This window comes from Triticum dicoccoides, chromosome 1B (assembly GCF_002162155.2).
Source record: "Triticum dicoccoides isolate Atlit2015 ecotype Zavitan chromosome 1B, WEW_v2.0, whole genome shotgun sequence".
Lineage (NCBI taxonomy): Eukaryota > Viridiplantae > Streptophyta > Magnoliopsida > Poales > Poaceae > Triticum > Triticum dicoccoides.
This window is the reverse complement of record NC_041381.1, coordinates 213087818-213159906: the sequence shown is the minus strand read 5'-3', so window position 1 is coordinate 213159906 and position 72089 is coordinate 213087818.

Here is a 72089-nt window from a genome sequence, read left to right as displayed (position 1 = left end):
GTAGAAGCCTTCTAATTTAGTTGACTTGTTTGTGACATCTGAAAAAAAGAAAGAGAGTCAAGAAAGCATATAAAAAAGATAGAAATAATATGCAAGAGGGCTGGGATAGTATACACATACCAAAAGCAGACGATCTTGGCCTATTCATAGTCACCCCATCGTCTTTGTTGTTGTTAGCTCCTGGTGACCCTTTTTTGTTTGCTTCAGTGGTCCCGGTTGATGTTGCTAGAGGAGCAGGTTTTGTCACCAGGAAGGTGGACTTGGCAATGAGATCGTTCCCTGCCGCAGTTGAAGGATTCGAAGCTGGATCACTCGCTGGTGGTGATGTGTGTTTCACCGCCGAACTAGACCCAACTGGAGGTGCCGATTTGGTGACCAGATCGTCTTGGTCCATGCCTTCCATCACCTCGTTTAGAAGTCGCTCCATGCCGCGACTCATAGGCACGTGAGGCAACACATCTTCGAGCTTGTCCTGCATGCACACAGGATATACATGGGATTAAAGGAAGAAATACATTCAGATAAGTTTTATTTGTTACTGGTATTATTACTATTTTCTTTACCTCCAGGGTCCCTAGTGGCGGAGCATCGGCGTCAAGGGAGAGGACCGTCCTGTCAGAATTTTTGGAGTTGCGGCTAGGTTGATGTCGCGAAGACCGTGGTGCACTCGGCAATGGAGGCGTCAAGCGCATATAATCCACACCGCTAGAGCTACCTTTCGACCTGCTCGGCGGTAGGGGAGGAGTCGAGTCACGTTTGCTTTTCTTAGTACCACTCGTCGAACCATCAGCATCTCGACTCCACCCAGACCTCTTTCCCATGGTATCCTGATGACACGGGGGAAGACAACAAATACAAAATTAGCAGGAGACCAGGAAACACATGTTTTGCTTGCATGTATTCAAGACGTGCATATGTAAAGCAATGCATTAGCTTGTGAAGAGGTAACGAAGCTGTACCTTTTGTTTTTCTTCCAATAGGACGTGTCGTCGACAATGGGCGAATTTGTGTGCTTTGAGACGCTGCCCAGGGTCTCATCTTTAAAGGAGCTCATATGATATTTACATGGCAAGATCCGTGCGAGAGCCCTGGTCGGACGCATCAAGAAATAGCATCGATCGGGAGCTTTGGTCTGTGTTGAGGATGTAGCTTCCTTGTATAAAAATTGGAAACTGAACTTGCCTTGTAGGAAGATGTCCTAGGGCGACTCATTATTCATCGGCAGAAAGAGTATTATACGTGAGATTTGGTTTATTATCATATGCACTTAACTTATGCATGCATGTTCAAGAAAAAGAAAGTTTGCATGTACGTGGCTAGCTTTGCCTAGACTTGATACGTATATACGTATTCGGGTATCTCGGCCGGCCGGCAAGCTTGCCGGTGTACGTATACCCAAACACCCATACAATACTTGGTTAACTTGCCTTTTGTCTATAACTGAACCAATACAAACGCTAGTTTGGATACATGTATGGGTTTTACGTGTTATTTTCCTTTGGTGTTACTAAACAGGTATACATGGACATGGCATGTTCTGATCTCCCGAAGAATCACACGTTCGGTCTGGAGCTAGCTAGCTTGGTATGTTACGATTTGTGTTGCAGCCTTGCAGGGCAAGAAGAACGATGGCATAGAAAGGCAAGTTTTAAGATGGAAACCCCAAATATTGGAAGGTTTGCGCCGACGTGCGACCCAAAGGGTTTGACTCCTCCCTATAAATACCAAGGACTTTGGCACCCAGAAGAGACAACTCACGCGAAAGGAGAACTCACGCACGCCCAGAACCCACGTGGCCGCGACATCACCTCATGCATCCATCCGGCCGACTTGTACAAGTGCAAGGGACCCCGGCGACAGCAACATGAACATGAAGCTCACGTTCCCCTATGGTGAGATGATTGTCTAATTTTTCTTTCTTCTGTTCTTCCTCACATCCAGCATGCATGCACCATACACGGTGAGTACGGAGAGTATGTACCCGATCCCGCCGTCGTCGTCGGAGGCGATTTCACCGGACCAGGAGTCTACACCGACACCGTCAGACTATGTCTATGTCAAGCTCTTCGTCTTCAAGCGTCGTGTTCTTGGTTGAAGATGACCCAGGAGCAGCCGGAGCTCGCCAACGATGCAGCCCAACCGCTAGCCCTAGTGCTCCACTACGGCGGCCTACCTGGCCCCGACGAACAGGTCGCGACGCATAGATCATGGCGAACAGGTCCATGATGTTCCAATCACGGTGTACAGACTCCGATGCACCGGTCCTTAACGAACAGGTCACTGGTGCACAGGTCCATGGTGCCTTGAACAGGTCTCGCGCCTTGCTTCCCAGAGAGGACGATATGGCGGAACCGGAGCTCGCGACGACATAGCCCGAGACAAGTCCATGAAGAACAGGTCTCTCCGGTGCACAGGTCCATGGCGTTACGATCACGGTGCACAGGTCCATGGCGTTATGATCACGGTGGTCAGGTTCATGGCGCCCCAGACAGGTCTCGCGCCTTGCTTCTTGGAGAGGACGATGTGGCGGAACCGGTGCTCACGACGATGCAGCCCGAGATCGGTCCCACCTATGAAAGCGCACCCACCATCTCGTACAGGTCTCGGCGTGCTACTTGTCTCGGTAAACCACCGAATACGGCGTTTAGCCGAGACGAGGCACCCACCATGGCGGACAGGTCCTCGACGTATAGGACTCGATGTACAGGTCCATGGCGTCCCCGACGTATGGTCCGCTTTTGGTGTAGCACCCACCCAAGACAATGAAACCTCTACAACATCTCTTCACGAGTTCGCCGAGTGGCGTCCTTGACAAAACGGACTGCCATAGACTTGGCGTTCAATCAAGTGAGACACACCTATCATGGTGCACAGGTCATTGGTGAACAGCTTCCGGCGTACAGGTCCACGGCGTTGCCGGTGTACAGGTCCCCTTTCTATGGCCATGTGAGGTCGCATCCTTTTTCTTGGCGGACCGCCATAAACTCGGCGTCCAACCGAGACGAGGTGCCAACCACACCGGCATTACCGATATGAGCGAGCGTTGCTTTTACACCGATGCTGGTCTCCACAAAACAATACTCCCGCGAGGCAACCCCTTGCATACCCCGACGAAGCCGCATATCGTCAAGAAGTCCAAGCCAAGCAGGATCCATGCTACTTCAACACCGACTACATTAACATTGTCAAGACCGATGAGGCGCGATGGTGAGGGCAAACGTGGCCAACACAAAGCCATGTTTTGAGTGGCACGTGTACCGACGAGGACACGGGCTTTGCCGCCGCCCACACCATACACACACACACCAAAATCATCATGCATGGAGAACGCGAAGCGAAGAAGACGAAGACGACCACACGGCTTAATCGGAGGTATCTCGCGGAGCAACCCGCGGGAGTAATTAACCGGGAGCTTTTCGAGGCCCCGGGAACCAGGAGACCGCACATCGCCATAGTCAGGCAAGCCGCACTAGTAGGCCACGGAGCGCAACCATTTTTTATGGGATCTTGTAATTTTGTTCATCCAAAGAGATAACCAAAATACTTGTTTCCCGTATCACTTTTCTTTGTGTACTACGGTACACTGGCACGCCCGCATTTTTCTTTTTCCCGGCGCATGAGAGAAATCCATACTCCTTCTCTTCCCTTCTTACGGAGCGCATATTAGATTTTTCTCGTGTCAAACAAATTGGCACGCCCGGTGGGACATGGTTCTCCTCCCATCTTCACAATGCTGTGGTCGTCTGAATCGTCTTTGCTCGTCTCCCAACCTGCACAGCATGCTGCATGACAAGGCGTCGACGAGGATTTCCGCTCATCAAGATCCCTTTCATGCAGGTGGACTCTCCCGTGACAGCAACTCAGAGCCGGTGATGATCCAGTTTGGACCGATGCCGCCCATGGTCGTCATCGAGCTTGGCGAGAAGGTCTACATGCATCAAGCTCAAGATCCTACGCAGTTCCAAACTGTGCAGTCGAAGAAGGCGCTAAGGCAGGAGGCTGCCAAGGTGAAGAAGGAGCGTCGCGAGCTAATGCTTGAGGCGCGTGCCCTGTTGAAGGAGTCGACAAGGGCAGATTTGAAAGGAGATGTGGAGGCATCTCAATGCCTCCGCACCAGAGCCGCCAACAGGCGGGCTAGTGCGGCGTCCCTCCACACCCCTACCACGACTACACACTCGGAGCCGTCGAAGCCGTGTCCGCGGTGCACCGAGGTAGAGCTTCTCGAGGGTTTGGAGGCCATGTCCCATAACTTGCGTAGGCTCATGGCCAACGCTCGTTTGTCGGATAGCCCTCATCCCCTATGCAACTATAGGAGGAAGTACCACAAGGTACAATTACTCCATAAACAGATAGCTTCCCGCATCGCTCAGAGCATGGTGCCAGAGGAGGATTGGTCCCTCGGCGCTATGGACCTAGCTGATAACGTGTTCACTTACCGAAGCACCTTAACCCCTCCCTATGACTTGTTCCCTAATGATTGGGCATACGAGCCATGCAAGGTCAAGGAGCTGGTGAGATGCGCCATCATGAAGGAGTTCTGGAAGTGGTGCTCACGCAAAGAGACCGTTCTACCAGGCCCTACTGTCTCCCTCAACATTGGCAACACGCGAAGGGGTGCATGGGTGCCGTGTCTCCACAACTCGGCAGTCGACGGAAGGTCTCTCCCCAACAATAACAGGTTTTCCACCCTTCGCCATGAGGCACCCGCTCCACGGGACGACGACCTACGGCGACAATTTCGCCAACTCCAAGAGTAGATGAACAATATCCAGAGGGGGCTCCAAGATCCAACAGCGCCAAGTGCATCGGCGGCTCAAGCTGCGGGAAGGATGAGGCGTCAAGCCCCAAGTCATCGTCCTCAACATGAGCGCCAGACTTTGGCGCCTCGGCGACAACCTTCACCAACTCGACACTTCCCACAACAGAGATATCCCAACGTGCCTCCACGTTGGAACCGATGGTCAAGACATCAAGACGATGAGAGGGACCCCCGGCCCACTCAACAGTGGCAACCACGGGAACCTTTGCGACAGACACTTCCACCACGACCTTCGTCACCTCCCAGGCGGGGACATCAAGACGATGAGAGGGTCCCTCGGCCCACTCAACAGTGGAAACCACGGGAACCTTTGCAACCGACACTTCCACCACGACCTTCGTCACCTCCTAGGCGGGGAGATCGGCCACAACTGCAGGCGATGACGGACAGGACTTCATCATTCGCGAGGCGCCCTGCACCAACACTCCTACGCACGCCACTGGTGCAAAGGGATGGTATATTTCCAACGGAGAATCAGCGCAAGCGCGAGAGGCGTCGGAGAAACCGCCATCTTCTTTATAAAGAACTTGAGGACTTAGTCCTTCGACACACCAGCACCCCCACTAGAGAATCAGAAGATGCCAGCGCCGACGGCCACACCGATGGAAGGCGTCGAAGAAGCCAAGCTTACGTTCTCCTCCAACAATGAAGTAGCTTCCGAGGGTGCAGCCAACGCTGCCCTCCCACAGGACACAACACTTCCCATGGAGTTTCCTCTTGTTCCCTCTGAAAGGATGGACCAAGATGGAGAAGCTCAAGCCCAGCAGGAGGGTGAAAAAGCGAAGGAATCAACTGAGAAAAACCTTGCCTTGTGCGGTACTCTTGGAGTGCAGCCGAGGGAAGGGTCAAGTAATGGATGGCAACCTCGTGCCATCACCGAGGAGTTCGACTATCCTTCTGAAGAAGAGATCGTGCCGAACCCAAAGGTGGACTTCCAGAGGACCTTCCTACCACGCCTTGGCCATGTTCGTGCATGGTTCAGGGGTGCCGAAGGGGATGCCAAGACAAGCTCATCAACGTCACAAGAAGCTGCAAGATCTAGAGCCACGTGTCTTCCTGTGACAACAGGGAAAGGCCCATTAGGGGGAGGGAGCACTTCACAAAATGAAGATATATACAAGTGACACTACACCGACATTACATCAAGGCTTCCTCAAGACCTTGAAGGACGACGACAAGTTGCAAACCGGCCAGGGGCCAATACAATATTGAAATCCATCGCTGGTCAAGGTGTGACGGATGGGTTTCCCGGAGATGGAGAACGCCAAGACCACCTTGATGACAAAGAAGGTTTCTCCGACTCGTCCTCCTCGCCATCATTGGAGAGTCGTCCACATGCCCCTCGTTACCATGAACTAGCTTCATCGGTTTTGTCAGATTATGAGGGCGGTGATGAAGACCTCCACACCGCGCCCGTTCGCATGGTGAATCATGGTGAAAACCTTGTGGATGAAGATCCTTCTGCCAAGTCACCCGTTGATGGCATCCATGGCCCAAGTGCTGAAAACATAGTAGCACCACAAGAAGTGTCTCTAGAAGAAGAGGTCAGAAGCCAGCGCGAGACGATTAACCAGTTGGCGTCAAAGCTTGACCAGTTTATTGAGCTCATGACGAACAACCAAGGCGTCCCTCCACCAGGCGCGCTACAACGAGTGGTCGATCCGCAAGAGGAGGAACTTCAGGTGGGCCCTCCTGCCAGGGTGCCCTTAAATGATGTGCCTTAACATGACCCCAGCACCAAAGCTCGGCCTTGGGTTAGCCCTATTGGTTCTGCCAATGCAGTACCACACGCAGTTATGCTAAAGGACTACCATGACATGGTCGGGGATATGGTGGACAAGAAGTTAAAGCAAATGGTGATAGATCAAGCCCCTCGCACCTCTGAGAGTGAGCTGGAGAAGCCTTACGAGGCATGGCATGATATGATGGCGTATCCCGCAGGGTGGCACCCACCAAAGTTCCGTCAATTTGATGGAACCGGTGATGCAAGGGAGCACTTGGCATACTTCGAGGCAGCATGCGGTGACACAGCAAACAGCCCATCACTTCTCCTTCGCCAATTTTCAGGGTCGTTAACCGGGCCCGCCTTCCATTGGTACAACCATTTACCGGTTGGGTCCATTGGGAGTTGGGCGGCCATGAAAGAGGTTTCAAGAAGCACTTCGTTGCCATGAAGAAGGACTTCTCCGTTGTCGAGCTGGTGCAAGTCTGACAACGACAAGACGAGTCCATTGATGACTACATCGTCCGCTTCCGCAATAGTTATGTGCGTCTCGCCAGGGAGATGCACCTCGAGGATGCCATTGAGATGTGCGTCCATGGGATGCAGCAACATTGGTCACTTGAAGTCTCTCGGCGTTAGCCTAGAACTTTTAGTTCCCTCAGCACGGCGGTAGCAGCCACAAAGCTTGAGTTTGAGAAATCACCGCAGATAATGGAGTTCTATAAGAATGCCAGCGCATTTGATCCCGCCAAGCGCTTCGCCTCAATGTCCAAACAAGTCAACAACGGTAGCAGGCGAAAGCACCAGCCGAAACAAACAGCACTAAGGTCTTCTCGTCTGCACCGCAAGGCCATGTGCCCATATTGGGTGCAAGACGCGAACAAGCCGGAGGGAGGCAACGCCCGTCGATGCAGGAGCTTCTCAAGAAGCAGTACGTCTTTCATCGGGAGCTCATCAAAGACATGTTCGAACAGGTTATGGAGAATCGGGCCTTGAACTTACCAGAGCCTCGGAGGCCTGATCAGGTGAGGATGACAGATAATCCTTTATTTTGCCTGTATCACAGGTATGTGGGACATGTCATTGAAGATTGTGTCGCATTCCAAGAATGGCTCCAAAGAGCCATTAATGAGAGAAGGATCAACCTCGACCTAGAAGCTGTCAACCCAGATTACCATGCGGTAAACATGGTGAGCATGAAGTTACCGTCTCCGCCAAGTGAAGCCACGGAGCTCGAAGAAACATGGGTGCCACTGGCCTAAGTTGAAGACCAGCTATCCAACCTCGTCCTCTCCAAGACGCAGGTATCTCCCTTTCGGCCCCAGGTGACCCCAGCCGTTCTCGAAGAAGAACCTTGGAGGATGGTGCGCCGAAGGCCATACGCAAGGAGGCTTCCACCCCGACATCCTTGCCCGGTTTCGCCAGAACGTGCTCCCCCAAGAATTCTAAGGCGGTTCGATCCAAGTCAACGTCGGCCTCCGCCAAGATTTGTCCCTATGTCAGAAGGAGACGAGCCTTTTCCTCCACCGGGGCGTGTGCTACCAACCTTGGCGCAGTTCTTGCCACCCGGCTGGGGGCAGGCACCGGCAAAGGAGGTGGAGCAAGTTCAAGAAGGAGCCAGCTCACCCCGGTCACCAAGCATAGAGAGTTGCAATGTCATCCATGACTACATCGACACTCCTTCCGAAGATGTGTTTACTCCTGAAGAGCAGGCAGTCCTCAACGCCGAAGAGGCAACAAAGGAAGTGCCATTGGAAGAGGTGAACATGAACCTGCATGGGGGCAAGGTCCTAACTGAACCACTAAATATCAAGTCAACAAGGGTGAAGAAGCCAGCCGCCCCAAAGGAGGCGCCATTGCACGGGGAGGGATACGAACACCAAGGCCAAGAGAAGATGAAGGCACGCGACTTTGACTACAACATCACCGCCCACCTCAAGCGGATTCCAGCACTTTTGAGTGTGCATAACACGCTCATGATGGTGCCCGACCTTCGCGAGGCCCTTATCAAGGCGCTTCAAGCCCCGGAACTCTACAAGGTGTCCATGGCGAAACACCGTCTTTGCTCCAGCCCCTTGTTCGTGAACGAGATCACGTTCGATGAAGATGACAAGCTCATAGATGATGGTGACCACAACCGGCCACTTTATGTGGAAGGTAATATTGGTGTTGCACATCTTCGCAGGATCCTCATAGACCCATGGTTTGCCGTGAACATTCTCCCTCTTCGGAGTTTGACGCGGGCAAGTTTTACGGTGGACGACTTGGAGGCTACTGACGTGATGATCTGCGGCTTCGACAACCAAGGGAAGCCTACGCTAGGTGCCATTACATTGAAGATCCAGATGTCAACTTTTAGTTTCAAGGTGCGGTTCTTCGTCATCGAGGCGAATACCTCCTACTCCGCCCTTCTAGGAAGACCGTGGATCCACAAGTACCGCATCATGCCATCCACCCTCCATCAATCCCTGAAGTTCCTCGACGCTAGTGGCACACAAAAGCGCATCATCGGAAACATATCTCCTTATACTGTGCAGGAGTCTCACCATGCAGATGCGAAGTACTACTTCCCCGTTGTAGATAGCGACCAGTAGTTGGGGCGCACAACACCCCCGGTGGATCTCTTGACCAAACCAAGTTTTGGGCCAGTGCTGAGATGAAGCTCTCCATCATGCCGAGCACACGCGCCGATGCAAAGGGCTCCTCCTCTCGGAGTCACAGGAACCAAGTCCGTAGGCGATCATCTTCATCTGCGTAGTACGACTATAGCCCCTCTTCCCAATTGCAGGTAGGGGGCTCTACTTTGACGTCATGTGGAAGAGGATCTTCTATGCCTGGTCCAGCGACCCCGTTACTGTTGAAGGAAAGGTTCCCGATGTCAACGCCAATCACGTTGTGGTCAGCTACAACAATTTCTCAAGAGGCTGCCACTTCTTCATCAGCTCGGGTGCGCCGAGAGCCCATTTGTTTAACACTGGGAAGCTCTGCAGGTGCCCAGGAAGGCTCCATGATGCTAACACGCAGCAATGATGCACCACCACCCATCATGCTACGGGCACGCAACCCTCGGAAGGAAGAACATGCGCCCATACTGATAGCCGATAGAAGAAGAATAAAAGAAGTGGGGTAAGTCGCAAGGGGAGCTCAAGGTGTACAGCCCCCATCGCTCTATGTCTCAGCGACTTCCCCATTGGAGGTTTGGGCTATCCCCAATTTGTCTGGATCTAGAGTCCAGACCATTTTCTACAAGGTCCCGCAGGTAAAACTCTGTGATTTTGCATTTGAATTTCCCAAAACTTGCAGTGATCCAGAGGAGGTACTATCGATGATGAAGGCAGAGCCCAAGATGGTTCGCTTGTTGGAGAAGGCCGGGATGACTCTTGGGCGGAACAACAGGATGTCTCTGCCACCCTCCATATGCGAGGAATGGTGGAGACAAGCGGAAGACCTCATCAAGCAGAAAGGCAAAGCTCAACCAAAGTTTGGGCTTGGCTACATCAACCTCGACGGCCCTAGCAATGAGGGGAAGCTCAGCTCCGCGCCAGCGCCACAAGAACCAGAAGACAAAGGGCGACCGTTGCCAAAAGAAGACTCCTACAACACCGACATGCCTTTTGGGTTGAAGAATGCGAGTGCAACATACCAGCATGCCATGATATCCGTCCTTGGCAATCAGATGCACCATACGATGGGATGCTGCACCTACGACGTCCCCGATGAAGAGGAGGAGCACGGTGGTGGAACACGAGTTGACTGCCACACCACTTCCATCTCATCGAGCATTGACTCTGACACTTTGTCCACCGTTCCTCATCAACAACACTCTGCCAACGGTGAGCCAAATAACGCTGAGGAACTTAGCTCCATATCAGCACCACATGAGTTGGAAGACGGAGGGCAGCCCACCATCGATGACCTCGTCCAAGTCAACCTTGGAACGGAGGATGACCCACGCCCCATTTTTGTTAGCGCCACGCTGACAGAAGAGGAGCGAGAGGACTATCGAAGCTTTTTGATGGAGTACCGAGACTGCTTCGCCTGGAGTTACAAGGAGATGCCAGGTTTGGACCCTCGTGTTGCCACGCACAAGTTGACGATTGACCCACGATTCCGTCCCATCAAGCAGCAATCATGACGGTTACGTACAGAACTTGAAGACGCTGTCATCGCGGAGGTCGACAAGTTAATTGCTGCAGGTTTCATCTAGGAGACGAAGTATCCACGGTGGCTCGCTAATATTGTCCTGGTGGAGAAGAAGAATGGGCAGATATGAATCTGCCAGGACTTCCGCGACCTGAATCGGGCTTGCCCGAAGGATGACTTTCCTCTCCCAATCCCAGAGATCATCACTGACTCCACCACAGGCCATGGCGCACTTTCCTTCATGGAAGGTTCGTCAGGCTACAACCAGATCAAGATGGATCCCGCTGATGCCATCAACACCGCTTTCAGGACCCCGAAGGGAAATTTCTACTACACCGTCATGCCATTCGGACTGTAGAATGCCAGTGCAACTTACCAGCGTGCCATGACATGTGTTCTTGGTGATTTAATCCACCATTCGGTGGAATGCTATGTTGATGACATGGTAGTCAAAACCAAGGATCGCAAGCATCATCAAGAGGATCTTCGAGTTGTCTTCGAGTGGCTACGTCAACATCAACTCAAGATGAACCCGATGAAGTGTGCCTTTGCTGTTCAGTCAGGCCTCTTCCTCGCCTTTGTTGTTCATCACCGAGGCATAGAGATCGAGCCTAAGAAGATCAAGGCCATCCTCGACATGCCGCCGCCTCAAGATCTCAAAGAGTTGAGGTCATTGCAAGGGAAGCTAGTATACATCAGGCGTTTCATCTCCAACCTCTCCAGGTGCATCCAGCCCTTCTCGAGCCTCATGAAGAAAGGAGCTCCGTTCGTGTGGGATGAAGGATACCAACGCGGATTTGATGAAATCAAAAGGTACCTCCTTAATCCACCTGCCTTGGCAGCTCCCGTGAAGGGGCGCCCACTCATTCTATACATTGCAGGGCAGCCTGCTTCAATAGGCGCTTTGTTCGCCCAAAACAATGATGAAGGGAAGGAGGTGGCATGTTATTACTTGAGGGGCACAATGGTGGGGGCTGAGCGAAACTACTCTGCTATAGAGAAATTGTGCTTGGCCCTAATCTTTGCTTTGAAGAAGCTCAGGCACTACACGTTGAAGCATGAAGTCCAGCTCGTCGCAAGGGCAGACCCCGTGAGGTACGTTTTAAGTCAGCCCGCGCTCATGGGGCGACTTGGAAAATGGGCACTTATCATGATGGAGTTTGACATCACCTTTGTGCCTCAAAAATCAATCAAGGGTCAAGCCTTGGCGGAATTTCTCGCGGCGCACCCAATTCCAGACGACTCACCTCTTGTCACGGACCTTCCTGATGAGGAGGTTTTCAATGTCAACCTCGACGCATCGTGGGAGCTCTACTTTGATGGTGCCTCCCGCATGGATGCCGACCCCGATGGTACCCCAAGACGAAGAGCCGGTGCAGGTTTGGTGTTCAAAACGCCGCAAGGAGGGGTGATGTATCACTCATTCTCCCTCCTCAAGGAAGAATGCTCCAACAATGAAGCGGAGTACGAGGCGCTCATCTTTGGCCTCCTCTTGGCGCTTTCCATGGAGGTTCATTCTTTGCGGGCTTATGGAGACTCTCAACTCATCATCCGTCAAGTCAACGACATCTATAAAGTTCGCAAGCCTGAACTGGTGCCGTACTATGCCGCGGCCTGGAATCTAATGGAAAAATTTCAACATGTTGAAGTGCATCATGTCCCGCGAAGTAGGAATGCGCCTGCTGATGCCTTGGCAAAACTAGCAGCGGCATTGGTGCTTCCAGATAATAAAGCAATGTAGGTGAACATGGAAGAAAGGTGGCTACTCCCGGCTGTCTTGGAGCTCATCCCGGCAGAGTACGAAGTCAATACCGTCATGACGAATGCCGTAGAAGAGGGCGAGTGGCTGCAACCCTTCCTCGACTACTTCAAGCATGGGAGCCTACCCGATGGCCCCGTCTCGAGGTGCCAACTACAACGACGACTCCCTTTCTATCTTTTTGAAGCAGGTGTCCTTTACATGCGTTCACATGGACAGGAGGTTCTACTTCGATGCATAAACCGAAGTGAAGCCGACAAGATCTTGCAGGAGATGCATCATGGAGTCTGTGGCGGGCACCAAGGAGGGGCCAAGATGTATCATAGTATACGTCTAGCAGGATACTACTGGCCCGACATTATGGCAGACTGCCTTCAGGTGGCTAGAGCGTGCCACAATTGTCAAGTTCATGGTGATTTCAAGCACAGGCCGCCGGTCCCTCTTCACCCTACCATTCCCTCTTGGCCATTCGATGCCTGGGGAATTGACATCATCGGCCCTATTGACCCTCCATCTTCCAGGGGGCACCGCTTCATCCTCGCCACGACAGAATACTTCTCGAAGTGGGCGGAAGCTGTTCCATTACGAGAGGTGAAGAGTGACAACGTCATCAACTTCCTAGAGCGAAACATCATATATCGCTTTGGGATACCTCATCGGATCACCTCCGACAACGGCAAGGCCTTCAAGTCCAACAAGATGTACAGGTTCACGGAAAAGTACAAGATCAAGTGGAACTACTCCACCGGCTACTATCCTCAAGCTAACGGCGCGATCGAGGCTTTCAACAAGACGCTCGGCAAGATACTCAAGAAGACGGTGACAAGGAATCGGAGAGACTGGCATGATCGTCTCTTCGAGTCCTTATGGGCGTACCATGTCACAGTCCGTACCCCAACACAAGCGACTCTGTTTTCTCTTGTTTACGGGAGTGAGGTGGTCCTACCACTAGAGGTCTAGCTACCCTCTTTGAGGGTGGCTATCCAAGATGAATTCACCCACGATGAACAAGTACAACTACGGTTTCAGGAGCTCGACGCCCTTGAAGAGGGGCGACTTAATGCCCTACAGAACCTGGAGCTTTACCGTCAGAATATGGTGAGAGCTTACGACAAGCTCGTCAAGCAACGCGTCTTCCGAAAAGGCGAGTTGGTTCTCGTGCTCAGGCGACCCATCGTCGTGACGCACAAGACGAAGCGCAAGTTCGATCTAAAGTGGGAAGGGTCATACGTCATCGAGCAAGTCTACGATGGGGGAGCATACCAGCTCGTCGATTCTCAGGGAGTCCGACCAATACCCCCAATCAACGGAAGGTTCCTCAAAAAATATTTTTCTTAAAATTTTGCTTCTTTTGTTTTTTCATTGGGGAAACTTTTTCTGTGGGCTTTCGGATCCATGCTGCATTCTCCTTAGCATTTCGTGGATATATCTAGTTTTCCCCAATTTTTTTTACGGACTAAGTCCAACAAAAAAATGGCTTTCCCCTATCGTACTACGCTGTTGATTAAAGTTTCGGCTACCCTAGGACTTGTTGGAGGGCGGCACAATGTGTCAAGTTGCAGGTGGAACGCTCCTACACCCACAATGCACGACACGTACCAGGTGTATGCTTCCGGAGGCACCGGAGATGATTACTTGGGCAGTTCTGAGTATTGAGACCCGCGCTCTTCATGTTTGCTGGAATGCCTCGTGTTCACAGAGGCTCACACTCCAGGGAAGACTATAGGAAAAGATCATGGAGGGCTGCCTGACCCAACACAAGTTGGTTTGGTGCGTAGTCACATGGCAACCCTGGAGTGTGCCACCAGAAGCCCCAGATAATGTGCTAGAGGGTTTTTCCTAGTCCACAGAGGTGAACAGTTCCCTTCCAAGTTCCTAAGGTGGGTCCGCAAGAAATCCTGGAAGAAGAACCCCCAAGAAGTTCGAGCCGAATGTCAAAACAAGTACGTGAAGTCCGCGGCCAATCAATCATCCGCATGAGCAATCAAGATGAAATTCCGAAAGTACAAGAAGCAAATTCAAGAAAGAAACTCCCAACAGTCCAAGAAGCAATCAAGCGGTCCCAAGTAGTAAGGAACCCACTCGAAGGAAGGCGGGAGGTAGCTGTTCACCACCCCTCAATATGCATGAAGAAAAATCGCCAAGCCGTTGACCCAAAACCATTTACCCTGAACTTATCACACCCAAGTCTCTGGGTTCATGGGGCGTGTTCAGGGGGCATGTTGAGCTGTGGGGGTCCTCAGTATGATGATGGGCTAGAGTATGAATTTCCGTTGCCTCTTAGAAGCATCCCGAAACACGGCGTCTTCATACACGTACACCGAAGCTTATTTAAGTTGTTGAGTTGCAATCGTCAAGGTCTTTCGACGGTTCCCAATGACAAGTCCTTCGGTAGCCTTCTCGGATATCACGCCTATAGCTGGTGTATAACGGGAAAGACAACATTTAAAAAAAAGTTCCTCTCTTTGTCGCCTGTTTTCGTTTGGTGTTCCTAGTTGTGCTCCTCCAACATCTTTGCAGCCATGGAGAGGCACTCTCTGTCATCGTCGACGGCTTTCCGACAACAAACACTACATCGAACTACGTCCTAGGTGTAGCTGCGTCCCTGACAACACCGACGACAGCCCGACAACCAATGGTCTACACCGACACGCACGATGGGCGCCAGAAGGCAACACCAGCGCTCACGAAGGTGGAGCCGGTTCGTCTCCGCAACCTCGTCTCCAACAACAATGAAGCGTGGGGGCAACGTCAACCCCTCGATTATTCGTAAGGCCGATGGTGTCCCGGTGCACCACCAGAATTATCACACCATGGATGGTGTGACGGTTTGTTCAATGAAGGGGAGCTATCGACGGTCTACCGATGCCTCGCCTACATCAACACCAAGAGATCATGGGAGCAGTGCAACGCGCCAGTGCGGCCAGCGTGAATCTGTGAAACCCTCCAATCAAGTCGGCTAGCACCATGGCAGCTAGACGGTTGCGATGAAATTGGTATTTTTTTATTTTTTTATTTTCTGTTTTCAGGACAAGGCATGATTTTTCGCCATGGAATGAAGACAGGATAGGGTTCCTTCGTTGGCTGGCATTGTGCGTCTTATACGATCCAATGAGCACCCTAGAGAACAGAAGTGTGGATGGACATGCGTACACTAATTTACATTACTATCAATCAATCATCTTCGGGACGACCATCTTCGGGACGACGCTCAATATCACGAACCTCGGGGCACTACCTCTCTAGGCTGCATGTTGATGCGCCAATTCGTTACAGAAAAAAATGTTTTCACCAAACTAAGTTCGATCGCTTCACGCTCGAACTTTATTTGGTGAGGGGGCATTTGTTTGACGAAGTTTTGTACTAAAGAAGAGAGAAAAGGAATTTTCGGGAGTACAAGATAAACATGGAAGAGTATATGTACACACATGGTGAACTAGTGCATGCACGAATTAGTTAATCTCTTGATTGATCTTGTATGTGGTGCATGGCAATTTTGCCTACCTACATACATGCATGCATGAGGAGGGCAATATGTACAACGCGACGACGGACATACAAATAAGCATACGAACACCTGCACATATGATGGATTGATCAATATATTTTTGAGGTCTAGATGTGCACTCGAAGGTCTCGCGGCTGGTGCAAGACAAGTTGAAGCTGTTACATCAAGCATTGGTGGTAGGGCTGGAAAAAAAGCTCGAAGCTCGCGAGCTAAACAAGTAGCTCGTGACTCGGCTCGAATCAACTCGAACTCGAAGAATAATGAGTCGAGCCGAGCTTTAGTTTAAGATCGTTTATAGACCAAGTTAAACGAGCCAATCTCACTAGTACTCGTGTAACTCGTTAGGCTCGATACAATAGATCAGCCACTCCCAATACAAAGAAAGATCAACCACTAAACAACCTACGTCCCAGGCGCACAACCCAAGGCCTAGCCTCCTAGGAGACTCATGCGTTACAAGGAAATTACAATTGTTTAGTGATATATATGTTTAATATATACATAATTATTTTTATTATATTTGAGGGTTTTATGTTTATATATTTAACGAGCTTAACAAGCTAAACGAGCCAGCTCACGAGTTATACGAGTCGAGCCAATCTTGGGTTTGAGCTCGTTATAGTAACGAGTCGAGTCGAGCTAGCTCGTTAACGAAACGAGCTCTAGCGAGTCGAGCCGAGCTGGCTCGACTTGGCTCGAATTCCAGCCCTAATTGGTGGGGGTCCAACGAGGACCGAGCGAAGGACTGCATCATATACACCAGGGAGGCTGTGGTTAGCTATCCTCATCATTGTTGGAAGCGGATACAACACAACTCCATGGCCAGTATGAAGCAAAGACACAACGAGTAAAAGTAAAAAAGGAGATATATCACAAAAGCCATCAATTTATTGATCGATCATACAAAAATTCACTAGGACTAATCAATCTTTGTTTTGGACGAGCTAGGACAATTTATATTTAACTAAGATAAAAAATCTATTTGAACTAAGTGCAGCTTTTGCAGAGCAGACCATGATCTCTAGTCTGCTCCCTCACTCCGGAGCTTTGTACGCGAGGACTGTAGCAATCTCCGGAAGTGTTCCCCCGGCGGCCAGGAAGGCAGTCGCCTCTGCACGGTGTCTTTTGTACGACTCGGCCACCTTTGAAGAAGTCCGGATGGCATCCTCATGAGCTTCAAGATGGCGGGAGCTAGAATTCATCATGTCAGCTAGGACGCCTGTGCGCTTTTCAGCCAGTGCCGCCATCTCGGTTTCCTTCTCGTAGAGGGCCTTGTACTCCTCGGCAAGCTGTTGATGTTTGCTGGCAAGTGTTCGATGTTCTTCAGCCAACTTCTTTTGTCTGTTGCAAATGGAGGCAAGGTCGACAAGGCGTCCCTCTAGGCGCGGCCCTTCCTTCTCGAGGCGGCGAAGTCCTTGAGTGATCCCCGCATGAGCTGCATCGAGTTTCTCCAGCAGAGACGACACTTGCGCTGGCGCGGGTGCCGATGTGTGGGAGGTGGCAAGACCACCCTTTCCACCCAGACGAGCCACCACTGCTTGAAGGTGGCGAATCAGAATCTCAAGGTCTGGCAGGACCTCGTTTGCCTACGGGATCTTCCACATACTTATCACAGACTCTATTCTAGTTATGGTTAGCTCCTCATTGATCGGCTGCTCCCTTAGCGCCTCTTGTATATCTTTGAGTCCTATCGAGATATACTTTGCTGGTGTTCCGGGCAGGAGGACAAGGCTTGGCGTTGAGATGTTCTTAGCTAGAGGGACTTTGAACTTCTCCAGTAGAGTACTTTCTCCGGCAAGGATGCTCTGGTGTCTCTCAAGTATTGTCTGGAGCTCCTTTGCTTCAGGGGAGTAGAAGCCTTCTAATTTAGTTGACTTGTTTGTGACATCTGAAAAAAGAAAGAGAGTCAAGAAAGCATAAAAAAAGATAGAAATAATATGCAAGAGGGCTGGGATAGTATACACATACCAAAAGCAGACGATCTTGGCCTAGTCATAGTCACCCCATCATCTTTGTTGTTGTTAGCTCCTGGTGACCCTTTTTTGTTTGCTTCAATGGTCCCGGTTGATGTTGCTAGAGGAGCAGGTTTTGTCACCAGGAAGGTGGACTTGGCAATGAGATCGTTCCCTGCCGCAGTTGAAGGATTCGCAGCTGGATCACTCGTTGACGGTGATGTGTGTTTCGCCGCCGAACTAGACCCAACTAGAGGTGCCGATTTGGTGACCAGATCTTCTTGGTCCATGCCTTCCATCACCTTGTTTAGAAGTCGCTCCACGCCACGACTCATAGGCACGTGCGGCAACACATCTTCGAGCTTGTCCTGCATGCACACAGGATATACATGGGATTAAAGGAAGAAATACATTCAGATAAGTTTTATTTGTTACTAGTATTATTACTATTTTCTTTACTTCCAGGGTCCCTAGTGGCGGAGCATCGGCGTCAAGGGAGAGGACCGTCCTGTCAGAATTTTTGGAGTTGTGGCTAGGTTGATGTCGCGAAGACTGTGGTGCACTCGGCAATGAAGGCATCAAGCATGTATACTCCACACCGCTAGAGCTACCTTTCGACCTGCTCGGCGGTGGGGGAGGAGTCGAGTCACCTTTGCTTTTCTTAGTACCACTCGTCGAACCATCAGCATCTCAACTCCACCCAGACCTCTTTCCCATGGTATCCTGATGACATGGGGGAAGACAACAAATACAAAATTAGCAGGAGACCAAGAAACACATGTTTTGGTTGCATGTATTCAAGACGTGCATACGTAAAGCAATGCATTGGCTTGTGAAGAGGTACGAAGTTGTACCTTTTGTTTTTCTTCCAATAGGACGTGTCGTCGACAATGGGCGAATTTGTGTGCTTTGAGACGCTGCCCAGGGTCTCATCTTTAAAGGAGCTCATATGATGTTTACATGGCAAGATCCGTGCGAGAGCCCTGGTCGGACGCGTCAAGAAATAGCATCGACCGGGAGCTTTGGTTTGTGTTGAGGATGTAGCTTCCTTGTATAAAAATTGGAAACTGAACTTGCCTGGTAGGAAGATGTCCGAGGGCGACTCATTATTCATCGGCAGAAAGAGTATTATACATGAGATTTGGTTTATTATCATATGCACTTAACTTATGCATGCCTGTTCAAGAAAAAGAAAGTTTGCATGTACGTGGCTAGCTTTGCCTAGACTTGATACGTATATACGTATTCGGGTATCTCGGCCAGCCAGCAAGCTTGCCGGTGTACGTATACCCGAACACCCGTACAATAGTTGGTTAACTTGCCTTTTGTCTATAACTGAACCAATACAAATGGTAGTTTGGATACATGTATGGGTTTACGTGTTATTTTCCTTTGGTGTTATTAAACAGGTATACATGGACATGGCATGTTCTGATCTCCCGAAGAATCACATGTTCGGTCTGGAGCTAGCTAGCTAGGTATGTTACAATTTGTGTTGCAGCCTTGCAGGGCAAGAAGAACAATGGCATAGAAAGGCAAGTTTTAAGATGGAAACCCCAAATATTGGAAGGTTTGCGCCGACGTGCGGCCCAAAGGGTTTGACTCCTCCCTATAAATACCAAGGACTTTGGCACCCAGAAGAGACAACTCACGCGAAAGGAGAACTCACGCACGCCCAGAACCCACGCGGCCGCAACATCACCTCATGCATCCATCCGGCCAGTTTTTACAAGTGCAAGGGACCCCGACGGCAACAACATGAACATGAAGCTCACGTTCCCCTATGGTGAGATGATTGTCTAATTTTTCTTTCTTCTGTTTCTTCCTCACATCCAGCATGCATGCACCATACACGGTGAGTACGGAGAGTATGTACCCGATCCCGCCATCGTCGTCGGAGGCGATTTCACCGGACCAGGAGTCTACACCGACACCATCAGACTATGTCTATGTCAAGCTCTTCGTCTTCAAGCGTCGTGTTCTTGGTTGAAGATGACCCAGGAGCAGCCGGAGCTCGCCAACGACGCAGCCCAACCGCTAGCCCTGGTACTCCACTACGGCGGCCTACCTGGCCCCGACGAACAGGTCGCGATGCACAAATCATGGAAAACAGGTCTCGATGAACAGGTCCATGATGTTCCAATCACGGTGTACAGACTCCGATGCACCGGTCCTCAGCGAACAGGTCACTGGTGCACAGGTCCATGGTGCCCTGAATAGGTCTCGCGCCTTGCTTCCCAGAGAAGACGACATGGTGGAACCGGAGCTCGCGACGACGTAGCCCGAGACAAGTCCATGACGAACAGGTCTCTCCGGTGCACAGGTCCATGGCGTTACGATAACGATGCACAGGTCCATGGCGTTTCGATCATGGTGGACAGGTCCATGGCGCCCCAGATAGGTCTCGCGCCTTGCTTCTTGGAGGGGACGATGTGGCGGAACCGGTGCTCACGACGATGCAGCCCGAGACCGGTCCCACCTATGAAAGCGCACCCACCATCGTGTACAGGTCTCGGCGTGCTACTTGTCTCGGTAAACCACCGAATACGGTGTTTAGCCGAGACGAGGCACCCACCATGGCGGACAAGTCCTCGACGTATAGGACTCGATGTACAGGTCCATGGCGTCCCCGGCGTATGGGTCCCCTTTTGGTGTAGCACCCACCCAAGACAATGAAACCTCTACAACATCTCTTCACGAGTTCGCCGAGTGGCGTCCTTGACAAACCGGACTGCCATAGACTTGGCGTTCAATCAAGTGAGACACACCTATCACGGTGCACAGGTCATTGGTGAACAGCTTCCAGCGTACAGGTCCACGGCGTCGCCGGTGTACAGGTCCCCTTTCTATGGCCATGTGAGGTGGCATCCTTTTTCTTGGCGGACCGCCGTAAACTCGGCGTCCAACCGAGACGAGGTGCCAACCACACCGGCATTACCGATATGAGCGAGCATTGGTTTTACACCGACGCTGGTGTCCACAAAACAATACTCCCGCGAGGCAACCCCTTGCGTACCCCGATAAAGCCGCATATCGTCAAGAAGTCCGAGCCAAGCAGGATCCATGCTACTTCAACACCGACTACATCAACATTTTCAAGACCGACGAGGCGCGACAGCGAGGGCGAACGTGGCCAACATAAAGCCATGTTTTGAGTGGCACGTGTACCGACGAGGACACGGGCTTTGCCGCCGCCCACACCACACACACACACACACACCAACATCATCATGCATGGAGAACGCGAAGCGAAGAAGACAAAGACGACCACATGGCTTAATCGGAGGTATCTCGCGGAGCAACCCGGGGGAGTAATTAACCGGGAGCTTTTCGAGGCCCCGGGAACCAGGAGACCGCACATCGCCATAGTCAGGCAGGCCGCTCTAGTAGGCCACGGAGCGCAACCATTTTTTTATGGGATATTGTAATTTTGTTCATCCAAAGAGATAAATGAAATACTTGTTTCCCGTATCACTTTTCTTTGTGTACTACGGTACACTGACACGCTCGCATTTTTCTTTTTCCCGGCGCATGAGAGAAATCCATACTCCTTCTTTTCCCTTCTTCCGGAGCGCATATTAGATTTTTCTTGTGTCAAACAAATTGGCACGCCCGGTGTTCACTTATCGAAGCACCTTAACCCCTCCCTATGACTTGTTCCCTAATGATTGGGCATACGAGCCATGCAAGGTCAAGGAGCTGGTGAGACGCGCCATCATGAAGGAGTTCTGGAAGCGGTGCTCACGCAAAGAGCCCGTTCTACCAGGCCCTACTGTCTCCCTCAACATTGGCAACACGCGAAGGGGTGCATGGGCACCGTGTCTCCACAACTCGGCAGTCGACGGAAGGTCTCTCCCCAACAATAACAGGTTTTCCACCCTTCGGCATGAGGCACCCGCTCCACGGGACGACAACCTACGGTGAGAATTTCGCCAACTCCAAGAGCACATGAACAATATCCAGAGGAGGCTCCAAGATCCAACGGCGCCAAGTGCATCGGCAGCTCAAGCTGCGGGAAGGATGAGGCGTCAAGCCCCAAGTCATCGTCCTCAACATGAGCGCCAGACTTTGGCGCCTCGGCGACAACCTTCACCAACTCAACACTTCCCACAACAGAGATATCCCAACGTGCCTCCACGTTGGAACCGATGGTCAAGACATCAAGACGATGAGAGGGACCCCCGGCCCACTCAACAGGGGCAACCACGGGAACCTTTGCGACAGACACTTCCACCACGACCTTCGTCACCTCCTAGGCGGGGACATCAAGACGATGAGAGGGACCCTCGGCCCACTCAACAGTGGCAACCACGGGAACCTTTGCGACCGACACTTCCACCACGACCTTCGTCACCTCCTAGGCGGGGAGATCGGCCACAACTGCAGGCGATGACAGACAGGACTTCATCATCCACGAGGCGCCCTGCACCAACACTCCTACGCGCGCCACCGGTGCAAAGGGATGGTATCTTTCCAAACGGAGAATCAGCGCAAGCGCGAGAGGCGTCGGAGAAACCGCCATCTTCTTTATAAAGAACTTGAGGACTTAGTCCTTCGACACACTCAGGTACGTTTACGACCCGATGGTGGGGTCGTTCAAGAAAATGACAAGATCAAATTTCGCATCTCCCCCGACTTGGAGCGGCATGAGCGGTATAGCTACCTGCTCAGCCGGTTGGCGCCGAAACCACGCAAGACGTCCACGAGAAGTACGGACCAAGGGAGCAAGGTGGTTCTTTCTTCATCCCTTCCCCAGAAGAATGATGAACAGGTGAAGGCTACTGCACCAGCACCCCCACTAGAGAATCAGAAGATGCCAGCACCGACGACCACACCGATGGAAGGCGTCGAAGAAGCCAATCTTACGTTCTCCTCCAACAATGAATTAGCTTCCGAGGGTGCAGCCAACGCTGCCCTCCCACAGGACACAACACTTCCCACAGAGTTTCCTCTTGTTCCCTCTGAAAGGATGGACCAAGATGGAGAAGCTCAAGCCCAGCAGGAGGCTGAAAAAGCGAAGGAATCAACTGAGAAAAACCTTGCCTTGTGCGGTACTCTTGGAGTGCAGCCGAGCGAAGGGTCAAGTAATGGATGGCGACCTCCTGCCATCACCGAGGAGTTAGACTATCCTTCTGAAGAAGAGATCGTGCCGAACCCAAAGGCGGACTTCCAGAGGACCTTCCTACCATGCCTTGGCCATGTTCGTGCATGGTTCAGGGGTGCCGTAGGGGATGCCAAGACAAGCTCATCAACGTCACAAGAAGCTGCAAGATCTAGAGCCACGTGTCTTCCTGTGACAACAGGGAAAGGCCCATTAGGTGGAGGGAGCACTTCACAAAATGAAGATATATACAAGCGACACTACACCGACATTACATCAAGGCTTCCTCAAGACCTTGAAGGACGACGACAAGTTGCAAACCGGCCAGGGGCCAATACAAGATTAAAATCCATCGCTGGTCAAGGTGTGACGGATGGGTTTCCCGGAGATGGAGAACGCCAAGACCACCTTGATGACGAAGAAGGTTTCTCTGACTCGTCCTCCTCGCCATCGTTGGAGAGTCGTCCACATTCCCCTCGTTACCATGAACTAGCTTCATCGGTTTTGTCAGATTATGAGGGCGGTGATGAAGACCTCCACACCACGCCCGTTCGCATGGTGAATCATGGTGAAAACCTTGTGGATCAAGATCCTGCTGCCAAGTCACCCGTTGATGGCATCCATGGCCCAAGTGCTGAAAACATAGTAGCACCACAAGAAGTGTCTCTAGAAGAAGAGGTCAGAAGACAGCGCCAGACGATTAACCAGTTGGCGTCAAAGCTTGACCAGTTTATTGAGCTCATGATGAACAACCAAGGCGTCCCTCCACAAGGCGCGCTGCAACGAGTGGTCGATCCGCAAGAGGAGGAACTTCAGGTGGGCCCTCCTGCTAGGGTGCCCTTAAATGATGTGCCTCAACACGATCCGAGCACACAAGCTCGGCCTTGGGTTAGCCCTATTGGTTCTGCCAACGCAGTACCACACGGAGTTATGCTAAAGGACTACCATGACATGGTCGGGGATATGGTGGACAAGAAGTTAAAGCAAATGGCGATAGATCAAGCCCCTCGCACCTCCGAGAGTGAGCTGGGAAGCCTTACGAGGCGTGGCATGATATGATGGCGTATCCCGTAGGGTGGCACCCACCAAAGTTCCATCAATTTGATGGAACCGGTGATGCAAGGGAGCACTTGGCATACTTCGAGGCGGCATGCGGTGACACAGCAAACAGCCCATCACTTCTCCTTCGCTAATTTTGAGGGTCGTTAACCGGGCCCGCCTTCCATTGGTACAGCCGTTTACCGGTTGGGTCCATTGGGAGTTGGGCGGCCATGAAAGAGGTTTTCAAGAAGCACTTCGTCGCCATGAAGAAGGACTTCTCCGTTGTCAAGCTGGCGCAAGTCCGACAACAACGAGACGAGTCCATTGATGACTACATCGTCCGCTTCCGCAATAGTTATGTGCGTCTCGCCAGGGAGATGCACCTCGAGGAAGCCATTCAGATGTGCATCCATGGGATGCAGCAACATTGGTCGCTTGAAGTCTCTCGGCGTGAGCCTAGAACTTTTAGTGCCCTCAGCACGGTGGTAGCAGACATGAAGCTTGAGTTTGAGAAATCACCGCAGATAATGGATCTCTATAAGAATGATAGCGCATTCGATCCCGCCAAGCGCTTCGCCTCAACGTCCAAACAAGTCAACAACGGTAGCAGGGCGAAAGCACCAGCCGAGACAAACACCACTAAGGTCTTCTCGTCTGCACCGCAAGGCCATGTGCCCATATTGGGTGCAAGATGCGAACAAGCCGGAGGGAGGCAACTCTCGTCGATGCAGGAGCTTCTCAAGAAGCAGTACGTCTTTCGTCGGGAGCTCATCAAGGACATGTTCGACCAGGTTATGGAGCATCGGGCCTTGAACTTACCAAAGCCTCGGAGGCCTGATCAGGTGAGGATGACAGATAATCCTTTATTTTGCCCATATCACAGGTATGTGGGACATGTCATTGAAGATTGTGTCGCTTTCAAAGAATGGCTCCAAAGAGCCATTAATGAGAGAAGGATCAACCTCGACCCAGAAGCTATCAACCCAGATTACCATGCGGTAAACATGGTGAGCATGAAGTTACCTCTCCGCCAAGTGAAGCCACGGAGCTCAAAGAAACATGGGTGCCACTGGCCCAAGTTGAAGACCAGCTATCCAACCTCGTCCTCTCCAAGGCGCAGGTATCTCCCTTTCGGCCCAAGGTGACCCCAGCCATTCCCGAAGAAGAACCTTGGAGGATGGTGCGCTGAAGGCCATATGCAAGGAGGCTTCCACCCCGACATCCTTGCCCGGTTTCACCAGAACGTGCTCCCCCAAGAATTCTAAGGCGGTTCGATCCAAGTCAACGTTGGCCTCCGCCAAGATTTGTCCCTATGTCAGAAGGAGACGATCCTTTTCCTCGACCGATGCATGTGCTACCAACCTTGGTGCAGTTCTTGCCACCCGGCTGGGGGCAGGCACCGGCAAAGGAGGTGGAGCAAGTTCAAGAAGGAGCCAGCTCACCCCAGCCACCAAGCATAGAGAGTTGCAATGTCATCCATGACTACAGCGACACTCCTTCTGAAGATGTGTTTACTCCTGAAGAGCAGGCGGTCCTCCACGCCGAAGAGGTAACAAAGGAAGTGCCGTTGGAAGAGGTGAACATGAACCTGCGTGGGGGCAAGGTCCTACCTGAACCACTAAATATCAAGTCAACAAGGGTGCAGAAGCCAGCCGCCCCAAAGGAGGCGCCATTGCAGGGGGAGGGATACGAACACCAAGGCCAAGAGAAGATGAAGGCACGCGACGTTGACTAAAACATCATCGCCCACCTCAAGTAGATTCCAACACTTTTGAGTGTGCATGATGCACTCATGATGGTGCCCGACCTTCGCGAGGCCCTTATCAAGGCGCTTCAAGCCCCGGAACTCTACGAGGTGTCCATGGCGAGACACTGTCTTTGCTCCAGCCCCTTGTTCATGAACGAGATAACGTTCGATGAAGATGACAAGCTCATAGATGATGGTGACCACAACCGGTCACTTTATGTGGAAGGTAATATTGGTGTTGCACATCTTCGCAGGATCCTCATAGACCCAGGGTCTGCCGTGAACATTCTCCCTCTTTGAAGTTTTACGCGGGTAGGTTTTACGGTGGATGACTTGGAGGCTACTGACGTGATGATCTGCGGCTTCGACAACCAAGGGAAGCCTACGCTAGGTGCCATTACATTGAAGATCCAGATGTCAACTTTTAGTTTCAAGGTGCGGTTCTTCGTCATCGAGGCGAATACCTCCTACTCGGCCCTTCTAGGAAGACCGGGGATCCACAAGTACCGCATCGTGCCATCCACCCTCCATCAATGCCTAAAGTTCCTCGACGCTAGCGGCACACAAAAGCGTATCATCGGAAACATATCTCCTTATACTATGCAGGAGTCTCACCATGCAGATGCGAAGTACTACTTCCCCGCTGTAGATAGGGACCAACAGTTGGGGCGCACAACACCCCCGGTGGATCTCTTGGCCAAACCAAGTTTTGGGCCAGTGCTGAGATGAAGCTCTCCATCATGCCGAGCACACGCGCCGATGCAAAGGGCTCCTCCTCTCGGAGTCACAGGAAACAAGTCCGTAGGCGATCATCTTCATCTGCGTGGTACGACTATAGCCCCTCTTCCCAATTGCAGGTAGGGGGCTCTACTTTGACGTCATGTGGAAGAGGATCTTCTATGCCTGGTCCAGCGACCCCGTTACTTTTGAAGGCAAGGTTCCAGATGTCAACGCCAATCACGTTGTTGTCGGCTACAACAATTTCTCAAGAGGCTGCCACTTCTTCATCAGCTCGGGTGCGCCGAGAGCCCATTTGTTTAACACTGGGAAGCTCTGCAGGTGCCCAGGAAGGCTCCACGATGCTAACACGCATCAATGATGCACCACCACCCATCACGCTACGGGCACGCAACCCTCGAAAGGAAGAACATGCGCCCATACTGATAGCCGATAGAAGAAGAATAAAAGAAGTGGGGGAAGTCGCAAGGGGAGCTCAAGGTGTACAACCCCCATCGCTCTATGTCTCGGCGACTTCCCCATTGGAGGTTTGGGCTATCCCCAATTTGTCTGGATCTAGAGTCCAGACCATTTTCTACAAGGTCCCGCAGGTAAAACAATGTGATTTTGTATTTGAATTTCCCAAAACTTGCAGTGATCCAGAGGAGGTACTATCGACGATGAAGGCAGAGCCCAAGATGGTTCGCTTGTTGGAGAAGGCCGGGATGACTCTTGGGCGGAACAACAGGATGCCTCCACCACCCTCCATATGCGAGGAATGGTGGAGACAAGCGGAAGACCTCATCAAGCAGAAAGGCAAAGCTCAACCAAAGTTTGGGCTTGGCTACATCAACCTCGACGGCCCTAGCAATGAGGGGAAGCTCAGCTCCGCACCAGCTCCACAAGAACCAGAAGACAAAGGGCGACCGATGCCAGAAGGAGACTCCTACAACACCGACATGCCTTTTGGGCTGAAGAATGCAAGTGCAACATACCAGCATGCCATGACATCCGTCCTTGGCAATCAGATGCACCATACGATGGGATGCTGCACCTACGACGTCCCCGATGAAGAGGAGGAGCACGGTGGTGGAACACGATTTGACTGCCACACCACTTTCATCTCATCGAGCATTGACTCCGACACTTTGTCCACTGTTCCTCATCAACAACACTCTGCCAACGGTGAGCCAAATAACGCCGAGGAACTTAGCTCCATATCAGCACCACAGGAGTTGGAAGACGGAGGGCAGCCCACCATCGATGACCTCGTCCAAGTCAACCTTGGAATAGAGGACGACACATGCCCCACTTTTGTTAGCTCCACGCTGACAGAAGAGGAGCGAGAGGACTATCGAAGCTTTTTGTTGGAGTACCGAGACTGCTTCGCCTGGAGTTACAAGGAGATGCCAGGTTTGGACCCTCGTGTTGCCACGCACAAGTTGGCGATTGACCTACGATTCCGTCCCATCAAGCAGCAATCATGACGATTATGTCCAGAATGGAAGACAATGTCATCGCGGAGGTTGACAAGTTAATTGTTGCAAGTTTCATCAAGGAGACGAAGTATCCACGGTGGCTCGCCAATATTGTCCCGGTGGAGAAGAAGAATGGGCAGATATGAATCTGCCAGGACTTCCACGACCTGAATCGGGCTTGCCCGAAGGATGACTTTCCTCTCCCAATCCCAGAGATCATCATCGACTCCACCACAGGCCATGGCACACTTTCCTTCATGGACGGTTCGTCAGGATACAACCAGATCAAGATGGATCCCGCTGATGCCATCGACACCGCTTTCAGGACCCCGAAGGGAAATTTCTACTACACCGTCATGCCATTCGGACTGAAGAATGCCGGTGCAACTTACCAGTGTGCCATGACATGTGTTCTTGGTGATTTAATCCACCATTCGGTGGAATGCTATGTTGATGACATGGTAGTCAAAACCAAGGATCGCAAGCATCATCAAGAGGATCTTCGAGTTGTCTTCGAGCGGCTACGTCAACATCAACTCAAGATGAACCCGATGAAGTCTGCCTTTGCTGTTCAGTCAGGCCTCTTCCTCGGCTTTGTTGTTCGTCACCGAGGCATAGAGATCGAGCCTAAGAAGATCAAGGCCATCCTCGACATGCCGCCGCCTCAAGATCTCAAAGAGTTGAGGTCATTTCAAGGGAAGCTAGCATACATCAGGCGTTTCATCTCCAACCTCTCTGGACGCATCCAGCCCTTCTCGAGCCTCACGAAGAAAGGAGCTCCGTTTGTGTGGGATGAAGGATGCCAACACGGATTTGATGAAATTGAAAGGTACCTCCTTAATCCACCTGTCTTGGCAGCTCCCGTGAAGGGGCGCACACTCATTCTATACATTGCAGCGCAGCCTGCTTCAATAGGCGCATTGTTCGCCCAAAACAATGATGAAGGGAAGGAGGTGGCATATTATTACTTGAGCCGCACCATGGTGGGGGCTGAGCGAAACTACTCTGCTATAGAGAAGTTGTGCTTGGCCCTAATCTTTGCTTTGAAGAAGCTCAGGCACTACACATTGAAGCATGAAGTCCAGCTCATCGCAAGGGCGGACCCCGTGAGGTACGTTTTAAGTCAGCCCGCGCTCATGGGGCGACTTGGAAAATGGGCACTTATCATGATGGAGTTTGACATCACCTTTGTGCCTCAAAAATCAATCAAGGGTCAAGCCTTGGCGGAATTTCTCGCGACGCACCCAATTCCAGACGACTCACCTCTTGTCACGGACCTTCCTGATGAGGAGGTTTTCAATGTCAACCTCGACGCGTCGTGGGAGCTCTACTTTGATGGTGCCTCCCGCATGGATGCCGACCCCGATGGTACCCCAAGACGAAGAGCCGGTGCAGGTTTGGTGTTCAAAACGCCGCAAGGAGGGGTGATGTATCACTCATTCTCCCTCCTCAAGGAAGAATGCTCCAACAACGAAGCGGAGTATGAGGCGCTCATGTTCGGCATCCTCTTGGCGCTCTCCATGGAGGATTCGTTCTTTGCGGGCTTATGGAGACTCTCAACTAATCATCCGTCAAGTCAACGACATCTATGAAGTTTGCAAGCCTGAACTGGTGCCGTACTATGCCGCGGCCCGGAATCTAATGGAAAATTTTCAACATGTTGAAGTGCATCACGTCCCGCGAAGTAGAAATGCGTCTGCTGATGCCTTGGCGAAACTAGCAGCGGCATTGGTGCTTCCAGATAATAAAGCAATGCAGGTGAACATGGAAGAAAGGTGTTTACTCCCGGCTGTCTTGGAGCTCATCCCGGCAGAGTACGAAGTCAATACCGTCATGACGAATGCCGTAGAAGAGGGCGAGTGGCTGCAACCCTTCCTCGACTACTTCAAGCATGGGAGCCTGCCCGATGGCCCCATCTCGAGGCGCCAACTACAACGACGACTCCCTTTCTATCTTTTTGAAGTAGGTGTCCTATACAGGCGTTCACTTGGACAGGAGGTCCTACTTCGATGCGTAAACCGAAGTGAAGCCGACAAGATCTTGCAGGAGATGCATCATGGAGTCTGTGGCGGGCACCAAGGAGGGGCCAAGATGTATCATAGTATACGTCTAGCAGGATACTACTGGCCCGACATTATGGCAGACTGCCTTCAAGTTTTAAGATGGAAACCCCAAATATTGGAAGGTTTGCGCCGACGTGCGACCCAAAGGGTTTGACTCCTCCCTATAAATACCAAGGACTTTGGCACCCAGAAGAGACAACTCACGCGAAAGGAGAACCCACGCACGCCCAAAACCCACGCGGCCGCAACATCACCTCACGCATCCATCCGGCCGGTTTGTACAAGTGAAAGGGACCCCGACGGCAGCAACATGAACATGAAGCTCACGTTCCCCTATGGTGAGATGATTGTCTAATTTTTCTTTCTTCTGTTTCTTCCTCACATCCAGCATGCATGCACCATACACGGTGAGTACGGAGAGTATGTACCCGATCCCGCCATCGTCGTCGGAGGCGATTTCACCGGACCAGGAGTCTACACCGACACCGTCAGACTATGTCTATGTCAAGCTCTTCGTCTTCAAGCGTCGTGTTCTTGGTTGAAAATGACCCAGGAGCAGCCGGAGCTTGCCAACAACGCAGCCCAACCGCTAGCCCTGGTGCTCCACTACGGCAGCCTACCTGGCCCCGACGAACAGGTCGCGACGCACAGATCATGGCAAACAGGTCTCGATGAACAAGTCCATGATGTTCCAATCATGGTGTACAAGTCACTGGTGCACAAGTCCATGGTGCCCTGAACAGGTCTCGCGCCTTGCTTCCCAGAGAAGACGACATGGCGGAACCGGAGCTCACGACGACGTAGCCCGAGACAAGTCCATGACGAACAGGTCTCTCCGGTGCACAGGTCCATGGCGTTACGATCATGGTGCATAGGTCCATGGCGTTACGATCGCGGTGGACAGGTCCATGGCGCCCCGGACAGGTCTCGCGCCTTGCTTCTTGGAGGGGACGATGTGGTGGAACCGGTGCTCACGATGATGCAGCCCGAGACCGGTCCCACCTATGAAAGCGCACCCACCATCGCGTACAGGTTTCGGCGTGCTACTTGTCTCGGTAAACCACCGAATACGGTGTTTAGCCGAGATGAGGCACCCACCATGGCGGACAGGTCCTCGACGTATAGAACTCGATGTACAGGTCCATGGCGTCCCCGGCGTATGGGTCCTCTTTCGGTGTAGCACCCACCCAAGACAATGAAACCTCTACAACATCTCTTCACGAGTTCGCCGAGTGGCGTCCTTGACAAAACGGACTGCCATTGACTTGGCGTTCAATCAAGTGAGACACACCTATCACGGTGCATAGGTCGTTGGTGAACAGCTTCCGGGGTACAGGTCCACGGTGTCGCCGGTGTACAGGTCCCCTTTCTATGGCCATGTGAGGTGGCATCCTTTTTCTTGGCGGACCGCCGTAAACTCGACATCCAACCGAGACGAGGTTCCAACCACACTGGCATTACCGATATGAGCGAGCGTTGGTTTTACACTGATGCTGGTCTCCACAAAACAATACTCCCGCGAGGCAACCCCTTGCGTACCCCGATGAACCCGCATATCGTCAAGAAGTCCGAGCCAAGCAGGATCCATGCTACTTCAACACCGACTACATCAAGACGAGGCGCGACGGCGAGGGCGAACGTGGCCAACACAAAGCCATGTTTTGAGTGGCACGTGTACCGACGAGGACACGGGCTTTGCCGCCGCCCACACCACACACACACACACACACCAACATCATCATGCATGAAGAACGCGAAGCGAAGAAGACGAAGACGACCACACGGCTTAATCGGAGGTATCTCGCGGAGCAACCCGCGGGAGTAATTAACCCGGAGCTTTTCGAGGCCTCGGGAACCAGGAGACCGCACATCGCCATAGTCAGGCAGGCCGCGCTAGTAGGCCACAGAGCGCAACCATTTTTTATGGGATCTTGTTATTTTGTTCATCCAAAGAGATAAATGAAATACTTGTTTCCCGTATCACTTTTCTTTGTGTACTATGGTACACTGGCACGCCCGCATTTTTCTTTTTCCCGGCGCATGAGAGAAATCCATACTCCTTCTCTTCCTTTCTTCCGGAGCGCATATTAGATTTTTCTTGTGTCAAACAAATTGGCACGCCCGGTGGGACATGGTTCTCCTCCCATCTTCGCAATGCTGTGGTCGTCTGAATCGTCTTTGCTCGTCTCCCAACCTGCACAGCATGCTGCATGACAAGGCGCCGGCGAGGATTTCCGCTCATCTAGATCCCTTTCATGCAGGTGGACTCTCCCGTGACAGCAACTCAGAGCTGGTGATGATCCAGTTTGGATCGATGCCGCCCATGGTCGTCATCGAGCTTGGCGAGAAGGTCTACATGCATCAAGCTCAAGATCCTGCGCAGTTCCAAACTGTGCACTCGAAGAAGGTGCTAAGGCGGGAGGCTGCCAAGGTGAAGAAGGAGCGTCGCGAGCTAATGCTTGAGGCGCGCGCCCTGTTGAAGGAGTCGACAAGGGCTGATTTGAAAGGAGATGTGGAGGCATCTCAACGCCTCCGCACCAGAGCCGCCAATAGGCGGGCTAGTGCGGCGTCCCTCCACACCCCTACCACGACTACACACTCGGAGCCGTCAAAGCCGACTCCGCGGTGCACCAAGGTAGAGCTTCTCGAGGGTTTGGAGGCCATGTCCCATAACTTGCGTAGGCTCATGGCCAACGCTCGTTTGTCGGATAGCCCTCATCCCATACGCAACTACAGGAGGAAGTACCGCAAGGTACAATTACTCCATAAACAGATAGCTTCCCGCATCGCTCAGAGCACGGTGCTAGAGGAGGATTGGTCCCTCGGCGCTATGGACCTAGATGATAAGGTGTTCACTTACCGAAGCACCTTAACCCCTCCCTATGACTTGTTCCCTAATGATTGGGCATACGAGCCATGCAAGGTCAAGGAGCTGGTGAGACGCGCCATCATGAAGGAGTTCTGGAAGCGGTGCTCACGCAAAGAGCCCGTTCTACCAGGCCCTACTGTCTCCCTCAACATTGGCGACATGCGAAGGGGTGCATGGGTGCCGTGTCTCCACAACTCAGCAGTCGACGGAAGGTCTCTCCCCAACAATAACAGGTTTTCCACCCTTCCGCATGAGGCACCCGCTCCACGGGACGATGACTTATGGCGAGAATTTCACCAACTCCTAGAGCAGATGAACAATATCCAGAGGAGGCTCCAAGATCCAACGGCGCCAAGTGCATCGGCGGATCAAGCTGCGGGAAGGATGAGGCGTCAAACCCCAAGTCATCGTCCTCAACATGAGCGCCAGACTTTGGCTCCTCGGCGACAACCTTCACCAACTCAACACTTCCCACAACGGAGATATCCCAACGTGCCTCCACGTTGGAACCGATGGTCAAGACATCTAGACGATGAGAGGGACCCCCGGCCCACTCAACAGTGGCAACCACGGGAACCTTTGCGACAGACACTTCCACCACGACCTTCGTCACCTCCCAGGCAGGGACATCAAGACGATGAGAGGGATCCTCGGTCCACTCAACAGTGGCAACCACGGGAACCTTTGCGACCAACACTTCCACCACAACCTTCGTCACCTCCTAGGCGGGGAGATCGGACACAACTGCAGGCGATGACGGACAGGACTTCATCATCCATGAGGCGCCCTGCACCAACACTCCTACGCATGCCACCGGTGCAAAGGGATGGTATCTTTCCAACGGAGAATCAGTGCAAGCGCGAGAGGCGTTGGAGAAACCGCCATCTTCTTTATAAAGAACTTGAGGACTTAGTCCTTCGACACACTCAGGAGTCATATCTTGTTCTAGCTTTGAGTTGTAATTCTTGAGTTGTAAATCCATAAAAGTGTGATGATCTTCATTAATTAGAGCATTGTCGTAGTGAGGAAAGGATGATGGAGACTATGATTCCCCCACAAGTCGGGATGAGACTTCAGACTTTACAAAAAGAAAAAAAAAGAAAGGCCAAAAAGAAAAAAAAAGAAAAAAGGAAAGGCCAAAGGAAAAAAAGAGAAAAAAGAGGAGAAAAGAAAAAAGAAAAGAAAAAAGAAAATGAGAGAAAAAGAGAGAAGTGACAATGCTACTATCTCTTTTTCCACACTTGTGCTTTAAAGTAGCACCATGATCTTCATGATAGAGAGTCTCCTATGTTGTCAATTGCATATACTAGTGGGAATTTTTCATTATAGAACTTGGCTTGTATGTTCCAATGATGGGCTTCCTCAAAATGCCCTAGGTCTTCGTGAGCAAGCAAGTTGGATGCACACCCACTTAGTTTGTTTTGTTGAGCTTTCATATATTTATAGCTCTAGTGCATCCGTTGCATGGCAATCCCTACTCACTCACATTGATATCTATTAATGGGCATCTCCATAGCCCATTGATACGCCTAGTTGATGTGAGACTATCTTCTCCTTTTTGTCTTCTCCACAACCACCATTCTATTCCACATATAGTGCCATGTCCATGGCTCACGCTCATGTATTGCGTGAAAGTTGAATAAGTTTGAGATTACTAAAGTATAAAACAATTGCTTGGCTTGTCATCGGGGTTGTGCATGATTAAATACTTTGTGTGATGAAGATAGAGCAACAGCTAGACTATATGATTTTGTAGGGATAACTTTCTTTGGCCATGTTATTTTTAGAAGACATGCTTACTTTGATTAGTATGCTTGAAGTATCACTATTTCTTATGTCAATATGAACTTTTATTTTGAATCATTTGGATCTGAACATTCATGCCACAATAAAGAAAATTACATTGAGAATTATGCTAGGTAGCATTCCACATCAAAAATTCTGTTTTTATCATTTACCTACTCGAGGACGAGCTGGAATTAAGCTTGGGGATGCTTGATAAGTCTCCAACGTATCTATAATTTTTGATTGTTCCATGCTATTATATTACCCCTTTTGGATGTTTATGGGCTTTATTTTACACATTTATATCTTTTTTGGGACTAACTTATTAACCGGTGGCCTAGCCCATATTGCTGTTTTATCGCCTGTTTCAGTATTTCGAAGAAAAGGAATATCAAACGGAGTCCAAACGGAATGAAACCTTCGGAAAAGTTATTTTTGGAACAGAACCAATCCCAGGAACTTGGAGTGCAAGCCAGGGGATCATCGAGGAGGCCACGAGATAGGGGGGCACACCCACCCCCTGGCCGCGCCCTACCCTCTCCTGGGCCCATCGAGGCTCCCCCGACCGACTTCTTTCACCTATATAAGCCTACATACCCTAAAAACATCAAAAAAGAAGATAGATCGGGAGTTCCGCCGCCGCAAGCCTCTATAGCCACCAAAAACCTCTCGGGAGCCCGTTCTGGCACCCTGCCAGAGGGGGAATTCCGCACCGGTGGCCATCTTCATCATCCCGGAGCTCTCCATGACGAGGAGGGAGTAGTTCACCCTCAGGGCTGAGGGTATGTACTAGTAGCTATGTGTTTGATCTCTCTCTCTCGTGTTCTCCCTATGGCATGATCTTGATGTATTGCAACCTTTGCTATTATAGTTGGATCTTATGATGTTTCTCCCCCTCTACTCTCTTGTAATGGATTGAGTTTTCCTCTTGAAGTTATCTTATTGGATTGAGTCTTTATTGATTTGAGAACACTTGATGTAGGTCTTGCCGTGCTTATCTGTGGTGACAATGGGATATCATGTGCCACTTGATGTATGTTTTGGTGACCAACTTGCGGGTTCCACCCATGAACCTATGCATAGGGGTTGACACACGTTTTCTTGACTCTCTGGTAGAAACTTTGGGGCACTCTTTGAAGTACTTTGTGTTGGTTGGATAGATGAATCAGAGATTGTGTGATGCATATCGTATAATCATGCCCATAGATACTTGAGGTGACAATGGAGTATCTAGGTGACATTAGGGTTTTGGTTGATTTGTGTCTTAAGGTGTTATTCTAGTATGAACTCTTGAATAGATTGATCCGAAAGAATAACTTTGAGGTGGTTTCGTACCCTACCATAATCTCTTCATTTGTTCTCCGCTATTAGTGGCTTTGGAGTGACTCTTTGTTGCATGTTGAGGGATTGTTATATGATCCATATATGTTATTATTGTTGAGAGAACTTGCACTAGTGAAAGTATGAATCCTATGCCTTGTTTCCTATCATTGCAATTCCGTTTACGCTTACTTTTACCACTTGTTACCTTGCTGTTTTTATAATTTCAGATTACAAATACCTTTATCTACTATACATATTGCACTCGTATCACCATCTCTTAGCCGAACTAGTGTACCTATACAATTTACCATTGTATTGGGTGTGTTGGGGACACAAGAGACTCTTTGTTATTTTGTTGCAGGGTTGTTTGAGAGAGACCATCTTCATCCTATGCCTCCCACGCATTGATAAACCTTAGGTCATCCACTTGAGGGAAATTTTCTACTGTCCTACAAACATGTGCACTTGCAGGCCCAACAACGTCTACAAGTAGAAGGTTGCGTAGTAGACATCAGTGCGCTCCTACAGGAGATAGATAAGCACTGGGTCGATGAACTTGATTCCGTGCTCTGGGGGCTGCGGACTACGCCTAATCGAACGATCGAATACAAACCTTTCATCATGGTGTACGGTGCAGAAGCTGTCCTGCCCTGCGACATTATTCATGACTCACCTCGAGTGCGCATGCACGAAGAGCGAGAAGCCGAGCTCGATCGGAAGGATGCCTAGACGGCCTTGAAGAGGAGCGTGATGTAGCACGAGCCCGTTCCGCATTTTATCAACAACATGCCAGGCGATACCAAAGCAGAGAAGTGCGGGCCAAGACATATACGTCGGTGACCTTGTATTGTGTCTCCTGAAGAAGAAGAAGGATAAGCTCAAACCAAAATGGGAGGGCCCCTTCATCATAGATGAAGTTCTCACAGGAGGAGCCTATCGCCTTCGTAATGCATCGGATAATCGCCTTGAGCCGAATCCATGGAACGCTGCTCGGCTCCGACAATTCTACGGATAGTTCGGTCGCACTCTTTTATTTTCTACTTTGACTAGGTTCCTCTTTCTCCTCTCCTTCTCATTTTTCCTTTTTCTCCCAGGGTATGTTGGGATTTACCAAACTATTAGGGGTACACATCTTTAAATGTATTTGCCCCACTATAACTGGGGGCTTCTTTGACGAAGCTTATTATTAAAGGTTTGTTGCCTCCATTATTTTCGTCGTTTGTTCTATACATCTTTTGCCATTATATGCACTTCTATGACTTAAGTTTTTGCAAAGTTGGGTTCCTTTCTCCTGTGTTTATACTCTACGTTCCCGATTGTATGGCTAGGGTGTAGAGGGAGTACCTCTGCGATTGTTACAACCAGGTAATCTGGATCTGTACCTCAGACGGGTGAAGCCGAAAGCTAGCGTTCTTAAGGGAATAATTGGTCGGCAAGCAACGACAATTTGTTTATGTTTATGTAATTCTTCTAACAAATAAGTGATAGGCTGCCCATCATTCTATCTTTTGGATCAAAGCCTAGGTATGCATAATTAGGCATGCCAACCCAAGGAAAGGAACCCTTAACAGAACTATTCTCCTTGGAAGATGTTTCTTACGTTAAATAGTAATATAACATAACTCCCCGAGAAAATTTTGTTTGTTTGAGCACGATGACCGGATTGCCTGGTTTCCGAACATAATGAATGTTTATTCTAACATGGTATCCGGAAACACTCCAACTTCTTGGTTCGGAGGTTGAAGCCGAAGGCCTGCGATGACAAATTTTACCAAGTTCGGTTGGAGATAAGTTTGATGATAAAGTACATTGATACATCGAATCAAACGCCTACTCTTTATCTATGCCATCTACAAGACTATCCAAACTACAGTCTTCTTGCGAATATTTTGCAGCTATCATCACTTGGTCATACACCAAGTTCATGGGAATCTATTTTCCGTCCGGTCACTGAGGTCCAACCCGGGCCATATGATTTGGATCGAGCTCGGTGTAGCGAGTTTTCACCACATGCCTCCCGTGCACCTTCCCGGCATGCTGAGGCCTTCCATAGCTAAAAACGGTGCTGGGCATCTTTGAACAGGTTCACGAACCCCTCCATACTTTCTGGAGGGGCATCAGATGGCCATAAGGCTTTGACCATACTCTTCATGGCTTTCCAGGCCCGCTCATGCACTACGGACAACCCTTTTAGCACGTCGCCTTGGAATCTGGATACCTCCTCTTCAGGATGCTCGGTTAACAGACCTGCAAGAACAAACATTATAAAACTCCAAATAACAGGATAATATGAGTCCCTCGAATAGGTTCAAAAGTCGTACCGAATATGCCGCCTTTCAACCTTTTATTCTCTTTTTGTGCGGTCGATAACTGAGCCTTTAAGTTCTTTATCTCTTCGGCTTGCTTATCCTTTTCCTCCTCCAGTTTGCTCTGTTGGTCACTGGTCATCGTGACTGTCTTCATTTCCTCTAGTTCTAAGGTGGCGGCATGTACTCCCTCCATTCTAATTTAGTCGTCATGGTTTTAGTTCAAATTTGAACTAAAACCACGACGAGTAAATCGAAACAGAGGGAGTAGCTTTGTCCGGCTTGTTTCAAGCTCTTAGGACAGCGCATTGTTCTTCTCTTTGAGAACCTGTGGTGATAGCGATCCTTAAATCGGTTGGTATAAACCGCTTCAAGTCTCAGGGGCTACTGGCATATATCTATCAAATTTACACAAACCATTACCTGCATAGTTTTTGAAAACAGATGAGCAACTCCAGCAAGTCTGTACCGGGCGGTTCGGATATACGCATCCATGGTGTTGAGTGCAGCAAATTCCTGCTCAGTAAATACTGGAGTGCGCATAGTCTCTTTCAGTCGTCGATGATTCATCACGCTCTTCACTTCAGAATTTGTGACTAATACTTCATCTGAATCCTCATGAGGTGGATGAGCTGGCGCCTCATCCATATTGGCTCTTGTCCTGGTGATGAGTCCGTCGTCGGATTAGTTGATAATCGGCTAACTGGGACTTTGGACACGGTTCACCGTGTACTCCTCCTAGAATAAGACGGGAGGAGATATCTGACAATCTGCTCTTATGCCTAGGCACATATTAAAGGATATACCTATTTGATGAAGGAGGGGGCTCGATGGCACTCCCGATTTCCTTCCGTTTTGAAGGCCCACCCTGCATAGATGCAACCTTCCTAGGGGCTTCCCTCGGGGTGCGGCTCGCTGAGCGCCGATCCTGTGAAGCACGATTCAGTGTGATGGGTGTGACGCAACACTACAAAAAAATACACTTCCGTGATGATACATGTTGGTCACAGTAGGTCATGTTTTCTGTCATGCATGTACATCCATGACGATTTTATGACAGAATCAAGATAGTCATACTTGTGCTGTCGTAGAAGTGTTCCATGACATTACCAAAATTATTATCACGGAAGTGTCCACTTCCATGACGATAAATCGCGCGTCACAGAAGTGCTTTCGTCAAGGGTGACCGACACGTGGCATCCATCGTAATGGAACGCCGTTAAGCTATCAGGGTCCGGTTTTGGATCCGATAACCCGTTAACAGCCCGGACCAATGGGAATTTTCCACATGTAAAATCATCATTGGCTAGAGGAAACACGTCTCAGCTTCGCGTTGGCATAGGTGTCACTCATCCAATGGGCGAGTTGGGCCTATGATATGTTGACACGTGGACCGGCCCAAAAGTGGACCATAAAGTTTAAATCGGTCGGGCCAACTAAAGGCTCACAAGATTTTGCGGACCATAATGGGCCAGCCCAGCTAAAGGCCATGAGATTTTGCGGACCATAATGGGCTGGCCCAGCTAAAGGCCCACATGATTTTGCGGGCCATAATGGGTCGGCCCAGGTAAAGGCCCACAAGATTTTTGCGGGCCATAATGGGCCAGCCCAGGTAAAGGCCCACAAGATTTTTGTGGACCATAATGGGCCGGTCTAGCTAAAGGCCCACGAGATTTCACCGACATTAATGGGCCGGCCCAGCTGTAGGCCCACAAGTTTTTGAGGACCCTAGTAGGCCGGCCCATTAACTGGCTGCCATGTTTTGGGCCAAATGCCGGCCCATATTTCATCCAGTCCATTAATGGCCTGCCATGTTCCGGGCCTAATAATGGCCCATATGAGATCCGGCCCGTTAAAAGCCTACCACGTTCTGGGCCAAATTACGGCCCAGATCAGGTCCGGCCCTTTAAGAGGCTTTGGGCTAAATTATGGCCCCATATCAGATTCGGCCCGTCAACTGGATGCTATGCTTTTGGCCCACTTGCTAAAGGCCCATTTAGTAATTCGTCCTGACATTAGTTTCGGCCTGTTAGGGGCCCGTTTAGCATTTCGGCCCTATATTAATTTCGGCCTGTTAAAAGCCCGTCACATAGTTGGGCCCAACTACGGCCCAATTTGCATCCGGCCTGCTCGCAGCCGATAATCTGATTGGGCCAAACAAGGACCGAGACAATTTTGGCCTGTTAAAAGCCCATGATTTGATTGGCACAATCATGGGCCGGGGTCCATTTCGGGCTGCTGCTGGTGTCGGTGTCAAAACCGACGGATCTCGGGTAGGGGGTCCCGATCTGTGCGTCTTAGGCTGATGGTAACAGGAAGCAAGGACACAATGTTTACCCAGGTTCGGGCCCTCTCTATGGAGGTAAAACCCTACTTCCTGCTTGATTAATATGACGATATGAGTAGTACAAGAGTAGATCTACCACGAGACCGTAGAGTCTAAACCCTAGAAGCTAGCCTATGATGATTATGATTGTAGTTGTGATCGGCCTTGTAAGGACCAACCTCTCCGGTTTATATAGACACCGGAGAGGACTACGGTTTACACGGAGTCGGTTACAAGGAAGGAAATACAATATCCGGATCACCAAGCTTGTCTTCCACGCAAAGGAGAATCCCATCTGGACACGGGACGGAGTCTTGAGTCTTGTATCTTCACGCTCCAATAGTCTGGACGATGTATATAGTCCGGCTGTCCGGATACCCCCTAATCCAGGACTCCCTCAGTAGCCCCTGAACCAGGCTTCAATGGCGATGAGTGCGGCGCGCAGTTTTGTCTTCAGCATTGCAAGGCGGGTTCCTTCTCCGAATACTCCAAGGTGACCATCGAACACATAAACCATGCCCGGATATGCAAAATGATCTTCACATACCATCGTAGAGAGAATGCTATTTCAGCTGACAACTTTTTAGACAATTTGATATGTCATCACGGTCGGGTCATCATTCGAACCGTTTTCCCACAACCAGCCACAGCGCATATTGCGAGGCGGTTTACTTGACACATCTTGTCAAAGCGGAGATCATGTCCCCTTATCACGGGATTCTTATCAATACGGGTATGGGTAATCCCACCACGCCATCAATCGTGGCGCTTGGGAAGTAAGCGATTCTCAACGGGCGAGCGAGGAGACGCATCGCTTTCGTCGCCTTTATAAAGGGATAAGGGCTCCCCATTTTCACCCACACCTTCCTCCTTCTTTGCTCATTCTTACCTCCTCGAGCTCCAGCGCCCTAGTCCAAGTCTTCTCCGCACAGCTAAATATGTCCGAAGCAGGAAGCAAGTGGGTGGCTTCCACCGTGAAGGAGAAGCATATCACAAATCTTCGGGCAGCCGGATACTTGGCCACAGACATAGCGCACTGGCTACCAGACAACGGGCAGGTCATTCCGACCTCGGGACCCCACGAGAGGGTCGTGTTTCTCACCCACTTCGTCCGTGGACTGGGGTTTCCACTTCATCCCTTCGTCCGCGGGCTCATGTTCTACTACGGGCTAGATTTCCATGATCTAGCCCCAAACTTCGTCCTCAACATCTCGGCGTTCATTGTCGTATGCGAGGCCTTCCTCCGCATCAAGCCTCACTTCGGCCTGTGGCTGCAAATCTTTTGCGTGAAGCCGAAGATCGTGAGCGGCCAGCAAGCGGAGTGCGGAGGGGCCATGGTGGGCAGGATGCCTAACGTCACCTGGCTTGACGGCTCCTTTGCGGAGACCGTGAAAGGGTGGCAGTCGGGGTGGTTCTACATCATGGAGCCGCGTGGTGCCAACTGGGCAGCAGCCCTCGAGTTCCGATCTGGAACCCCCATGCGGCTCACCTCCTGGGAAAAGAAGGGCCTGGCCTGGGGCGAGCCTACAGAGCTGACCGGGCTCCAAAACTGCATCAAGAGCATGAAGGACAAGAACATCAAGCTTGTCAACGTGATCCAGGTCATGCTCGTTCGCTGGATTCTTCCGTGCCAAAGGCGGGCATTTAATCTGTGGGAGTTCGTCCTGGCCGAACACTAGACGCTTCGGAGGCTCTACGGCATGACGCATAAAGACGCATGGAAGGCGCTATTCAAGGCCTCCGAAGTACCTCCTTCCACATCCAAGGACCGTGGACTTCACGCCGCGCGGCCTCCTAGTCCGGTGAGTTTTCTGACTACCACCGGATTCAGCTCTTCCCAGTATATTCGTGGGGGAGTCTTAAGTAATTATGCATATTTAATCAGGATTATGTGGAGATAGCGGAGCGGATTGACTATCCGGCTCCGCTGCCAGAAGGCCCAGCTGATGCTCTCCTGACGGAGTTGCTACTCCCGGTGCCCTACAAGGTACCGGAGAAGAAGGCCGAAAAGAAGGCCCCGGGGACCAGGAAGGGTCTCCGGCGTAAGGTTATACCGAAAGCCTCGTTCGAATACGACGAGGCACACTCCTCCCCCGAAGGGGAGGAAGAAGAAGAAGAAGGGGCCACCCCATCCGGAGAGGATGAGGGGCCTGAGAAGGCAGACCAGGGGGCCGGGAAAGGCCCCCGGCGCAAGGCCATCATTCCCTCGTCGTCCGACGACGATGAGGCAGATTCCTCCCGCGGAGGCGGGGGGGAAGCAAGAAGAAACTCTACCTCCCCGCACTGGGGAGGAGAAAAAGAGGAAAGCCGCCTCGGAGGAGGAGGCTGGGATGTCCAAGAAGGGAAGGGTGTCCCTTCCGGACTACTCCGCCACGACCGCCCATAGCGAGGAGGGGTGGCTGCCTAGGAGGAAGCCCCTAGCGCGACCGTAAGTATCCACACTCTATCATGTTTTTACTTCATAGTCTTTTTATAACACCGAACATATATGCAGTCCGGCCAGGGTTCATCCCGAGGTATCGTCTTCGGATGGGTCCCTGAGCGATTCAGCGATGAACTCGCTCTCGACGACCACTACTCCTCAGCCCGTGGATGACACAGAGGTGTTGTCCTGAAGGCTCCCAAAGCGGGGGGAGGTGACTCTGTAGACGCCCCAGGGCGGAGTTCCAGATGTCAGACACGCGGGGTTCAAGATCCCCGCGAATCGTGTTGATGAGAGCCGCAGTAGGCCGGGCTCTCAGCCGAACACTGTTCCAGAACCTCCAACGGTTCCGGACTCAGGCGGGCAGCCCCTCGTTAGGGAGGGCGAGCCGTCCGTGCTGAGAACCTCCGTTACGCCCGAGGCGTCGGATTATCTGCTGGAAGCGCTTCGCGGCGCTTCCATGGATGAAGAGCACCATACTCTTATGAGTGCGGTGATTCAGAAGGTTTTGTCTGCCAAAAGCGGACTAACCGAAGCTTGCACCAGCCTCCTGATAGGCTTTGAGGTAAGTAATAAAAATGTGTGAAATTACCACCCGATAGGTAGTAGCCCCTGATACTCTGTTTGGTGTTCGGAAAGAGAAGCCAAACGGAGGGTCAATTATAATCCGCAGGAGTCTAATAATAAGTGTGCATGTGAATAAGCAGGCTATGCTGCTTGCCGCTGTTGTCCGCACAACCGAGGTCGCCGGACTAAAGCGGGACCTGGAGTAGGCGCAGGGGGAGCTCGACCTCATGAAGAGGCAGCTCGAAGAGAACAAAGGTGAGTGATTCCCCGCTCTCATGTAATGAAGGATAGATAAAATTGGTTATTCTAACAACGAAGCGTCGTGACTGTGTAACAGGGGCCACCACCGAAGTGGCGTCTCTGAAGAAAGCACTATCCGATGCCGAAGACAAGGCGGCCTTGGAAAGCAAGGAGCGCGAAAAGCAAGATGCTAGAGTGAGCGAGGTACAGCAAGAGCTCCAGGAGCTCGGCAAGAAGTTCGAGTCCGTGGAGCATGATCTTAAGATGAAAGAGGCCGAGCTTGCGAAGTCCCTTGCGAGTATGAGAGACACCAAGGCCGAAGCCAACAAGGCACAACTGGAAATCCAGGCGGCCAAGAAGATAGCGGCGGGTAAGACATTCTTTATGCAAAGCAAACATGTGGAGGAGGCGTTTCTATTACTTACCCGAATTCGGAGCTCTCCTGGGGCATTCGCAGATCTGCCACGCAGCATATCAGATGCCGCGGAGTTCTACCGTGCCAAGGAGGGGAGCTCAACGGAGAAGCTGTTCTGGTCCCAATATGCTGGGGCCGAACACCCAATGCCTCTGAGTGACCAACTGAAGCAGTTGGTCGAACTCCACAGGGCGGCCGAAGTGGCTATGAAAGATTTCATAGTCCGGATGTGGCCTGGTGAGCCCCTGCCCACAAGCTACTTCAGCCTGATCAAGCGGATGGTGAATGCCTGTCCGCGGCTTGAAGTTATCAAGTGATCCGTTTGCATTGAGGGTGCCCGCCGGGCCTTTGCCCGCGCGAAGGTGCATTGGAGCAAGCTGGATGCGGAGAAGCTGGTGAAGGACGGGCCGCCGGAGGGCAAGGCGCATTGCTATCCCGAGAAGTATTACGATGGCGTTATGAAGGGCGCTCGTCTCGTGGCCGATGAATGTACCAAGGACACGATCCTTGAGTAAATGTACCTCTGTAGTTGTTGTAATATTAAGACGAAGTTACTTGCGCTATGTAGCGCTGTTTGATTTAAAATATTACCTTCTGTGCGGCTGTGTATAAAATTCTGAAAGTAGGCCAGTCGTCGGCTTCCGCCCCCTCGTAACTAGTACCGGGGTGTTCTTGGAAAAGCCCGGATACACTTTATCCAAATTTTTGGTCCCTTAAGGAGGTATCCGGCGCAGCAAACAAGGCAATCGGACTATGCGGCTTTATAACTTTCACTTAGCCATAGAAGTCTACAATTAAAAATTTCGGCGAAGCCCCTAGAATTCGGAAGGCCGAATTGGGGCGCTATATACGCCTAAATCGGACGAAGCTGATTCCTCGCCTAAAGCGGAAAAATCTTTAAGGATTTTAAGACCTCTCGAACGGCGACCAGTTCTCGCCGCATCATGCCAGTCAGTTTTGGGCTTTCTGTACTGAGGTGCTCGTCCGGAAGAACCGGGACACAATCACAGTAGTTCTCCCTGCGCTACCTTAGCCGATATAACGGAACATAAGGTACCAAAATAAGGGAGCTGGGCAAACCCAACTATTGACCCAAGACGTGATTCGGAGCTGATGCATATAGTGCTATAAGTTCGGGGTGCTGCACTGTTGAAAGTGTTCGGACTTGTTTTGCCGTATTATGAGGTGCCATAAGAAGCCCCTGGCAAAATTGATCATACCAAGGTGTATGGAAGCAATATTAAATAAACATTTGTAAGAAAAAAATGCTGAAACGATAATAATAAGCTGACGCTATGTATGATCTCCCATTGATGAATAATACATTTAAGTGTATGTTTACAATGGGTGCATTTAAGCGGAAGTAAATAGGACTATTTAACATGTCCTATCCAAGGGCAGGCTGCATGTAGGTATATAAAACATGTATAACGATCGTGAATAGATTCCACCTGGGTGTTTCCTTTTGTGCGCAAAGCCTGTTGCCTCCTTGGTTTTCTCTCCTATGTAAGTCCGACAATCCGGCTCTTCTCAAGAGGCTGCCCTAAAGCAATGTCTTGAAAGAGAAAAAGGGAAGGTTATGAAGTTATGTTGCGGTGATACCGCACTGTTGACTGAGTCACTGCTGCGCCTCCGCTTGTGCCCATGGTATTGTGAGTGCGTAATTGTGTACGCGTGGCACGAATGCTGCTTTGATGGGTCTTAAGCGGAGGCGGGACTGCTAGTCGCGCTCTTTGCGTGCCTGGTGATCCTGTTGCGGGGCGCTCCAGACTCGCTTGACCATGCTCAAGGTCGTCGTCACCGGATTGGTGGTTTGTCGGAGGAGGCCGCATTGTACTTCCGCCGCGAGGGCTGCAGTATGCTCTTCTGTACGGAGAGAGCGGTCCATATTTCCGTTGACTGTTATGACCCCGCGCAGTCCTGGCATCTTGAGCTTGAGGTATGCATAGTGTGGTGCCGCATTGAATCTAGCGAATGCGGTTCGTCCGAGCAGCGCGTGGTAACCACTACGGAAAGGGACAATATCGAAGATTAACTCTTCGCTTCAGAAGTTATCCGGAGATCCGAAGACCACTTCCAATGTTATAGAGCCCGTACAATGGGCCTCCACCCCAAGAATTACACCTTTGAAGGTGGTTTTGGCGGGCTTGATCTGTGAAGGGTCGATGCCCATTTTGTGCACTGTGTCCTGATAGAGCAGGTTCAGGCTGCTGCCGCCGTCCATAAGGATTTGCGTGAGGTGGAATCCATCGATGATTGGGTCTAGGACCAATGCGGCTGAGCTGCTGTGACAGATGCTAGTAGGGTGATCCCTTCGATCAAAGGTGATCGGACAGGCTGACCATGGGTTGAATTTGGGGGCGACTGGCTCCATCGCATAGACGTCCTGTAGTGCTCGCTTCTGTTCCCGCTTGGGAATGTGAGTGGCGTAGATCATGTTGACCGTTTTCACCTGGGGGGGGGGGGATTTCTTCTGTCCCCTCGTGTTCGGACGCCGGGGCTCCTTGTCATCGTTGCTGTGCAGCCCCTTGTCCTTGTTTTCGGTGTTTATTTTGATGGCCTGTTTGAACACCCAGTAGTCTCTGTTGGTGTTGTTCGCTGGCTTGTCTGGGGTGCCCTGAATTTGGCACAAGCGTTCCAGTATGTGGTCCAGACTGGACGGTCCCTGATTGTTTCATTTGAATGGCTTCTTCCGCTGACCGGATTTGGATCCGCTGAATCCGGCGTTGACTGTCGTGTCTTCGGTGTTGTCGCTGTTGTTCCGTCGCTTGTGTTTGTTGCGCCGTGGCTTGCCATTATTGTCACGGGCGTCCGAAGTGCCGGAATGTGGCGTGGTGCTACTGCGAGCCAACCAGCTGTCCTCACCCGCGCAAACGCGGGTCATTAGTGTCGTGAGAGCTGCCATGGACTTGGGTTTTTCCTGGCCGAGGTGTCGGGCGAGCCACTCGTTGTCGGATTTCGGGTTCCGGCAGACCCTTGAGGTTCGAACACTGGGGTGCGCATGAAGAACTCTCCCCTACCAGCTCATGTCTCGAAGTCTCGGAAAGATCTAAGCAAGAAAGATGAACACACAGGGGACATAAGATTTATACTGGTTCAGGCCACCATTGTGGTGTAATACCCTACTCCAGTGTGTGGTGTGGTGGATTGCCTCAGGGGCTGATGATGAATAGTACAAAGGGAGAACAGCCTCGCGAGGGGCTGTTCTTGAGCTGGTGCAATGAACTGCTTGGGTGAGTTCAGTCGCTTCTCTCTCTCTGGTCGATCTCTAGATGATCTAGATGCCTCTACCCCGTGGGTGGCTAGTCCTATTTATAGGCGGAGGCCCTAGGCCTCTCCCCAAATAATGAGCGGGAAGGACGCCAACAATTGACCATTTTGAAGGGGAACATCTGGTACACTTATCCTGACTAAAGTTGGTCTTCGGCTGCCAAAGGCTCTGACGGTGACGCCGCCCTGGGCTCCACGATGACCTCCATCCTGCCGTTCTGCTGGTCTTGGTCTTGTTGCACCAAAATGGTAACCTTTGCCTGATGCCTTGGCTTGTGCTTGCCCCCTTTGCACCGAAAGGGAAACAAGGACACTGCGCAGGCCGACGCCCGCCTGGCGCCCGCCTGGTCCTCGATCGTCATGGCTTGCGTCACGGGCCCCTCGGGAGGTGCCCTGCCTTGATCTCTCCACCTCCTCGCGAGCCTGCCTGAGGAGGCTGCTCCTGAGGAAGCTCCCTGTTGTCTGCCCCATGAGGCTTGGCCCCTCGTGAGGGTCTTGAGCTTGAGTTGACGGAGCTGGGCTGCATTGGGCCCCCACTTGAGCCACGGCGCAGGCCGCAGGCAGGCAAGTCTGGGGACCCCCATTCCCAGAACTCCGACAGTAGCCCCCGGGCCCAAGGCGCGCCCGGACTTGGCTTAGCAGAGAAGCAAAGGGGCAAGTGCGAAGCGCCGCGGGCCCCAATAGCCTGCAACCTTGGGCGCCGCGTGGTGGTTGATTGGACGTGGGCGTCTCCGCTTCCTCACGATGCCTCGTTATACTCCTGGCTAGGTGGACCCATGGTTGCACACAGCTACTCCCTTCTCGCCGCCCGTGCGCTTGCTACCCTTCCTTCTTCCTCGAGCCTTAACCTCTGCCTTCAATCCAACTTGAGCTCTCCCCTTTCTCGCCAGCCATGGCGCCAACGAAGAAGGAAAAGGGGAAGAAGCTCGCGCCTTCGCCCCGCTCACCTCCGGCGGTGGCCCCCGCCGTCATCGGTCAATCATACTCAATCCTGAGGCCCTGCGCAAGGTCCGCTTTGCTCTTGCCACCATCTTCAACGAGTGTGGCCGGACCACGGCCTGGCCTGCGTCCCATGCTTCTATCAACAGGGTTGTCACAGAGGTCCGGTTCTTCGCCTACGCCTTGTGGGCGGGTCTGGTTCCCCCTTTCTCTGATTTCTTCAATGCGGTGCTCTCCCATTATCAGATCCACATGATGCACCTCGGACCTGAGTCCATTACTCTCCTGGCTGTCTTTGATTTTTTTTGCGAGGCAATGGTGGGCATTCCTCCTTCCGTTGCCCTGCTGCGCCATTTATTCTCCTTGCGCCTGAGCGATCCTACTCAATGCTCAGGGTGTGTGAGCTTTCTTGCCGTGCCAGAGACAACTGCTTCAGGGATCAACTTCGGCCTTCCTCCTTCTAAGGCCAAGTTCAGAGAGCGGTGGCTGTACGTGGACGTTGGGGTACCCAGCCCCCTGCTCTCGCACCCAACCGCGCCGGTTGTTCCTAGCTCAGGCTGGGCTCATGAGGCGCTCGTGAACCCCCGGCTTGTCTTCGTCTGGCGCTGCTTCGAGACCTTGAGGGCGCTCAACGTGACGGCGCCCAAGGTGGTGAAGGAGTTCCTCCAGTGTCGCATTGCTCCTCTCCAGCGCCACTCTCGCCGAATGTGGGATTATGCGGGGCACAAGGACCGCATGCGGCTTTAGGAGGAGGACCTGGCGCCTGAAGCACTGAGGACGGTGCTCAAGGTCCTGACTAGTGACCCTTCCTCAGGCAGCCTCCGACATGATGGTGCCCTCCTGTACCTTTGTTCGGGCATAGCCGATTTTGTGAAGCAGATGCCCAGCTTCGATGAATGGGGACTGCGCCCGACTGGCCTCAGGGGGCCCCACGAGAATCCTATCGCCGTGGTTGTCCTTCCAGTTGCCCAAAGCAGCCTCGTCCCAGGTGACGAAGCAGGGAGACGAGAACTGCCGGGAGCCGAAAAGGATGATGTTGTGGAGGTGCGCGCGGGGCTCCGGAGGCGACATCCCATGAAGCCTTCCCTGGGGCAGTGGCAGGCGGGGCAGGCGAGGAGCTCCGGCCTACGGCTCCCGAGGTTGGGGCTCCCGAGGCTCCGGTCGTCCCTCACGAGGTGGTGCCCGGTGGCGCTCCTCAGGCCGGTCCCATTAGCACCGATCGTCCCTACGCCTCCAATATGCCGCAAGCCGACCCCTGCGCCAAGCGCTTGGGTCGATTTCGAGTACATTTCGAGGCCCACCACAAGAGGAAGGAGGCCTTGGGGGGTGAAGATCTCCCTTGGCGTTTGTTGAAGCGTAGGAAGTACTTTGCCATGGATGAGTAAGTCCTCTTCCTTCTTTGCTCCTTCATTTCTCTTTTCTCGCAGCTGATTGCGACTTTCTCAAGGCCCTTCCTCCTGGGTTCATGGAGACGGCCAGGGAGCCATCCCCCAAGCCTCGTCCTCACTGCTGACCCTGAGCATACCAAGCTCGAGTGGCGCTCCTGCCACTCGGCCAATCGAAGGAGTGGCCCGTCCTGCCGGGCATCTGGATCCTGCGTGCCTGCTGTCTTCCCTCCATGGGTTCCCTTGGGGCATAACTAGCTTGCCCCATGCTCCTTCCCTGATCGTGAACGGCGAGTGGCTGAAGTCGGTCTTAAGCTTCTCTTCTAGGGACGGACCGGTGCCAGGCCGGGCTCCTGGCGCGGCCCTTCTGACGATTGCTGGGGCACCAGCCCCCAGCCCTACGCCGGGAGGGGGCATGCCGCCCGAGTGCCCTCCGGGCTCGCCAGCGGCGGAGGATGATGCAGAAGATGTACTCAGGCGTGCTCGCGAGTGCCGCGCCTTTGCCAAGACTTCCTCCAAGGGGCGGTGGATGCAGTAAGCCGGATCGGTGCAGAGCTTGCTGGCGAGGACGCATGCCTCGAGGCCGAAGGCCTGCGCCTCGCTGAAGAGAGGTGCAAGCTGAAGGTAGCCGTTGCTTCTGCACGTCACCAGTGGGACCTCGACAACGTGAAGGCTGAAGCGTCACTGGTGGCCTCGCGAGAGGCCTGCTCCCAAGCCGTCGAGGAGGCCCGGGAAGTAGACCGACGGCGCAAGGATGCGGAGGAGCGCGTGTGGGAGCTCCAAGCCTGGAGCAACTCCCTGGAGGAGCAGGTGGAACTGCACCAGGCGACCCTTGTGTCGCTGAAGGAGGCCTCCGTCGACCAGGTAGATCTCTAGAAGCACGAAGAAGCGCTGACACTAGAGGCCGCCGAGCACAACCTTGATCTGGAGTGGCTGGAGACGAGGGAGCGCCTGGTGGCTCAGGCGGAGGATGACGTCACCGCGCGCGAAGCCCGAGCCCAGGAGGAGATCGACCGCCGAGTGGCGGAAAACCGTTCGGGTCTCGAGCGCCAATACAAAGCGAGGTTGGAGCTGATCAGGGCCGAAGCTGAAGGTAGGACCGCGGCCCTCAGGGCCAAACTGGTCGAGATGACGCGGGGTGCGGACTTCTCCGTGGCTGCCCTTGGTGCGGCGTAGGCGGAGCTGGCCTCTTCCCGCGCCGAGCTACTTCTTCTCTGACAGAGGGTCGATGGCGCCGAGGCCATCGCGCGGCAGAACGAGGACGAGATCCGTCAGAGGCGGCTTCTGGAGCATGAGCACGCCCCCATGCTCCGAACACTCAGGGAACGGGCTAACACGGCCCTGGGCAACATTTGCGAGGCCGCTACTGAGGTGCCGCATGAGACCAATTATGCCAGCAACCTCCAATATTTCACTAATGTGATGACGCTTCTGGCCGCTCCGAGAGGTCTTGATGGCTCGTCGAGGAGAGGAGCCGAGCCTTGCTTGGGCGTGCCTTCTCCCATGTCTTCAGCCATCTGCAGAACATGGACCCCCACTTCGATTTCGATGCCACCATTGCACCCGTGCCTATAGCTATCCGGGGCGACCTGGCGCAATGGGTGGAAGACAAAGCGGACACCCTCGTTAGGGCCTTCACGTCTGATGATGATGGCGTGATCGTGGCCGCTGATGAAGGTGGCGTGGTGGACGCGCCTGGCACTGGCGGAGGTGTGGGTGGTGATGGTGATGATGTCAGCGACGCCAGCGACGCCTCTGGAGGCGCCCTAGATGACGCGGCAAGTGATATGTCCGACTGATCGTGCGTCCCCGTGGTCCACCCTGCGTGAAGAAAGTTCAGGCTCGGCCCTGAAGATTGTAAGAGCATTTTGGGAGGGGAAGCCCCTCATGTAAAGGTTTGCGAACAATATCCCTATAAGTGTAACGCTACGCGTGAGCTCAGCCACTGGCCTGGCGATGGGTCAGGTGACCTGTTTACCTCCTGACCCCGACGAGTCCCAAGCGGGCCTGTGGGGGCTGCTACGCCTCGAGTGCCTTCTGAATGGTCCCATCGATCCTGTGGTGAGAACCTCTGTAGAGGGTGTGGCAACAGTGGTCCAGATTGTATACGTGCCTGGCCTGGCCCGTCTCGCGAGGGGAGGCAGCTGACGCTAACTTGGACGTAAAGCCGAAACCAGAACACGAGAGATTGCTCGAATGAGACTAAGCTCCCCTTCCCCAAACACACGCAAGTCTCAAGTTCGAATCCAACTTAAATTCAAATCGAAGAAACTTGTCGACAGAGGAACATGCAAAAGGCAAAAAGGCAAAAAGCCGCATCCGGCACCTAGTCTAGTCTTCGACGTCTTCTCACCAGCGCGGAGCTAAGTGCTACCACTGGGCATGGGCGGGAGCCCCCGAGGCCCGAGGGTGGCTCTCCGGAGACTCTGGGGCGTGTACAGCCCTACTCATTATTACGTGAGAGTGTCACGGGGCGGCCTTGCTTCATATCGCCAGATGAGGGCCCCGCCTTGTGCCACACTCTACCATCACTGACGGTGACTGGAAACCAAGGACGACGCCAATGGGTCAGAGCGGTCGCCAGCGGTTCCCCCGACGACCACGGATCCTCTGCCGGGGGCAGGCCCTGTGGCACCTCCCGGGCAAAGGGCCTACCTCCGGAGTGCGCCTGATGCCGAGCGCTGCAGGCACGAACCCGGATCCCGGCACCTCTCCTGCAGCCCCCGGTGCCCTCCTCCCGAGGGGTAGGAAGCTGCAGCATTGGGGCAGCCATCTGCTGCGGTGACCTGTACCTCCTGCGACCCATGGTTAGTATAAGTTTGCTCCTGAGGAAGTAGTGGTACCAGATAGTTGTTGCCACCGGCACGGCCATCGAGGCCCTCTTGGGGCTCTTGAAAGAGCTCAGCTTCTGGTGGTTCCTCGCCCCAGCCAAGCCCAAGGAACGAGCTGTGGTCCTCCTCCAATGCGCATTCTCGATCCACCATGTGGGGCACATAAGCTTATGGCACCGCAACTCCACGGTTCTCGCCGTAGTGCCCCACATGCCATGCAACTCGGCCTGGAGCGTTGTCTTGAGGGTGAGCGCGATGGCCCACCGAGGCTGAAGGTCGTGGGGTGTGCTCCTTCGCCGGCTAGATATGGGGGTGGTTCGACTTGGCGCCCGGTGCTGATGGCCGGGCTGGCGTTGAGCTGGGCCTGGAGCCCACTCGGAGTCGCATGGGCACGTATGGGGCCGCCATACGGCCCGCCCTGGACCTGGGGTGGCAGCTGGACGCAGAAAGGAGGCGCTCCCGAGGCGGCGGCATCCAGGAGTTCGGCTACTCGCTCCAGCAATACGTCAGGGCCGCCCTCCAGCAGTCGGCACCGTAGCAGTTCTTGGGCCACCGTGAGCGCGGCCCTGGAGTTCGCCTGCTCCCGTCGGGTGTGCGGCGCTGTGGCCGCGGCGTGGTTCGAAGCTCTTGCTGCTGACCACACCCGTCGCGGTGTGAGGGCAGGCGGCGTTTGGCCGCGTCGCCCGCGCCCCACAGCGCCCTGCGGAGCGCGGGCTGCCTGAGGCGCAAGGTTGCGGTCGCCCTGGGCCGGCGGCACGGCGTTGGCAGTCGGGTCGCTTGACCTCAGGACGGCGAGGCGACGAAACGCGAGGAGGCGGAAGGAGGACTCCGGCGCACCCGTACCTGGCGCGCCAAATGTCAAATTTCGGGTTCCGGCAGACCCTTGAGGTTCGAACATTGGGGTGCGCACGAAGATCTCTCCCCTACCAGCTCACGTCTCGAAGTCTCGCAAAGATCTAAGCAAGAAAGATGAACACACAGGGGACACGAGATTTATACTGGTTCAGGCCACCATTGTGGTGTAATACCCTACTCCAGGGTGTGGTGTGGTGGATTGCCTCAGGGGCTGATGATGAACAATACAAAGGGAGAACAACCTCGCGAGGGGCTGTTCTTGAGCTGGTGCGATGAACTGCTTGGGTGAGTTCAGTCGCTTCTCTCTCTCTCTGGTCAATCTCTAGATGATCTAGATGCCTCTACCCCGTGGGTAGCTAGTCCTATTTATAGGCGGAGGCCCTGGGCCTCTCCCCAAGTAATGAGCGGGAAGGGCGCCAACAATTGGCCATTTTGAAGGGGAACATCTGGTACACTTATCCTGACTAAAGTTGGTCTTCGGCTGCCAAAGGCTCTGACGGTGATGCCACCCTGGGCTCCACGATGACCTCCATCCTGCCGTTCTGCTGGTCTTGGTCTTGTTGCACCAAAACGGTAACCTTTGCCTGATGCCTTGGCCTGTGCTTGCCCCCTTTGCACCGAAAGGGAAACAAGGACTCTGCGTAGGCTGGCGCCCGCCTGGTCCTTGATCGTCATGGCTTGCGTCACGGGGCCCTCGGGAGGTGCCCTGCCTTGATCTCTCTGCCTCCTCGCGAGCCTGCCTGAGGAGGCTGCTCCTGAGGAAGCTCCCTGTCATCCGCCCGGCGAGGCTTGGCCCCTCGTGACGGTCTTGAGCTTGAGTTGATGGAGCTGGGCTGCATTGGGCCCCCACTTGAGCCACGCCGCAGGACGCAGGCAGGCAAGTCTGGGGACCCCCGTTCCCAGAACACCGACACTTGTCACGGATATTATACTTAAAAGCTGCCAGGGCTTCGGCGTCCGGACAGTCGACTATTTGGTTCTTTTTAGTTAGGAACCGAGTCCAGAATTTCCTCGCTGACTCTCCGGGCTGTTGAGTAATGTGGCTCAAATCATCGGCGTTCGATGGTCGCACGTATGTGCCCTGGAAGTTGTTGAGGAACGCGTCTTCCAGGTTTTCCCAACTGCCAATGGAATTTGCGGGCAGGCTATTTAGCCAGTGATGGGTGGGTCCTTTGAGCTTAAGGGGAAGATACTTGATGGCGTGTAGGTCGTCTCCGCGGGCCATGTGATTATGGAGAAGGAAATCTTCAATCCATACTGCGGGGTCTGTTGTGCCATCGTATGATTCGATGTTTACGGTGTTGAATCCTTCTGGGAATTCATGATCCATCACTTCATCAGTGAGCAGAGGGGGTGTGCGGCGCCTCTGTGCCGGGCTATGTGGCTACGCAGTTCGAATTGGTCTGGGTGACTGTGTTTGGCCCGGCCGGACTTGTTTATGGTGCATCCGTCGCGATGGTCATCGTCGCATGCTGGGACGCGCCCCCGCAATCCGTAGATCGATCTTGGCTGTCCTGCTTTGTTTTCCAGTATATCTTGCAGGTCTTGCCTGTTGCCTCGGGCCATAGTGTACTGGCGTGGTGGTGCGGGATGGTATTCGGGCTGATATGTCGTTTTATCCCGGCCGCGGGGTGGCCGGTCAGCTGTGTGGTGCTCGAGTCCGTATTCCTCGGCTGCGAGGACCTCAGTCCACCTATCTGTGAGTAGGTCTTGATCAGCTTGGAGTTGCTGCTGCTTCTTTTTCAGGCTTCTTGCAGTGGCCATAAGTCGACGCTTGAAGCGCTCCTGCTCCATGGGATCCTCGGGCACGCCGAACTTGTCGTCGCCGAGGCTAATCTCGTCTTCGGAGGGGGGCATGTAGTTGTCCTCCTCCGGATATCCGTCGGTCGCCTGTTCGTCTGGGCTGACTTGCTCATCTTTCTGCTCGTCCTGCTCGAAGGCAGGCTTATCAGGGTTGTATTCCTCTTCGGCACCATCCGGATTGTTTTTGTCTCCTGGGCCGGTATTGCTGTGGCGGGGCTTGGCGCGGTGCCGATGCTGCCCATGCTTTGTTTTTCTCCCTGAGGGGTTATCCTCCGTTGCCTCATCGCCACTGGTTTCCTTCAGAGTGTCCACCATATATATATATCGTATGAGGGGGTGGCTGTCCACCGCCCTGTGAGCGGTGGTTCCTGTGCTTCTTCTGCATCGCCGTCTATACCGTTGATGTCTTCGGAGTCAAAGTCAAGCACGTCGGTTAGATCATCAACCATGGCAATGAAGTGGGTGGTGGGTGGGCAGCGAATTCCTTCGTCGCCTGCTTCCCACTCAAGCCGGACATAGTTCGGCCAAGAGCCTCCTGACAAAGAGAGAGACTTTAATGAGTTCAGCATGTCGCCCAAGGGCGAGTGCTGGAAGATATTCGCAGCGGTAAACTCCATTACCGGAGCCCAACCTGGCTCGGCTGGCTCGAGAGTGCGCGGACTGATACCAACAACCGGATACGAGTTCGGGGGTCCGGAGTCACAGGCTTCCACAGAGGTGAGACATGTGTTCGGCTCCATCACCGATGAGTGTGCGGCCTGCGGGGCGGGTGTCGGTGTCAAAACCGGCGGATCTCGGGTAGGGGGTCCCGATCTGTGCATTAAGGCTGATGGTAACAAGAAGTAAGGGACACAGATGTTTACCCAGGTTCGGGCCCTCTCGATGGAGGTAAAACCCTACTTCCTGCTTGATTAATATCGATGATATGGGTAGTACAAGAGTAGATCTACCACGAGATCGTAGAGGCTAAACCCTAGGAGCTAGCCTATGATGGTATGAATGTAATTGTGATCGGCCTTCTAAGGACCAACCTCTCCGGTATATATAGACACCAGAGAGGGCTAGGGTTTACATGGAGTCGGTTACAAGGAAGAAAATATAATATCCGGATCGCCAAGCTTGCCTTCCACGCCAAGGGAAGTCCCATCCGGACACAGACCGAAGTCTTGAGTCTTGTATCTTCACGCTTCAATAGTCCGGACGTTGTACACAGTCCGGCTGTCCGGATACCCCCTAATCCAGGACTCCCTCAGTAGCCCCTGAACCAGGCTTCAACGACGATGTGTCAGGCACGCAGTATTGTCTTCGGCATTGCAAGGCGGGTTCCTCCTCCGAATACTCCAAAGTACCTGTTACGGCGAATAGTGTCCGGTCTCCAATCAATGTTGCCTCTGAGCAGGAACTGAGGAGGGCCATGGAAGGAATCTTCAGCCCCTCCCCGCAACCAGAGGACCCTGGAAGGGCCCTAGACCCGGGACTTAAAGTAGATCCGGATACTACCGTGGAGCTTGTCAACAGAGTATTTTATCAGGCGAGCTGGGACGACGCCTTGGTGGCCATTACGGCCGACTCCCCTGGACTACTTGCTACGTCGCATGTAAGCTGAGCTGAAAAACCATATCCTTCGAAGAGGACTTTCTCCAGGTATTGTAGTTTACCTTTGAGGCGTTGCTCTATTTGCAGAAACGACGACCGGAGCGAGGGGCCGAGCCCCTAGGGACTCGTCAACCACGGGCGTCCGGATCGGGCAGGCCCAAGAGGAAGGCGGGCAGGCTGACACACCGCTGTAGAGGTAAAGTCATAGCCTTTCCCGCTGTCATAGAATTTGAAATATGACAGCGGCCTTTGTGTCTGACAGGAAGAGGAATAACCGGGCTATATCCGGAAACCCCACCAACCACGCCTCCACTAGCCGGGTTCCAGAACCAGCTTCGGGGGCAGAGGTGGATGCGGGGCCAGCACTGCATAGCTCCCCGACGGAGGGTGCGGATATGTGCTCCGCCACAAACTCCGAAGTGGAGAGCGCCATGAACCACCGCCGCCGGAGGGCCGTGCTCCGGCACAACATCTTTTCCGAAGAGGCTTTTAATGCCTTCAATTCGGCGGATGCATATGTCCGAGCCGCTCGAGGCGGGCTTGCCCAAGGGACAAGCCAGTATACCAAAGACATACATGTAAGAGATTTTGATAAGTATGCCTAGCAGTAGCCCCTGAGACTTAGAATAGTTGGGACAACTGTTCGAAGGATCAATATATCCACAGGTCCTTGTGGACAAGAATGAACAATTGGCGCGGGAGCTGGAGGCCTGCAAGGCCCAATTATCTGATGTGGTAGCCAAGTTAGAGGGATCCCGAAAGGCCCCTTCCGGTAATATTTGTCTCCGTTATACACAAATGTGCTAGTTAATAGATGGCTGGTGCGGTTAGTCTAACAGTAAGTTCTGCAGACAATCCTGGAGTGAATCCGGATGGCGCAGTGGGTGACGACTCGCATCTCCAACGGCAACTAAAGGCCAGTGAGCGCATCCTTATGTAGGTGACGCAAGAGAAGAACAAGCTTCATGATGCCAATATTCGTCTGGACGTGGAATTAAAGGACAGCCGCGCACAACTGGCAGACTCCGTGAAGGAGAACAAAAAACTTCGTCACGGTATTTATGGTAAGAACTCAAGCGAACTGTTTGATAGTTCGGCAAGGAAGTTTATTAAAAAGATTTTTCCTTGCAGGAATGCTAACGGGTCGCCCTGAAGAGGATATGCCCTCGTTTGCAGGTGATTTGCTGCAAGAACTGTCGCAGATGCACGATCGTGCTCGGCAGGTGATGCAAGGCGTTGCTCAGGCCTTGTGGCCCTCAAGCCTACTGCCGAATGGCATGGGGGAGCTTGCGGACCTGCTTCAAGGAGCCCGGCGGCGCTTCCGTCTATCGAAGATATCGACCTGCCGGCAAGGAGCAAGAGAAGCCTGGGCGATGGTGAAGACGCGCTATACCAAGATGGACCCTAACCATATGGCCGAAGTGGGACCGGCGGGGCCCGATGGGCAAGAATTTCCCGTGAGCCTGGTGTATGACCAGGTAGCATTAGCCGCTAAGTATTCTCAGCAGGATTGTAGGCTAGATAACCTGTTAGATGGTATAGAAGAGGAATATAGTCATTCTCAGTGACTGTGTAAATTGATTGGTATAAGTAGCCTCTAGCCGGATTGAAATCATTTGTCATGGCGGACCTTTTCGCTTCAGCCCCCGGATCCTATAGTCCGAGGTGTGTCTGAATACCCTCTCGGTTATGCAAAAACCGGGGCATGCATGGAGACCAGGCATAGGGGTCATAGGTGCTTGAACAGACAAGTACCCAACTAGTTATGTTATATTGCATGGATAGCAAGAAACATCTTCTAGGGAGAATAGTTTCGTTAAGGATTCCTTTCCCTAGGTATCCATGTGTCGATGCACATGTCCGGACTACACATGATGGCGCAGGATACAAAGCTTCTGGGGTTCTTTGTTGTAACAAACGAATACATCCTTTGTTCACCGATCGAATATTCTCTTAAGGAAACTAGCTTTCGGCTTCACCCAGTCTGAGGTACACATCCGGCTCAACCGGCATTAACAATCGCAGAGGTGCTCCCCTTATGCCCTAGCCGAATTAACGGGAACGCAGGGCATAAACACAAGAGCCAGGCAACCCAGCTTGGCCACATCTTAAGTCATATCGATGCATATAATGGTGAAGAAAAGGCACATATGGAGAAGGAAAGCATATGTGATGGGCAAAAAGGCCATTAAAGTAATTATGTCTAGCTTCCGAATAGGAAGCCCCCAGATACAGCTTGCACACATGGTACAGCCGGGATAATCCGAGAATCCGCACTGTATTAAACACTTTGTGTGAATAGAAAGAGGGTCGAGAAGGAGAGAAACAGTGGTGGAGCATAATTTGAAAAGGAGGGGTGAGGAGACGAACACTGCGTTCGGCGTTAGGCGTAGAATCTCCGGAGTCTAGCCGCGTTCCATGGGTTCGGCTCGTGTCTGTTGTCAGATGCATTACGTAGGCGGTACGCTCCTCCGGTAAGAACTTTGTCGATGATGAAGGGACCTTCCCATCTGGGTTTGAGTTTGTCCTTCTTCTTCTCCAGCAGGCGTAGAATGAGCTCGCCAATGTTGTAAGTTTTGGCCCGCACTTCTCTGCTTTGATATCGCCGAGCCTGTTGCTAAAAGAATGCGGAACGAGCTTTTGTGACATCGTGCTCCTCCTCCAGGCGTCCAAGTTATCCTGCCGATCTAACTCGGCTTCCTTCTTTTTGTACATGCGTACGCGTGGCGAATCATGTATTATGTCGCACGGTAGTACTACTTTCGCACCGTACACCATAAAGAATGGTGTGTATCCGGTGGTTTGATTCGGTGTGGTCCGGAGCCCCCAGAGTACGGAGTCGAGCTCCTCTACCCAGTGCGTATCCGATTATGTTAAAGACCACACTAATCTGGGTTTTATGCCGCTCATGATAAGACCATTTGCCCATTCGAACTGGCCGTTTGTTTGCGGGTGGTAGACGGAAGCATAGTCAAGCTTAATGCCCATTTTGCGGCACCAAGTTTTCACTTCATCGACTGTGAAGTTTGAGCCATTATTAGTGATGATGCTATGGGGGACACCGTACCGGTGTACAACCCCGGATATGAAATCTATTACTGGTCCGGATTCGGCCGTTTTAGCTGGTTTGGCTTCGATCCATTTGGTGAATTTGTCCACCATGACCAATAGGTATTTTTTCTTATGGCTTCCCCCTTTAAGGTGTCCGACCATATCCAGCCCCCAGACCGCGAAGGGCCAAGTTACGGGGATTGTTTGGAGAGCGGTAGAGGGCATATGACTCTGATTGGCGAAGAGCTGGCAGCCGATGCAATGTTGGACAAGGCCCTGTGCGTCTGCTCGGGCTGTCGGCCAATAGAAGCCTGTACGGAAGGCTTTGCTGACTAGCGCTTGAGCTGCGGCGTGGTGTCCGCCCAGTCCGGCGTGAATTTCAACCAGGAGTTGCCGCCCTTCCTCTTCGGAGATGCACCTTTGGAGCACTCCGGTCGCGCTTTTCTTGTAGAGTTCCCCTTCATGGACCTTGTAAGCTTTAGAACGCCGGACTATGCAGCATGCTTCATTTTGGTCTTCGGGGAGCTCCTGCCTATTTAGGTAGGCCAAGAACGGCTCAGTCCACGGGGCGATTACAGACATGATTTCGTGGGCCGAAGGTGTTATTTCGGTGGCAAAGCCTCTGATTGTGTCGGAAGGTTCGGAGTCTGGGGGTGTATTCAGATCCGTGCTGGTATTGCCGGACTCCCCTTCCCATACTATGGATGGCTTGAATAGCCTTTACAGGAATATATTAGGTGGGACAGGGTCGCGTTTGGCGCCGACGCAGTCAAGTACGTCCGCTGCTTGATTGTTTTCTCGAGCCACATGGTGGAATTCGAGCCCCTCGAACCGAGCTGACATCTTTAGGACGGCATTATGATAGGCCGCCATTTTCGGATCCTTGGCATCAAAGTCTCCATTTATTTGTGATATTGCGAGGTTCGAGTCCCCGCGCACTTCCAGGCGTTGGATGCCCATAGAGACTGCCATCCGAAGACCATGTAACAGGGCCTCATATTCGGCCGCATTGTTGGAGTCTGTGTATAATATTTGTAGGACGTATTGGACCGTGTCCCCGGTGGGAGACGCCAGGACTACCCCTCCTCCCAGTCCGGCCAGCATTTTGGAGCCGTCAAAGTGCATGATCCAGTTGGAGTACGTGTCGTACTCTTTAGGGAGTTCGACTTCTGTCCATTCGGCAATAAAGTCTGCCAGTACTTGCGACTTAATGGCTCGCCGCGGTTTGTATGTTATGTCGAACAGCAGGAGCTCGATGGCCCATTTAGCAATCCGGCCCATAGCATTGCGGTTATTAATTATGTCGTTGAGTGGTACTTCGGAGGCGACGGTAATCGAACACTCTTGAAAGTAGTGTCTTAGCTTCCGAGATGCCATGAAGACTGCGTATGCTATTTTTTGATATTGTGGGTATCGGGATTTACATGGGGTGAGGACCGTGGATACGTAGTAAATCGGCTTTTGAAGCGGGAAATTTGTATCCGTTCACCTCTCGTTCGACGACGAGCACTGCGCTTACCACTTGATGTGTTGCAGCTATGTGTAGCAGCATAGGTTCGCCGATATTTGGCGCTGTTAGGATTGGATTACTGGCCAACAAGGTCTTTATCTCATCTAGTCCGGCCGCGGCTGCGTCTGTCCATACAAAATGTTCGGTGCACCGAAGGAGGCGGTAAAGAGGCAACGCCTTTTCTCCCAGCCTGGATATAAAGCGGCTCAAAGCGGCCACACATCTGCTAGCTTCTGGATGTGCTTGAGGTCGGTTGGTATGGCCAACTGCGACAGGGCTCGGTTTTTTGCTAGATTCGCTTCTATTCCTCTATTGGAAACAATGAAGCCCAGGAGCTTCCTCGAAGGGTCACCGAAAACACATTTTTCCAGATTCAACTTGATGTCGTATGTTCGGAGGTTATCGAATGTAAGCCTCAAGTCATCTATCAGGGTTTCGACGTGTCTGGTTTTTATGACAACGTCGTCCACATATGCTTCCACTATTTTGCTGATTTGTTTCTCCAGGCATGTTTGAATCATGCGTTGATAGGTTGCGCCGGCATTCTTGAGCCCGAAGGGCATAATGTTGAAGCAAAAAGGGCCATATGGCATTATAAAAGCTATTGCAGCTTGGTCAGACTCTGCCATCTTTATTTGATGGTATCCAGAGTATGCGTCGAGAAAACACAGCGAGTCGTGTCCAGCTGTGGCATCGATGATTTGATCGATGCGAGGGAGGGGAAACGGATCCTTGGGGCAAGCCTTGTTGAGGTCTTTGAAGTCGACGCATAGGCGCCAGGATTTGTCCTTTTTTGGCACCATTACCAAATTCGCCAGCCAATCCAGATGTTTAATATCCCTGATGAATCCAACCTCAAGCAGTTTGGCTAGCTCTTCCCCCATGGCTTGCCGTTTGGGTTCTGAAAACCGCCTTAGGGTCCGTTTGACCGGTTTGTATCCCTTTAGTATATTGAGGCTGTGTTCGGCCAGCCGGCCTGGGATGCCTGGCATGTCCGAAGGGTGCCAGGCGAAAATGTCCCAATTCTCGCATAAGAAATCTCGTAGTGCGGCGTCCATCATGCGGCTCAATTGTGTTCCGATGGATGTTGTCTTCGTGGGATCCGTTGGGTGGACCTGGAATTTGACTATCTCGTCTGCAGGTTTAAATGAGGTGGACTTGGGTCGTTTATCGAGTATCACGTCGTCCCTGTCCACGGTGGCCCGCAGTGTTGTTAATTCTTCGGCTGCTAGGGCTTCAAATAACGCTTCCAGGGCTAGTGCTGCGGTTTTGTTTTCGGCGCGGAGCGTGACATCCGGATCACTGGCTAGAGTGATGATTCCGTTGGACCCGGGCATTTTAAGCTTCATGTACCCGTAATGGGGTACAACTTGAAAGCTCGTGAACGCGTCCCGCCCTAGAAGGGCGTGGTATCCGCTGATGAAAGGAGCCACTTGGAATGTGATTTCTTCGGACCTATAATTCTCCGGGGTGCCGAACACCACATCAAGTGTGATTTTTCCCGCGTACCGTGCTTCCCGAGTAGGGATGATTCGCCTGAAGGTGGTGCCGCTTTGCCCTGCGGCCTCTATCAATCTCCATTTTGTTGAGTGTTTCTTCATAGATCAAGTTTAACCCGCTTCCGCCGTCCATGAGTACTTTGGTGAGCCGGAAGCCGTCCACGATTGGGCTAAGGACCAGAGCGGTCGGTGCCCGGACAGTCTGGAATCGAGGTTCGTCACTGGCATTGAAAGTTATAGCCGTGTCGCTCCAGGGGTTTATCTTTGCCACACGGCAAATTTCTGTAGAGCTTCGGTGAGCCCGCTTGCGCCTGTTGTTCGAGGCGAAAGTCTCGAAGATTGTTAGCACCGTATTGTGTCCGCGAGCAGGATATTGTTCCATTTTATGGCTCGCAAGAAGATCCTCGCCGCTTTTTGCCACCTGCCGGAATATCCAACATGCCCTAAGGCTATGAGTTGGCATTGTATCCGGCGTACCCATAGCTTACATGGCCCGTCAAGCCATCCTTCCAATACGGATCCCCGCCCTGGGGTGGGCTTCAGTTTCTTGGGGATTGGATCGGACGTCCTACGAGAGTTCGTCCGTTTGGTTCAGACAAAGGTCTTGGTGAGAGCGGTACTATCCCAAAATTCTGTTTGGGTCTTCCAAGCACTCTCCATCGCATAGTACTTACGTACTATGACTGCAAATCCGCGAAGCATATTATTTCGCGGCGGCCTATCGCATTGAGGAGCCCTTCGTCCGTGCAGTTTTTGCAGAAGAGTGAGACCATGTTCTCCTCGCGGCAGTCCTTATCTTTGTTAAGCGCAAGGAGGAATCTGGCCCAGTAATGATGCACCGTCTCCTGGGGCTCTTGCCTGATGCGGGAGAGACAGTTTAAGTCCAAATAGGTATTGTTAGCAGAATCCGGATTATGATCCGATCTAACGCCCAAGGGCGTGGGCGGTTCCGAGCCCAGCAACTCGGAATCCGGAGTGTTACCCAATTCCTTTGGCCCAATGCCTGATTCTAAGTCTGGGACCTGAGGCAGGTTGTCCTTTGAGCAGATTTTTGGCTCAAGGAGGTCGGCGATCCGAACATAATTCGTCCTCAAAGTTGGGGGACGATCCGCGTGTGGTTCTTCCACAATCACCATCTCATGGGTGTCCGGTGGGGATCTGATGTCCCTTCGGTCGGGTTTAAGCCCAATCCGGTCATAATTCGTAGCAACTCCCAGAGCCGCGATGCGATCCAAGAGTTCATTAAAGGTGGAGAGCTCCATTGGTTGTTCGGCAAGTTCCAAACTAACCCGAAGGTTATGATTGATGACCCGAGAGGCCATCGTCGGCTCCGTCGCCGACGGGGCGGCCATGATAAAGCCGCCGAGCTAGAGCGTCTGGCCTACAGCCAGAGCTCCCTCCGAAGTAATATCGTCCTTGAAGACGAGTCGAGCCATCAAGCCTTGCGGTGATGTCACACAGGAACTCTCAATGAAAGCACCAATGTCAGTGTCAAAACCGGTAGATCTTGGATAGGGGGTCCCGATCTGTCCGTCAAGGCTGATGGTAACAAGAAGCAAGGGACACAGTTGTTTACCCAGGTTCGGGCCCTCTCGATGGAGGTAAAAACCTACTTCCTGCTTGATTAATATTGATGATATGGGTAGTACAAGAGTAGATCTACCACGAGATCGTAGAGGCTAAACCCTAGGAGCTAGCCTATGATGGTATGAATGTAATTGTGATCGGCCTTCTAAGGACCAACCTCTCCGGTTTATATAGACACCAGAGAGGGCTAGGGTTTACATGGAGTTGGTTACAAGGAAGGAAATATAATATTCGGATTGCCAAGTTTGCCTTCCACGCCAAGGAAAGTCCCATCCGGACACGGGCCGAAGTCTTGAGTCTTGTATCTTCACGCTTCAATAGTCCGGACGTTGTACACAGTCCGACTGTCCGGATGCCCCCTAATCCAGGACTCCCTCAGCGGGGTCCATCCCTCCGTCCTTAGGCAACGCAGCCTGCTCTGGATTTAGGTCCAGGGCTACTGCATTGGTGATATCCCAAGCATTGTCCGACAACAGGTCCAAGACGTGCTCATCGTGACTGTCCGGTGCTCCTGGCATAGGCCCGAATCCGTCGAAGATCAAGTCTCCGCAAATGTCAGCCGTGTAATTCAAGTTTCCGAACCTAACCCGGTGGCCAGGGGCGTAGCTGTCGATCTGCTCCAGATGGCCAAGCGAATTGGCCCGCAGTCCGAAGCCGCCGAACACGAAGATCTGTCCGGGGAGAAAAGTCTCGCCCTGGACCGTATTGTTGACGATAGAAGGCGCCATCAAGCCTTGCAGCGACGACATAGAGGAACTCTCAATGAAAGCACCAATGTCGGTGTCAAAACCGGCGGATCTCGGGTAGGGGGTCCCGATCTGTGCGTCTTAGGTTGATGGTAACAGGAAGCAAGGGACACAATGTTTACCCAGGTTCGGGCCCTCTCGATGGAGGTAAAACCCTACTTCCTGCTTGATTAATATTGACAATATGAGTAGTACAAGAGTAGATCTACCACGAGATCATAGAGGCTAAACCCTAGAAGCTAGCCTATGATGATTATGATTGTAGTTGTGATCGGCCTTCTAAGGACCAACCTCTCCGGTTTATATAGACACCGGAGAGGGCTAGGGTTTACACGGAGTCGGTTACAAGGAAGGAAATACAATATCCGGATCGCCAAGCTTGTCTTCCACGCAAAGGAGAATCCCATCTGGACACGGGTCGGAGTCTTGAGTCTTGTATCTTCACGCTCCAATAGTCCGGACGATGTATATAGTCCGTCTGTCCGGATACCCCCTAATCCAGGACTCCCTCAGCTGGCCCGTGAGCTGTTCGGCATGTTTCAGGCCCAACCTACTTCTCAGCCTCCTAAAATCCCATTGAGTTTTCTTGTGAAAGGAGGGCCAACGGTTTACTCGGCCTATTGAAGGCGTGAATCTACTAGTGGTCCAGTTTACATTTAGGCCTTTTAATGGACCAAGATGACGGGGCCCAAGATGCGGATCATACATCGTGATTGCATGACGGCCCGGTTATGTACCGCAATTTTACGGTTTGGCCAGTTTACCGCGAAGATAGGATATATATATATAGTAAAATAACTACAACATCGCGAATAAGAAAAAACCTAGACTATACAATAAAGAAATTACGGCATATTACATCCACTGGGCATCAAAGTTCGCCACTATGATAATAAAGCACAAGCAGACAGCAGATTACATACACTGGGCATCGAAGATCGCCACCAGTGCAAATAAACAAGCCGACAAAATAATATACAAAACCGACAACACTTCAATAGAGTTCAAGAAAGGTTAGCCGTGCTGGGGAGCTGCAGCACAAGCAGCTGAGCAAGTTGATGAGACTGCGCTTGTGTAGCACTTATATCCTCCTCACTTTGAAAGATAAACAAGTAGACAGATGACAGGTTTTGTAAATAAAAGTATCAGTGCTGACAATTCATCACATTTCTTACTGACGAATAAAGTGACACAGTTTAAAATTTCATTAACACAATATGGTATTGTTCAGGTCAAGACATGGCAGGAAATGACATTGTGAAGGAGTTGGCAGCTTCACGACACCACTAGATTACAGATCAAGAACTCATAAGTATCAATTGTTAGTGTGCTGTTAATTTATCCCATTTCAGATTGGCAAATAAAGAGACGGTTTAAATAATAGTAGAATGATATGACATTGTTCATAGTTAAGACATTGCAGAATATGACATTGTGCTGTAGTGGGTAGGTTCACCACACCACTGGATTATGGATCAAGAGTAGAAGAATACATGCAGTGCAAAAGAAGATCACTTGCTCTGTATAGTTTAATTTACATGGTATGAAGAAGGAACTTGGTTGTACAACTGAAAACTTAAATTTAGAAGGACAAACTTTTGTTTATGAACTACATAATAAACTTTAAACATGCAATTTGATTCAAACACCAAAAATAAACATCTGTTGCAGTCCTAACCAAATATACACAACAAAGTTTGAAGGCTTGAGAAGGACAAACTTACATTATTGGTGAAGACAGGCTCTATAAAGCCCTTGTCCATGCTGATGGAGGGGCAATTCAAGAAGTTTACCACAAAATCTTCTTCATAAGCATTGCCTTTATTCTACATTTTGTTAAGAGTAAATATAGACGTGATAATATAAGAAAAAATAGAGAATATTTAAGATAATATGAAGAGTGATGCTACATAACCAAGTAGCTATAAATGTAAGTACAACGATACAGGAAAAAGCTACAGCCAAGAGCAATGCACAGCTAAACTTCTTCAGTACCATAGGTGTTATCCAACCTTATGGTAAGAGTAAATATAGATCTGATGTGTAGAAAATGGAGGGAAAAGGAAAATAAGCTGCAGAGTGAAGGTACATGGACAACTACCTGTCAATATAAGTACACTGATAAAAGGACAACAAGTACTTACAAGAAAAATGCAGAGCTAAAAAATTTCATTGGCATTGGATATATTCTACACTAATGTAACCATTCAAACAAATCAGATAATTTGGAGCGAACAATTGATAAGCAAGCTATCATGCATACTGCTGTCACATAATGAACCAGGTATGTATGCAAGTATAGTGATACAGGACAACATGTACTAACAAGAGCAAAGCAGCGGGCGGCATATTTGCGATATCCTGTTGTTCTTTTCTAACCAGAATTCTTCTTCGAGCAGATTTCCTACAAAAAAGATCCGTAAGGCACATGTGGAAAAGTAGAAGTTCAAATTGCCATGTGATTTCATAGACAGTACCTCATCCTGGGAACGAGACCAGTGCATAACAAGGTTTTCCCATTCAATGTCTTCTAAATTTAGCACAGGAGACTTCACTGGAAATTCGTTTATAGACTTGCCATCAAAGTGTGATTTCCTTAGGTAACACCGATACTGCTGCAATGCTTCCTTGAAAAGCACAAGCAAGATTTGCTCGTCATGACTATCTAGATTGACCCTCGCCTACTTACAACAATGTAATGTAAATCATTGATGTGTTCAATCAGCAGAAAACTGGAAAATAATAACCATGAATAATAGCACTTACACGTAAGTTGGACAGGAAGATGTGAAAATGGTGTTTGTCTTCACTACAATCTTCCCATGATGGAAATATATGCACATACTCCCTAACAACATTGAAAGCATTGTCTTTTAAACTGGGAATAACTGGAATGGGGTTCCAATCTGCAGGAATTGGCCGTCTCTGCAGTTGGGATAGGTCTTCGGCCGGTGGACTTGCTGTACTTTTTGCTGGAGTGGGATTTTTCTGTGGTACGGCTGGTGCTATGGCAACTGAAATTGGTATACCTTTTGCTGGAGTGCAGGTCCTGTGTGGTGGGGCTAACCCAATAACGAAAGTTTCGTAAGGGGACTGGAGCAGGCTACCATGAGACAAAAGATCCTCTTTCTAAAGAGATTTGATTCGGAACTCTTATAAGTCCAAGGTTAATATGGAAATTCTTTCAGAGGTTTTCCCTTACTTTGTGGTGTGGCCAGTGAAGTATGGCTACAGTCTGCTTGAGTCGGTCCTACGTTTTGTTTCACTGGTTGTACAACCAATATAAGTGGGGTGCTCTCTGATTTCTCCGGCACCACCACGTTTTTCAAGGACTTTGCTGGTGCTCCTTCAGGTTCGGCAATCACCCTCTTCCTTTTTGATGTCTGATGCACAAGAACAACATTTGAGTGGAAAACATGGTATGATGACAGATGGAATGTGTATTGATAATGGATGGGCATGGTATCTTGACATATATGATGAGTAAACTAAGCAGATGGCGGTGCAAAAAAGTAGAAGAAATGCAAGACAACATATGCAAGATACGTGCAATCAATAAAACCTTGCCAAATTAGAACAGGCACCTTGATGGGTGAATAGGACAGGCCATCTGCCTTTGACTCCTCGAGGTTAGAATAGTCATTAGGATCATATTCTGAACAAGAATCAACAGGTGGGGAGCGTATGAGTTTCATTGCATCCAGAATGGCACTCAATGCCTTGGTGCCAATTTTGTAAGTCGTCGTAGTGTTTAGCTTCAAGAGTGGACTACTGCTAGTGCGACACAAAGCAGCTACACAGATCATAGTGTAGATATAACAGGAAAACCATAAGCATGAGAGTAAAATCAGCAAAGTGGAACTTGCTGGAATATATGTGCTAGTATTGCCGGTACGGCTAGAAAGGCTTCGGATACCAGCTCTCTTCAACTGAAGGTGCGGTACTGTTAATATCAGTGTAACTGTCAAAGGAGACATAGCTCCCTGCATTTCCTTGCTATTCTTATAGGATTCAAGTGGGAAGGCCACTACAAATCCTATTCCTATGTTTATAAAATCCTATGAATCAAAGAGGCCCGAAGAGTTCAAAGTATCCATCACAACCGACCGTATAGACCTCTACACTGCAAATGTTCCAGCTCATCTTCACTACAAGGAACATACTGTACTGCTATCATACTCCCTCCGTTCCAAAATATAAGTCTTTGTAGAGATTTCCACTATGGATCACATACAGATGTACCCAGATACATTTTAGAGTGTAGATTCACTCATTTTGCTCCATATGTAGTCCATTGTGGAATCTATACAAAGACTTGTATTTAGGAACGGAGAGAGCACTTATTAAAGAAGAACGGAAGAGGAACATGCTAAAGAAGAGCAAGTAGATTTTGGATAATAAAATGTTCATTGCGCAGTGCCCACACATGATGAACCAGAGCGCATTAAGAAAGCAACTCCTTGCTGTCTCTCTATATGTGGTGCACGTGCTTTTCGAAAGTAAAGTAGGAACATTAGCTAACCAATTAAATGTCATATGTTTTAGTAATATCAACATCATATCAGATTCGTACTTGAGCAACAAGTTTGGAATTATGAGTGGCACGTTGTTTAGCTTTATGGACTCAGGAGCAGTGCTAAGCAGGTACGATGATGGTACTGAATATAATGGCATGTCTGCATGCAAGTCGCGTGACTTTTGTCATTTGGGCCAGTCGACCATTTAAGGCGGTTGGATGAAGATCCTACGTCTCCTAACCCTTCTTCTTCCTCGTCTCTGATTCTTCGCATACAGAACACCGCACGGGCCGCCGGTCGGACCACCGGCCCCCACCGCCTGTGTTCCTCCGCCACCCCCACCCCACCCTCGCCCCCACCCGCATCGAGTTTTCTTTGTTCGGCAAGGCCCCACCATCACCCCTCACAACCACCGTCCCCACCCGAGCCCCTTCGTTTGCACCGGCAAACTCTGGCGAGCTCTGAAAAATCGACTGACCCAATTTTGAAATTTAGTCTAGTGTGATTTAACTAGTGTGGAATATAAAAGGGGAAAACCATAAGCATTGGGAGTATAGTGTTGAGCGTGCCATGGCGGATCTGAAGGTGCAAACCGGACAAAGGCAACTTCGCAACCAATATTTGCTTTCAACTAGCAAGTAATTGATGGACAAGAAATCAGGGTAAAGCAGTGGCGATCTATTTTCTTGCTGCGATAAATAAGTTGAGCAGATATGAAAGAGTACCGCCTCTGGTGCGGCGCCGTGTATGCATCTTCTGAGAATTTGACGGTGTTGCGGTAGCGATGGCTGTCGATGGCATGGAAGTAAATCTAGGAGGGTAGACGGTGGCGGCGAAGCGTGGTGGACGAGACGGTCGTAGGAGCGGTGTCGACAAGGTGGACGACGGCGGGGATGAAGCGAGTGGACGGGATGCAAGGATCCCGGTCTGAAGCCGTGGATGAGAGAGGTCGATCTCTTGTAATGGACGGCGACATCGGGGTATCAGCTCCGGCATGGTGGAGGAGGACGGCGGTGGATGGGGTGGCGGATGGAGGAGGCTGGGCTGGAGAGGGTGTATTGGCGCCCACGGAGTACGAATGGGGAAATGTAGATAGAGAGGAAGGGGGGAACCATGTCTTCAGGGTGCTCTTGTCTCAAATGCGAGGAAATTTACAAACTTAGCCCCCATTTCAAATTCCCTACATCACAACAATATTATTCGGTTGGGGATAGGACGGTAATCTCGCATACACCAAATATTTGCCGACGAGAGTTTGTTTTTGGCGCCCACCATTTATGAACCGGGGAGGGAGTCGATTTCGGCCGAGGACACACTGTGTTTTGGCGCCCACCGTGTATGAATCCGGGTGAGAGGCGGTTATGTCACGTTTGTGTGAAATTACAAACCTACCCCTATCAAAACCTATAGAAATCAAGCACATAGGCTTTGCGTGGCAGGGATAGGTAGTAGTAATTTCTATCTCGCAGATTTTGGTTTCGGGCGGTTACTGCGACTTTCCCCGCTTTGTTCAAGTTTTGCAGAGTGCATGTTTACCGTGCCAACTCAATTTTGAATCCCGTTTGTATTCTATTTTTTCGGGCAGGATCCATTTTCGATTGGAATAAAATTCTATATACATCATTTTTTATATATACTTTAAAAAGCACAACAAAGAATTCTGCTCCTTTATATGTATAATATGATTTACAAAAACAATGATCTCAAAATCATAAGGTTGAATTCAAAAAATTTAAACCAATTTATGTTCTACTAAAATGTATGGATCAGTAATATCTACATATTAAATAACATAGATGCGCGTGAATTCATATGAGTATGCATGTTTGATAGATCAATTTTGGTTCGAGTATGGATTACATGTATCATCATCTCGAATTCAAATATTTGAATCCCTTTTATGTTCACTCCTTTCACGCACATCTCTCTTGCATGCGTTCTCCTTCATGTAGCTATCACTCTCTTTTCTCCAGCTCACCCGCACGCTCACTTCATGTTTCTCCTATCCTCGCAAACATGGTCTCTCGACGTCTCCCTTGAGAAGTGTCATACTCTCCCTATCATTATACATTACACGGTTTTCATTATCTCTCACGTCTCTACCGTTCTCTGGTATCACTAGGTACCTAAGCTTTCTTTTTCACCGCCACACACACAGTCTCCACTCATCTTTCACTTTGTCTTTCTCTCTATGGG